We start from the raw sequence: 72089 nt of genomic DNA, 5'->3' as shown, positions 1-72089 counted from the left end.
AGCCTGGAGTCGTGCTTGATATTGAGGCGGTGGAACTAGATCCGGCCACCCCAAGGGAGGCGCGCGGCTTCTTGCCCCTTCGCCACATTGAATAGGTGCTTGATCTTATCGCTGTAGACATCCACTGCCAGCACCGTGTGCAACCTAACATAATGGATAGTATTAATTTGAGATTTTGAGAGAAAGTACACATTTAGTATAAATCACAAAGGTATTTATACGGATCAATTTGAATGCTCGATGGTTTATAGAATGCAGGCAGTTTCTCCACCTCATAACCAAATCAAGTATAAACCTCTGCAGCCAAAAGAAAGTATAACATAAGGATTGAAGGTAAACAAGTGAAGAAGAAGAATGAGAAGGGAACAAAGGGATGAGAAGTTTTTTCTTCCCACTTTTTGTTTGTCTCCGAAAGGAGTTATTACTTTTGAACTAATAATGTCGATCCACATGTTAAAACTTCTGCTACAATGGCTCTGAAAAGAGCAATCAAAAAAATATAATGTTTTTTAATAATGAAGTAGTTTCATAGATAATTAAGAAGAAAGCATAAATGAACTGTTTGCAAATTGTGACTAACTAGACATTTCTTCAAAAGACTCCAGCTTTTACTTCTATATCATATTCAAAACTATCTTCCAGCAAAACTCCACAACAAAAAGAAACACTTTTATCCTTCGACTAACCAATCCTAAAAAAAACATAACCAATTAAAGATCATAAAACAACTCTAAAAGAATAGAATTCATAACCATCAGCAAGCAGTATCATATAATTAACCAAACGTTCGAGAAATAAATTTAAAGAGTAAGACCAGATCTAGAAAAACCTAATAAGCAATATTTGGATCACATTTGGCATCAACTAAAAGCAAAATGGAAACTGATTAATGATTCAAACACAAACATGCATATACTCTAATAAATTATTAGATTCTTACATAGCATCTAACCGGACTGAGGGCCTAGGTGCAACCTATAGCTATTTTTCACAGAATTATATTATGCCTTTTCGAGAACATGTTGATATCAGAATGGACATTTATAAAACAAAATTCTTAATGAGACGTGGTTACATTCTGAATTTTTTATATTCATCAATTCAATCAAACCACTCCTCTGTCTCCTGGACATTTATAAAATAAATTGATTGTCTAATTACTTATCAAAAAATTCAGTTGTTAGGAAAGAGATCAATTATATATATATATATATATATATATATATATATATATATATATATATATATATATAAAGCGATTCCACTTGTCCATGCTTGAACTAGAGAGAGCCTTGATCACACAGCAATGTTAAGCAAGGGTCTAAAATAGTAAGGTTTATGATCTAAGATATTATTTTTTTAGACACAAAAATTGGATGTTTCTTTATTCGAGACAATGCTTCACACAGTAATGAGCTCAAGAATTTACCACTAGAGAGAGCCTAAGTAGTACTAATAAACACATGTAAATCATTCTATCCAAAGCGAGTGATAACCATGCTCTTATTAGTGTGGGGCTGGTCTTAGAGCAAATAAATGCTTACAAGGTTGTAGGTTCCACAAATGTATGGAATAGACTAATAAAAGTTACAAGTATTATTCTATTTCCCTATGAAAGGTAGTGAAATTCATTATACTCCACCAATTGTCGATGTTTCTATGTTAGTTGAACCTTTAGTGAAGAGTGACAAAGAACAATGCAATGAGACAAGTCATAAAAGTAAAATCGATCCCATTATATCACATTTTAAGTAGATGAGGAAATAATCTCGAAGGTGCATTCTACCAAGTTGGTAAAGACTAATGACTTTGAAAGTTATTGCCATGGTCCTAAGTTCAAAAACAACCTTCACCAAATGGAAACCTTTCTCTCAAAACTTCATCTGGATGTAGATGAGGATTCAAAAGGATTTCAACACTATGTGTGAGATCGAAGTGCAAAAGGAATGCAGTTATGTAAGTATGTTGCATCTATGGGCATTGCAAATCACCAGATTCAAAATCTTTTCTTTAGCCAATGAAGCAATTAGACAACCAAAAATAATCATGAAGGAGATGATTAGCACTGTGAGGGAGATCTCACCTCGGCCACACGGCTCCGTAGTTGCTGCACATACTCCTTAGCCCTCAAGGCCTCCATTTCCTAGCGCTCGATATCAGCAAGCGCCTCACTCACCTGGTCCACTTTGGCGGAGGCCTTCTCCAGCCCGTCCACAAGCGCTTTGTTCTCCTCCCTCTGCAGCAATTTCTCCACCATGCCGGATACTATCTCGTTCGGCCTCGATCCAGTTCCCTTTGGGTCAGCGCTGCATAGACACCGCAAAGAGCGAGAGCAAGAGATGAAGCAAGAACGGAAGATTACAGGATCCGAGCTAGTCATTGACCTGCGGAGCCGGAAATGAAGAGGGTCACCATAAATCAGTAGGCTCTAACCGAGAAGCCAGAAGGGCACGGAGTGGAGAGGTGGAGCGTGGGTGGCGGAAGCGACGACATTATAATCCGTAGCGGAGCTGCTCCGGGAGAAATAGGGTTATTTTATCAATTTAATGAAGAAGAAAGAGATGCAGGAGAAGGCTGGAGTACCATGTGAGGGTATTTGTCTTCGTCTACGACTTTGATGTTCTCAAGCTTGATGTTGAGGTATTGGTCGACGGAGTGGAGGGCTCCTTTGATGGAGAGATCATTCTTCAGCTCCACCGTCACTTCTTTACCTACCAACTCCTTGAAGTACGAGAAGAAGAGCTGCAACAAAACGAAAACCAAATCGGGATAAGGAGAGAAAAAAACTTCAACCGCAAGGAGTCGAGGATGACAGAGAACGTTGTAGTCGAAAGCAAAGGTACCATCTTTGTGGCAAAGATCGAGAGGGAGAGAGGAAAGAGGGCAGCGGTGAGGTTCTTACAAACTTAGAATTTAGAAATAAAGGGCACGATTTGATCGTCTTCATCGGATCAGTGGAACTTAGTATCACCTTTCCCCCTAGTCGTCTTCATCTTGCCTCCCTCCGCCGCTACTACTCTGAAACCCTAGAAAACAAGACCAACTTGTCACCTCTCCTTTCTCAAAATGCGAAGAAGGGTTCCTCTTCTTACCCAAAGGGAGGAGGTGGAGGAGATGCGTCGTGAGTCAATCCTGATCGGGAGTGGAAGAGGCGTCGATCTAAGAAAGGGAAGAGGGAGATGAAGTCGAGAGAGATGGTTGGACGGCCTGCGGCGAGGAGGAAAGTGGTGGTGGCGTCGCGACGGTATACGGTGCACGGCGCGATATAGGTTTCGGTTTGGAGGGAAGAGTGAAGTGTTGGAAATTTCGGCTAAGTATTGGTGGGAAAATTAAATTATTTTATTTTATCATAGACACCAGATTTTAAAAACCGCTGTTAAAATCGGTGTCTATTAACGAAAAAAGGTGCTCATAGACATCGGCTTAAAAACCAATGTCTATGAGCGAAAATCTGTGCTTATAGACATCGATTTTTGAAAAAATCGGTGTAAAATATTCAAAGACATCGGTTTTTGCTTAAAACCGCTGTTGTTCCACCGATGTCTATGAGGGCTTTTCTTGTAGTGTGAAAATTATCCTTGTGCCTACATTCGGCCTGGTTACTGTTGGTTGCTACTCGGAATACCATTCTAGTTCCCCTGTTCAAAAATTTATACAAGCATAGAACTATCCAAGCTACCCATGTGCTCTACTGAAGTTAAATTTGGATTGCAAACGATGCTTAACATTATTAATCCAAATTATCCTACAGAAGTTAAACTTGGATTGCAAACGATACTTAACATTTTTACTCCAAGTTTACCGATGTGTTCTTCATAAGTTAAACCATATTACAGAAGTTAATTAAATATCTATTTCAAAGATCGGCTTCCAGGTTAAACATGGCGAGGCACTAGACCTTCTTGGGTATGGGATCATCCACCAGTTCCTAGACAAAGTCTTTCAAAGAATGGATATTTAACTTCTTACAGTAAACTAGGTTTAACTACAGAGACCTCAATAAAAGCATAATATCGAAACATGAAATCGAAAAATAAAATCGATAACAAAATGATAACCTAAAATCGATAGCCTCTTGTGTTTGGTTTTCAAGATCTATACAAAAGGATGAACTAGTTATGATGCGGAAATAAATAACTAGTTATACTTTTTTGTAGCTTATAGACCTCTTGATCTTCTATTGTATTCCTCTCCTTCTCTTGGATGTCATGTGGGCGACGATCTACCAAGATGAAATCCACCCAAGCCTTCCTTTGCTTCCTTAACTTTAGGCCACCAACAACCTCCAAGGGATGCTTCCTTTCTCTTCTTCTTCTTCTTCTCCAAGCAACTGGCCACCAAAATGAAAACCTTTCTTCAAGTGTCGCCGGCCTCAAGGTAAGAAAACAAGAGGAGAAGAGAAAAGGATGAGGGTTGGCCACCAATGGATTGGAAGAGAGGAATAGAAGATGTTATCTCATGAGGCACACCCTCCCTCTCTTTTATAATCCTTGGTCTTGGCAAAAAAGGAAAGTTTTAAACATAATTAAAACTTCCTTATTTTCCTTACCAATGAAAAAAAAGGAAAGTTTTAAAACAAAAAAATTAAAACTTCCTTTTAATGGTTGTCATGGCCGACCCTACCCAAGTGCTCCAAACAATGAAAGTTTTAAACATAAAATTAAAACTTCCTTATTTATCTCTGGTAAAAAATTTTAATAAAAAATTTCTCTTTTAAATCCCTTGTTGGTTATAAAAGAAAAATTTTATAAATTAAAATCCTTCTTTTAAAAAAATATGTGGATGATTACAAAAAAAGGAAAGTTTTATCAAAAATTAAAATATTTCTTTTAAACATTATAGATAACTACAAATAAGGAAAGATTTCAAACCTCTCTCTTAATCCTTTGTAGAAAGCTATAAAAGGAAAGATTTTAAAATTTAAAAACTCTCTTTTAAAACCATGGCTTCCATAAAAGGAAAGATTTTAAAATTTAAAATACCCTTTTAATTTTATGTGGCCAGCCACCTAGCTTGGGCTCTAAGCTTGGTCGGCCACAACTTAGCTCCATTCTTTAGCTTGGCCAGCCCTAGCTTGGGCTCCAAGCTTGGCTTGGTCGGCCACATCAAGATGGATAAGAAGCTGAGCTTTAGGTGAATATAAGGCTTTATAAATAAGAGGCTACAACAAGGATCGAGAGGAGGAATTGGTTTTGGTCTCCCAATGAGCTTGAGCTTCCTGTGTTCGTCCTAAATACCCAACTCAAGTTCATCAATAATAACTCATACCACTAAAGAGTTATTATTGCACTACCGTACCAATCCCATATTACAATATGGACTCCTTCTTATCATGAGTGTGTTAGTCTCCCTGTGTCTAAGATATCGAATGTCCACAAATTATATGAGTTACTGACAACTCACTTAATTAATATTTAGCTCTAAGAGTAGTACCACTCAACCTTATTGTCATATCGGACTAAGTCCACCTGTAGGATTTACATGACAATCCTTATGAGCTCCTCAAGGGGACATCACCAACCTAGATCACTAGGACACAATTTCATTCTATAATCAACAATAAACCATATAAATAATATCATTTCTCAACTTATCGGGCCTATTGATTTAACGAACTAAATCTCACCCTTTGATAAATTAAAGAAATAAATATTAAGTATACGTGCTTGTTATTATATCATGATTAAGAGTACGTACTTCCATAATAACAGAGGTCCTGTTCTTTTTTACAGTTAGTATAAAAAGAACAACCTCAAATGGTCCTGCTCAATACACTCAAAGTGTACTAGTGTAATTTTATAGTCAAGATAAACTAATACCAAATTACACTACAACCATTCCAATGGTTTGTCCCATTCCATCTTGGTTGTGAGCAACTATTTATAATTTATAAGGAACTGATAACATAATCTTCTGTGTGACAACACACACCATATTATCTTCAATATAAATTAAATGAACAACTACATTTAGCATATAAATATAGACATTTGACCAATGTGATTCTTATTTCAAAATAAATGTTTATACAAAAGCTTGACTTTTAGTATACATTCTAACAATCTCTCACTTATACTAAAAGACTATGCTACCATAAATGATGTCATACATCTGATTCCCATCCCCTCAACATGCCGATCAGAAGCTTTCACCGGAAGGGCCTTAGTGAAAGGATCTGCCAGGTTATCTGCTGATGCAATCTTTGCGACAATAACTTTTCCTTGCTTTACGATGTCTCGTATCAGGTGGTACTTGCGCTCAATATGTTTACTCGCTTTATAGGCTCGTGGTTCCTTCGAGTTTGCTACTGCACCACTATTATCACAATAAATTGTGATGATTTTGGGCAAACCAGGAATCACATCTAAATCCATCAAGAAGTTCTTGAGTCATACAGCTTCTTTGGCTGCCACATACTCAGCTTCTATGGTGGAGTCTGAAACGTATTTCTGCTTAACACTCCTCCATGCTATGGCTCCACCTCTTAAAGTAAACACATAACCTGATATAGACTTACTATTGTCCCTATCTGATTGAAAGTCAGAATCCGTGTAACCCACAGGGAGCAAATCATCTGCTTGGTAAACCAGCATATAATCTCTAGTCCTTTTCAGGTACTTTAATATATGTTTTACGGCAGTTCAATGTCCCTATCCTGGATTACTTTGATATTTGTTAACCATGCCCACGATAAAACAGATATCCGGTCTCGCCCATAACATTGCATATATTAGGCTTCCTACAACTGAAGCATAAGGAACTGCCTTCATTTCCTCTATCTCTTTTGATGTCTTAGGAGACATCTTTTTAGATAAAACGAGCTAGGATAGTATCGATATATGAAGCTTGGGATAAGTACAATATTCTTTTCTTGCGATCCCTTATTACTTTGATCCCAAGAATATGTCTGCATTCTCCCAAGTCCTTCATATCGAATTGCTTGGACAACCATACCCTTACTTCTGACAACACTTTGACATTATTGTCAATTAACAAAATGTCATCTACGTATAGTACAAGAAATACCACCACATTTCCATCACACTTCTTGTATACACAAGACTCATCCAAACACTGAATAAATCCATAAGACTGGATTACTTCATTAAACTAGATGTTCCAAGATCTTGAAGCTTACTTCAGTCCATAAATAGACCGATTGAGCTTACATACAAGATGCTCTTTGCCCTTTACAATAAACCCCTCTGGTTGCTTCATATGGATGTTTTCTTCAAGACTTCCATTAAGAAAAGTTGTCTTAATATCCATTTGCCAAACCTCATAATCCATATGAGCAGCAATAGATAAAAGTATCCGGATAGACTTAAGCATAGCTACCGGAGAAAAGGTTTCCTCATAATCGACTCCCTCTTTCTGAGTATGCCCTTTCGCAACAAGCCTTGCTTTGAAGGTTTCCACCTTCCCGTCTGTCCCTCTTTTTCTTTTGTAGACCCATTTACATCCAATAGCTTTTACACCATTTGGTGGTTCTACTAACTCCCAGACTTTGTTAGAATACATAGATTCTATTTCTAAATTCATTACTCTTTGCTAAGATGCTGCATCTTTATCTTGGGGTGCTTCGTCATATGTTCAGGGATCAGGTTCATGTTTACCTGGGATCAAGTCCGAAGACTCTCCCAAAAACATGAATCTTTCAGGTTGCCTAACAATCCTCCCACTACGACGAGGTACTGCATGTAGTTGTGCATCATTTGTGATACGTATTGCAGTTTCTTGTGATATTTCATCTTGCACTGTTAGTACTAAAGTAGACGTGTCCTCTTTCATTTCTTCTATAACAATTTCACTCATGAGCTTGTGGTTCATTACATAGTTCTCTTTTAAAAATTTAGCATTAGTGCTAACAATGACCTTCTGATCTTTAGGACTATAAAATAAACCACCTTTCGTTCCTTTAGGATAACCTATAAACAAGCGAACTTCTGTACGAGATTTCAACTTATCAACATCTCCCTTCAGCACATGTGCTGGACTACCCCAAATCCGAACATGTCTCAACCTAGGCTTATGCTCATTCCATAATTCTGTGGGAGTAGAGGGTGTTGGGACCGATGTGCCGCTAGAGGGGGGGTGAATAGCGTCTCACCCAAATCGATGGCTTCCTACGTATTCGTTAGTGCGCAAGCGGAATAATACAATATAAATTATGAATACAAAAGCTAAAGATAAAGAAAAGAACAAGCAAACCAATGCACGTCGATGTAACGTGGTTCGGAGATGATGCTCCTACTCTACGGCTGTCCGTAAGGTGGACGATCCCTCAATCCGTCGGTGGATTAGTCCCCGGAAACTCCGGCTAGCTCAAACCGCTCCTTGTGGGTGGAGAAACCTCACCACAACTTCAACCAAGAACACATGGACACAAGAGATCCTTGAGCACTTTGGTGACTACTAATTAGGCTTTAACCAAGTCTAATTTCGTCACCTTGGCCGGCCATCCCAAGCTCCTTCTTATAGAGCTTGGAACAAATCAGTAAGCTGATTTGCCCGTTACCAGTCGACTGGTCCTTGCACTAGTCGACTGGTGTCAGCCCAACGGTTCTCTCAATGGCTCTCTACAGTGCACCAGTCGACTGCTATAGTCACCAGTCGACTGCTACAGTACTGCTACAGTAACGCTGCAGTACGCTACAGTATTGCTACAGTAACACTACAGTGTTGCTACAGTAAACCCTAATTCTAAGATTTTACCTCGAGTACATTCACTCAGCACTCGTTCTCGCCCGACCAACCTAGACCTAGCCTTCTAACCTCCTCCATCAGCCTTGCGTCCCTCGGATGTCTGCCCATCCTTCACGTCTTGCCTTCTGGAGCTTCCATCGGCCTTGTCATTGTTGTCGGGTCTTCCTTTGCCAAGAGGTGGTGCCTCCGGGACTTCATCCATTGCCAAGTCACACTTGGACTTACGTTGCCAAGACTGCATGCTTGGACTTACACCGCCAAGACTCATCCTTGGACTTTCCTCCTTTGCCAAGATCACACTTGGACTTACGTTGCCAAGACTACATGCTTGGACTTACACCGCCAAGACTCACCCTTGGACTTTCCTTGTTGTACCTGTATCCTGCACACTCACAATGCATATCAAATACAACAATAAACCTAACTTAAACCTTTGCCCAAACATCAAAACTTAGGGCACCTAGATTGCTCTAACAGAGGGTACTGATTTAGAAGGTACCAGGTTCAGAATGTACACTGCCATTTCTAGAGTATATCCCCAGAAAAAATTTGGTAATTCTGAATAACTCATCATCGATCAAACCATTTCCATAAGAGTCATATTCCTTCGTTTTGCCACACCATTCGTTGCGGTGTATCAGGTGCAGACAATTGGGATTGAATCCCAACCTCTGATAAGTAATTCCTAAACTCTCCTGAGAGGTACTCGCCACCACGATCAGACCGTAGTGCCTTGATACTTTTACCATGATGTTTCTCTACATCAACCTTATACTCTTTGAACTTATTAAAGCACTCAAACTTGCGACGCATCAAGTAAATATACCCATATTTCGAATAGTCGTCTATAAAAGAGACAAAATATTCCAAACCACCTCTCGCCTGGATAGTCATAGGTCCACACAAATCAGAATGAATCAATTCCAACATATCTTTTGCTCTATACCCCTTGGCTTTAAAAGGTCTCTTGTCATTTTTCCTTCCAAGCAAGATTTGCAGGTTGGAAAGTTTTCCACCACCAATGAACCCAAAAGTCCATCGGCTATTAGCCTTTGAATCCTACTTAAGTTAATATAACCAAGCCTTAGATGTCAAAGATATGTTTGGTTCCTTTCTCTTATTAGAATTAGAGGATGTGTTATTAATTTCCATTTGTTGCATTGTGGGAGTTATTGGATTTAGAGTATACAAATTGTCAAGTAATGTACCAGAACAGATAACTACCCTATTTTTCTTGATAACCACTTTATCATCAAAAGAAACAGAATATCCATCCAAAAATAGTTTAGAAACTGAAATTAAATTCTTTCTAAAACTTGGTACATGAAGATAATTTCTCAAAATCAAAGTTCTATTCTTATCAAATGATAAGTAAACATCTTCCACTGCAACAGCCGTCACTTTCGTAGCATTGCCCATGTAGACGGTTATCTCTCCTTCATATAGTCGTTGGGTTTCCTGGAACCCCTGCAATGAATTACAGACATGATCAATGGTTCCTGTATCTACACACCAGGTACTGGTAGATAACATCACTAAACATGTTTCAACTACTAGAGAATAAGATATACCTTTATTGTTCTCCTTCCTATGAGGACAGTCCGCCTTCCAATGTCCAGACTGTTTACAAATGAAGCACTTTCCCTTCAACTTCTTCACTCCTGCATTTAGTCCAGTACCTAAAGATCGATTCACTTTCTTTGCCGAGCCAGCTTGTTTCTTCTTCTTCTTCTTACCTTTTGACTTAGAAGTAGAAATATTTTCAGCAAAGTGGATTTGAGAACTATGACGAAATAGCCCTTCTGCTGCTTGAAGTTTTGTCAATAGTTCTGCTAATGAATAAATCCTTTTATTCATGTATTATAGTTCAGGCGGAACTGCTCAAAACTTTTGGGTAGCATTTTGAAAATAATATCGACCTGGGTTTCCCCATCGATTTCAGCTCCAAGGATTTGTATCTCGTTCAAGTAAGCCATCATTTTGAGGATATGATCCCTTACGGGTGCCCCCTCTGACATGGTGGCTGTCATTAAGTTTCTCATAGCCTCTTGCCTAGCAGCCTGATTCTGGTGTCTGAAGAGTTCCTTTAGATTGTGAATCATGTCATAGGCAATGGGTATGGCCTGATGCTGATGTTACAGCACATTTGACATTGAAGCCAAAATGTAACACTGCGTCATCTCATCTGCCTTAACCCATTTCCTATGATACTCAATCTCCTCTTCACTAGAGTCCCTATTAGGCACATTAGGGCAGACCTCTAATAGTACAAACTTATAGCCTTCAGCAGTTAGGATAATGTTCAGGTTTCTTTTCCAATCTATGTAATTGGGACCAGTAAGTTTGTTCTCTTTCAGAATAACAGCAAGTGGGTTGAAGGCCATTTGAAATCCTAAGAATCACAAAATAAGTTTTGGTCAAAACTTAAGAATTTAGAATAATATTGATTCCTTAAACAATATCATTTAAATTCACCAACACCTCAAAACACCGTGAATTTTGTATGCCACGATAGTGTGGACGTATACAAATTTAAACATTTGTAAGAAGAGGTTTTACCCATTAATTTTATTCTTGTCAACCTAACTTTATGACAAATAAAATTAATAGTTGGTATTCCTTCGGTCACACAAATAATAGCAGTTACTCTGATGGGGAGGATACTAATAAATGTGCCTAAGTGTATACCATTACTTAATACTTAGTCCATTAAATAGGATTGTGCCCCTTCAAATGGAGAAGATCACACGCTCCTAAATAATTTCCTATAATCATCCATAAAGGAAATTTGATCTAGTGATCCGCAAACAAACTCATCCGATGTGGAGGAAGGCACTTAAAGTCAACGCGCAAGTTTGTTTGCATCACTTACAAACCAGTAATGGAGACCGAGAAATTTATTTAAAAATCCCTCTCCCACTTAGTTATTTAAGATGAGGATTTTGACATGTACACACACACATCACAGCAAATAAAAGCAATAAATATGGAAAAATAACTTTCCAACTATTATGGCCTCTTCCATCACTATCCACCGTGTGTCGCCAGCCCTAGCAGTCATCAAACCCAGCCGCCGGCCCTAGGGCTCATATCGTCACGTCCATCGAGCTTCCTTTTCCACTATGCCTCTGGTCCTCAAATAGCACCACGCCTCGCAAGGATACGTTCCGCGACAAAAATAAAATTTTACATATATCGATTCTATATTCCATAAAGGAATGTACATAGAGTCTAGATCGAACAAAATGTAAAATCCTAAAATTAATACAGCTCCTGTTGTATTTAATAAATATAATCACGCACACACATAAAATGCCCTCGACATGTACGAGGGTCCAATCATATATAATCACAATAGGCCATAATAGTTAGAGCCTGCAACCACAGAGTTAATCTATTTGCACATCCTACTATTTTCATGAATAAAATATGTATGACATGTGCATAATTAAACTAAAAACCAAACACACAAGGGTAAAACCTAGCTCTGATACCAGTTGTTGGTTGCTACTCAGAATACCGTTCTAGTTCCCCTGTACAAAAATTTGTACAAGTATAGAACTATCCTAGCTACTCATGTGCTCTACTGAAGTTAAATTTGGATTGCAAACGATGCTTAACCTTATTAATCCAAATTATCCTTCATAAGTTAAACTTGGATTAGAAACGATACTTAACATTTTTACTCTAAGTTTAACCGATGTGTTCTTCATAAGTTAAACCATATTACAGAAGTTAATTAAATATCTATTTCAAAGATTGGCTTCTAGGTTAAACATGGCGAGGCACTAGACCTTCTTGGGTATGGGATCATCCACCACTTCCTAGACAAAGTCTTTCAAAGAAATTGGATATTTAACTTCTTACAATAAACTAGGTTTAACTACAGAGACCTCAATAGAAGCATAATATTGAAACATGAAATCGAAAAATAAAATCGATAACAAAACAATAACCTAAAACCGATAGCATCTTGTGTTTAGTCTTTCAAGATCTATATAAAAGGATGAACTAGTTATGATGCGGAAACAAAAAACTAGTTATACCTTTTTGTAGCTTATAGAACTCTTGATCTTCTGTTGTATTCCTCTCCTTCTCTTGGACTTCGTGTGGGCAACGATCTACCAAGATGAAATCCACCCAAGCCTTCCTTTGCTTCCTTAACTTTCGACCACCAACAACCTCTAAGGGATGCTTCCTTTCTCTTTTCTTCTTCTTCTCCAAGCAATCGACCACCAAGATGAAAACCCTTCTTCAAGTGTTGTCGGCCTTAAGGTAAGAAAACAAGAGGAGAAGAGAAAAGGATGAGGGTTGGCCACCAATGGATTGGAAGAGAGGAATAGAAGATGTTATCTCATGAGACACCCCCTCCCTCTCTTTTATAATCCTTGGTCTTGGCAAAAAAGGAAAGTTTTAAACATAATTAAAACTTCCTTATTTTCCTTGCCAATGACTAAAAAGGAAAGTTTTAAAATAAAAAATTAAAACTTCCTTTTAATGGTTATCATGGTCGGCCCTACCCAAGTGCTCCAAATAAGGAAAGTTTTAAACATAAAATTAAAACTTCCTTATTTGTCTCCGGTAAGAAATTTTAATAAAAAATTTCTTTTTTAAATCTCTTGTTGGTTATAAAAGGAAAATTTTATAAATTAAAATCCTTTTTAAAAAATATGTGGATGGTTACAAAAAAAGAAAAGTTTTATCAAAAATTAAAATCTTTCTTTTAAACATTATAGATAACTACAAATAAGGAAAGATTTCAAACCTCTCTCTTAATCCTTTGTAGAAAGCTATAAAAGGAAAGATTTTAAAATTTAAAAACTCTCTTTTAAAATCATGGCTTCCACAAAAGGAAAATTTTTAAAATTTAAAATACCCTTTTAATTTTATGTGGCCAGCCACCTAGCTTGGGCTCCAAGCTTGGCCGGCCACAACTTAGCTCCATTCTTTGGCTTAGTCGGCCCTAGCTTGGGCTCCAAGCTTGACTTGGTCGGCCACATCAAGATGGGTAAGAAGTTGGGCTTTAGGTGGATATAAGGCTTTATAAATAAGAGGCTACAGCAGGGACCGAGAGGAGGAATTGGTTTTGGTCTCCCGATGAGCTTGAGCTTCCCGTGTTCACCTTGAACACCCAACTCAAGTTCATCAATAATAACTCCTACCACTAAAGAGTTATTATTGCACTACTGCATCAATCCCATATTATAATATGGACTCCTTCTTATCTTGAGTGTGTTAGTCTCCCTGTGTTTAAGATATCAAATGTCCACTAATTAAATGAGTTACTGATTACTCACTTAATTAATATTTAGCTCCAAGAGTAGTACCACTCAACCTTATTATCATGTCGGGCTAAGTCCACCTACAGGGTTTACATGATAATCCTTATGAGCTCCTCAAGGGGACATCACCAACCTAGATCACTAGGACATAATTTCATTCTATAATCAACAACACACCATATAAATGATATCATTTTCTAACTTATCTAGCCTATTGATTTAACGAACTAAATCTCACCCTTTGATAAATTAAAGAAATAAATATTAAGTATACGTACTTGTTATTATATCATGATTAAGAGTACGCACTTCCATAATAATAGAGGTACTATTCTTTTTTACAGACAGTATAAAAAGAACAACCTCAAATGGTCCTGCTCAATACACTCAGAGTGTACTAGTGTAATTTTATAATCAAGATAAACTAATACCAAATTACACTACAACCATTCCAATGGTTTGTCCCATTCCATCTTGGTTGTGAGCAACTATTTATAATTTATAAGGAACTGATAACATGATCTTCTGTGTGACACCACACACCATGTTATCTTCAATATAAATTAAATGAACAACTACATTTTACATATAAATGATCACATTTGATCAATGTGATTCTTATTACAAAATAAATGTTTATACAAAAAGCTAGACTTTTAGTATACATTCAAACAGTTACTCCACTCAAGGGTTTATACCTTGCGTGTCTTATTATATTGACTAATATATATTACATGAGGAACACACACATGAGTTTACTATGTGAGAAGTACTAGTGGTTCTGAAGATATGCGAGAAAAATAGGTGCTATCTAACCTTATTTAATGCATATCTTAACACATCTTAAATTTGTGTTTTGGTACATCCTATTGGGAAATTTTAGTTATTTACAATAGTTGCGTACAATTACATAAGAAGCATAATATAAATAAGGTCATTCAAATTTTCTCAAAAGATCTACTAGGAGCTTGTTAAGAAGTCAATGATAGTCTATAGTTTGTCTAGGAGGGTCCGTCAATAGATAGTCGTCCTCTCGTAATTGTTGGACAACTCCTTCGGTTGCATGGTTGAGTGTTCCTACAAGTTGGATGTCTAACTTTCTTTTAAACTAGATAGAATCAAGATATGTTCTCTTGCCAATCTCAAGGAGTTCATTTTCTCCTACCTTGTAGTTAGTCAGCTTGGTCTGGGCAGAGTTTAGTTCAACTCATAGGGACCCTATTGGGGCTTCTAGGCACTTAGCTCCCCTTGTTGCTCTAGTATCAATAAGTTCTTGAAGGATAACTCCTAGGGTAGTTCCTCTGCTTTGTAGTTGGCCAACTCGGTTTGGGCAGAGTTCAGCTCAACTTGTAGTGATCCTATTTGGGTGTCTCGCACGCCTAATTCCCTTTGTTGATCTAGCATTAATAAATTTATTGAGGCTACTTTTGGGATCAGTTCAGGGCATCAGGACACGTGGGAGAGTGTTAGTTCTTCTAACAGAGTAATTTTGTGAGCCAGGTCAAAAAGAGCCTTGTCTCTCAGTGTAGTACTCTACGCGAAGTTTGGATTTGTTGGATTATAATTGGAGTTCCAATTTTCTCTTATCCATTTGTTGAGAATCCACTAATTGTTGAGACTCCTTCAAGGTTTGTCCTAATTCTGAGAAGAGCCTAGCTTGAACTTCAGCTTCTTTTTGCAAGTGGATCAATTCAGTGTTAGGAATGAAGGCAGCTACTTCTAGTTCTTTTACCCGTTCTATTAAAACCCTATTAGCACACTCTAGGTCCATGACCAGCTAGCCTAAGTGTAATCCCAAAGCATAGAACTGAACAAAATAATAATAGGGTCATAACTCAAGAAGATAATTTATAAGGCAAACTCAATTATAGTCTTACCGTAGTGGTATTATGGGTGTGTTCATCGGCACACTTTGATACTGTGGCCCCTTTTGATCATCTGTGTGATTGCTCCCAAGATTCCGCTAGTGAGTCCTTTAACTTCAATATCCTGTATGAGGAGGGAGCAATAAGCTCTTGCCCTTGTTGAAATGGTAGTGCATAGGACTGCTTGAAACAGCAGGAGGAATCAGTTGGAGAAGGTGGCCTCAAAGGAAGAGCGAGAGGGATCCCAGGGGACCGTGAACGAATGAAAGTCGGTTGGACAGATGAAGGTTCTGATATTTGCCCGACCGACCCAGGACCTTGCTCAGATACTGACCATCCGGGTGCATGACCGATCGATCTTGTATTAGGAGTTTGTTTGGAACGGGGGTAATTGAAGAGCTCAAGGCTGGTGGTGTCGTTAGCTGAGTAGATGGGAGGTTTGGCATTGTCTTGATTGGCCTAATAGCTAGGGTGGTCACACGAGACATGGATATAGGAATGCCTGGCCTCATCATAGCAATTCTAAAATGAGAGTAACTATATTTTTGTGATCCAAGCTCTTTACCTCTAGCGAAAGAAACTTCGGTCATTTCAAAGGGAGTCCCCTTGGTGGTTGGTTGTTCCAATATATCCAAACCTGAAACCTCTGATCAGGGCCTTTTGTGCTTAATTATAAGAGGATCATCTGAATCTGAAGAGCTAGAGGAGAAATTATGAGAAAGTTCTGCCGGAGGGAGTGGGTCGGTAGAGGTAGAGGCTTGCTCGAGTTGACTCTCCTTTAGTAGATCCTTACCTATCCTATTTAAAGCTTCTTTGCTTAACCGAATGTTTCTGAAGAGGAAGTCTGAGGTAATGTCTTTCGTTGCAAAAATAAGTGAGTGAACATAACAATTGACTAAGAGATAGTGAATAACTAAGGAAAGGTAAGGATTTCTTCTTACCAAAGGTGGCACTTAGCCCCGAGGTTAACCGAATTAAGCTCAAAATTATACAATAAGCCCTCTATGATCAACTCGGGCAAGTTAAACTTCAAACCTCTTAGTTGATCCAGAGATTGGCGAATGATCGAGTCTGCATGAATATTACCTAAATTAGGAATAGAGGGAAGATGTCGTTGTCAGGTGGTGGGATAGGGAAGAGAGGTAGGAAGGTGAAGGAAAAAGTATTTGTCTCTCCACTCATCCTAGGCCAAAATCCTATTAAACAAAATTACCTTAGGGCGAGCTTGAAAACGAAATAGATTATCCTCTACTTGTCGAGGAAAGAAGTAATAGTGGAATAGACGAGGGGAAAGAGAAACATTGAACAAACGAAAAATAATAACAGCATCGCTTAAGATGCGAAGGGATTGGGGAATAAGCTAATAGAGTAGAATGCCAAAATATTGGCTAACGGTAACGAAGAAAGGATGAAGGGGGAAACGAAATTTTGCAATGACCTATTCTCATAGCAATACTCTCTATCAGGGGAAGATGAGGATGGTCTTGGCCGATGGGAATAACTATGTAAGAGGGAAGTCCATAGTTGAGGGTGAAGTCGTAGGCATCAGTAAGGGTGAAATCGGAGGAGCATTGTGTGCACCATGAATTATCTTCAGCCATCACGAGGAAGAAGATGAGAAAAATGATAAAGGGGAGAACAGTGGAAAAGGAGTAAAACCCTTAGGGTTTTTTGAAAAAATTTTATAGGGGGTTGTTAAAATGACCTATTCAGTAGAGCCGTCGAATTATAATAGTAAAAAGGCGGGTTGCATTTTCAACCGTTAGATAAAGAAGACAAAACGATGGGTATAGGAAAGGACATATACTCATAATGACAAATACATACGTGACACCAATCAGAAACTTGCAGTGGTAACTGATTTTTAAAATAGTCCTCTCAAAGCGTCGATGCTTTTATTGAGGTAAACTTAGTTTTTTGTGCAACTGTTTTTAAAGTATGGCTAGCTCTAAGCTCGCGCGAGTTTTTACGACTCACTCAAGAGGACAATAAGTAAAACAACCTAGCTAGAATTGCATGGGATAATTCAAGAAACGGGTTTTATTCTGACCAAGCCTAAATGTCTCCACCTAAAGAGGTAATATTTACTATGGTCTGTCTTGTCTTAAAATCTAAACCTGGGTGGAAGTGTGTGGCAGCAAACTTAAGCTAACTTAAGCCTGATCGACTACAAGGGTGGTTGTACTTAGCTAGAGACACTTTGTACCTTATAATCCATTCAGCCTTCAGGGATGAACAAATTCTACTCTTGTCCGAGTATTTGTTTTGTCCCCTCCGGGTTTTTGCCGATTAAGTAAAAGCATAAATTATTAGACTACTAGTTTTATAGTAAAGACAGCTAAAATGAAAGTCAAGTTATATTCATGATAGATATTTACATTTGTTTCATTAATTAAAATAGCAAAAGAAAAACAAGACAAATTACAATAGGTTTGGAAATAAGACGAGCGGATCATTCTGAGTTATCTTTTATGATCCAGGAAAGTAGCAAGGGGATCAGAAGTTAGATAGCCATCTTCATTTAATTGCTCCATGGCACCATCCGCTCCATATAGTAATGCTTTGGCCAAAGAGAGGACGACGGGTGCGTTAAACTCACGGGCTATAAAAAGGCTTTCTTCTTGTCTCAAACCTTTCTTTCTCTCCTCTCCTGATAGGTCGCCAGCTCTGCTTGGGCAGTTGTCACTTCAAGTTGAGCACTCACCAAATCTAAACGTAGAGAATCTCCTTTTGCCCGTTGAGCTGTCATCTCAGACTCTTTAGCGGCTAGCATAGCACTGTGCGTTACTCGTAACTCCTATAGTTGAGCGGAGAATTGTGACATCTTTTTAGTTTGCTCATCCAGCTCTATCTTCATTTTCACTCGGAGAGTTGTTTCTAATTGGAGTTTGTTTTAGAGTTGTCCAGGGTAGTTTTCAACTTGGCTGCTTTCTTAAGTTCAATTTTGGCTAGCTTTTGAGCCTCTTGAAGCTAAACATCCAACTCGTTTATCCGTTCAGAAGCACGAGTGTCGGCAGCCTCAGAAGCTTGCTACTTAAGTACGTCATTTTCTCTGATTAAGGTATACAATTGTTGGGCCACACTCATACTCATCGTCCAACTCTAAAAAACAAGCATTAGTGTGAGCATTCAATCTGCATGAAAAACATTAAAGTAAATCACATTACCTTGGTTTGTTCGTAAGAATACTCGTTTGCCAAATCCATAGGGGCGAGCTCGCTTAGTTGATTTCTAGCATCTGCCCAGGCATCTGTCAGACGACCCTCTAGCAGTATATGGATGGAAGATGAAGAGGTGGCTAGTGAAACAATCGCATCTTGGGCAAGTACTAGTGGTTTTTGCATGAGGAGATACAAAAAATAGGGGTGGTGAGAAACCACCTGGTTGAGAGAGGGCCTCTTGTGTTGGGCTGGCTCCTTGGAGGGAACTGTTAGAAGGACCAGTAGATAAAGTTCGTTTAGAGGATCGTGCTTCCTCCTGGATGAACTCTTCTGGAGTAGAAGGTACAAGTATGGAGGATGAGTCCATGGAAGGCGCTCATATTTTAGGAGCAAGGGCAATGATAACCTTGCCCCCTTTGCGTTTCCGCTTCGGAGAAGTTTCCTTCTCTACAGGAGAACCCTCAAGTATCAGTAGAGAGGTTTCCTTCTTTGTAGCAGAGCCCTCAGGTATCGATAGTGGATCGAAAGGCACTTCTTCAGAGGTAACAACCGTGTTAGACTCAGTTGCATGACTGTCCGAGGTCCCACTGGAGGGAGCAACTAGAGGCAAACCTCATTTAGCTAACAATTCATGCTCCTTGAGGCGGAGCTTTTCGATGGATATGTCAATCGCTTCATCGACCATGGATTTCAAAATAGCATCCACTGCATAGAATCAAAAATATCTCAATTAGCAATAATGAAAGGATTAAATTACTAAAACTTACTAACAGATAGGAGAACTTCTTTTGGATGGAACTAAAACCAAGCATATATAGAAAACTTTCATGCAGCCACTTACGGATTTTAAAACGTTGGTTACTCAACTTGGGGAGATAGGAAGTATAGATTGGATCTTGCTTAAATTTTACAGGATCGACTAGAGGAGGAAAGGAAGATTGCCACTCGGTGAACCAGGTAGCAGGATCGGGCATTTCCATGAAGAAGAAATAAGATTTCCAACCTTTGTTTGAAAATGGCATGTCCTCAAAGAAGATCGCCTTTGGTTGAGACTGAAAAAGAAAAGCTTCGGGTTCTAATTTCTTGGGATAGGAAAAGAGATAAAGATTGCGGGGAGTAGGAGGTATGCCAAATAGATAAAACAACATGAACATCTCACACATATATCGAAAGGTGTTTGGGATGAACTATTGTAGCGGGATATGAAAGTATTGCCTTACTGCTGATAAAAAGGGATGGACAGAAAAGTGGAGACTGGCTGCTAGCTGGTCAGAAAAGAAAGTGATGTGGTTAGGAGGAGGGTGATGAGGATGATATTCTGGAGAAAGAAGGGTGATATGATAATTATTGGGAATGACATAACTAGAGTATAGGAAATCTCTATCAGAGTCGTCCAAACTAGAACTGACGAAGATATGCCAGGGGCAAAAGATTCTTGAGCTATAAGAAAGTAGAAAGTGTAAGAGAAGTAGAGAATGAATGACTTACTGGATTGTGTAAGGCGTGAGAGAAGAAAAGATTGAGGGAGAAGGTTCGCCAGAAAAGAAATCGGAGAAGATGAAGTGTGAAGTACTGAGGATGTCGACTGCTTAGGGTTTTTATAAAGAACAGTTTAATTGTAGCCATTTGATCAAAATGACATGCACTTGAAGAACCGTTGATTTGCAGGGAAAGGCGTGCCATTGGGTCGTATGAAGTAGTGTGTGTCAGCGGCCACTTCGAGAGACAAGGAGTGATGCTACGTGGTGTCCACCCATAAATAGGCATTTATGATGGACATAACAATCAAATCATTTTGCTGCCCGAGTGTCTTTCAGTGCGCCCTTGGTACTTTTTCCCTTCTGAAGGGTTAGTCACCAACACGCAGTTTTTGAAAAAAAATCTAAGTGTTGGGAGGCACGAAGAAGAGCATAAATAGTTGGATAACCCTAATAAAAAGGGGTGAGCAGGTGAAAACATGACTTAGGTGCAGTCAATCGGCTACACCTCCTTTGACTAAACTTGAAAGGGAGGCTAGTGATATGGGTTACAATAAGCAGATCTAGGAAATGATTTGGCAGTCAAGGTCAAGGTGACGTGGAAGTCACAGTTGGGACAGGAGTGTACCCCCCCCCCCCCCCAATCTAACCTGATTATTTCACCCAGTATCAAGGTTCTTGGATTTAGCTTTACAAATCTCTATGTGCGCCCGACCAGATAAAAGACTGGCTAGGCCTAAAGCACTTAACTTTACAAATCTCTATGTGTGCCTGACCGGATGGAAGACCGATCGGGCCTAAAGCACTCAGCATCATAAATCTCTATGTGTGCCCGAGTGGAGTAAAAATCAACCGAGCCTAAAGCACTTAGCATTATAATGCTCTATGTGCGCCCGATCGGATGAAAGACTAGCTGATCCTAAGACACTCAGCATTATAAAGCTCTATGTGGGCCCAACCGGATGAAAAAAATGGTTGGGCCTAAAGCACTCAGCATCATAAAGCTCTATGTGCACCCGGTCAGATGAAAGACTGGCAGGGCCTAAAGCACTCAACATTATAAAGCTCTATGTGCACTTGAATGGAAGAAAAAATCGGTCGGGCCTAAAGCAGTCAACATCATAAATCTCTCCGTGTATGTCCGGCCCAAATCTTTCTGTATATGTCCAAATGGATAAAAGGTTGGTCAAATTCGAGGTGGTTAACTTCATAAAACTCTTCATGTACAGCCGATCATAAGGCTGACAAGAATTGAGAAACTTAGTTGCATACTTATTGTTGAATGGATCTTCAGTACACACAGTTTACTAGAGGGTTACCTAAGAAAATTTCTAGCATGTTTAATGTATCATATGAATCTCTGACCGGATTTATGATATCATTCAATACATAATAGAGCAGCTCAATGCAAGGATAAGTATAAGGATGGTCAGCCTTGTTAGCCGATCGAGATATATCCAGCAGGCAAGTAGTAGATAACATTTTAACAACCTATTAGGGTCGTCGAGGAATATTCCTTTGGGACCTCCTTCAGAAGCTATCTTGTTTCCTATTGGGCAACCATTTATTACAACAGATTCTTGTAACGACTTCATAAAGGCCTAAGCCAAAATGACAAAAGAGGTGTATCTGTGGATAAATAAACGATTAATTCCTCGAATACTCATTACACTACAAACTAACAAACTCCTACACACATTGTCACCTCATGATCACGGAAGTTATGAGAGATGGTATAAAAAGGGAGGGTCTTTTTCGTTGCAAGATACGCAATCTACATCATATGAACTTTATTCTCGCGCAAGCACTTCTCTGTTCTTGATTCCTACATCCAAGGTCTTACTAACTTGAGCATCGGAGGGCCTTGCCAGGGATCCCCTTCCCTGATTTTTAGTCACTAACTCTCTGTTGGATCATCGGTGTGTGCACAGGATAGCAAGGAAGCTTCACCGAGAAGGAAAAAGTCTTGTTATAGTCAACCATTCGGCCATCTTCACTAGCGCACTATCTCTTCAGTTTTAAGACAGGATCATCACATAATGCCAATTCAGACTATGACATCCACAAGGTGTATATAATGCTTTATGATTTATTTCAAGTAATCTTTTTTCACCCCATTATATTTTCCTTTCATATTGGTTCCATTGTCATACTTCTGTCCTCTATATCATCAATATAAATTTAATTTAATAAAAAATCTAAATCCAGAAGTGTCATCTACTTTTAAAAAAGCTAACCATTATTCTTTAACTATAACAAAGTTTGTTAAATTATCCACACAACGTATTACAAGAGACATTTATTCCTCGTGACTTATGTCTGGAGTGCAATCTAGTATAACTAAATAATATTTTGATTCTTTGATTTTTCTAAGAATTACATTTTTAATTCATTTGCCAATATCTGAATCAATTCATTTTAAATTTTTGAACCAAGATATATGCAATGTGTCTCATGTGCTTGAATACGTCGTATGTGTTCTTGCATTATTAGATCAAACTCATCAATCATTTCAATCATTTGTAAAAAATTACCATTATTCATAACATCAAACTTTTTACAATTTCCTCGATATGCTAAATTACTTTTTGCAAGTCTATATACAACAATTAACCTCTTTAACACTAATCTCCAATACTCTTTCTTTATTAATTTTTATCTAAATACTTTCATCAATTGTCTTATTTTTTTCAGTATTTTTTTCAATTCATTCAATGTTGTCATACAACCAATATGTCCTTTACTTCCTTCATGCTTTGTAAGACATCGAGTTAAATTATGCTAATTCTTGTAGCCTTCAGTAGCTAATTGACTAATTGTATTCATATTGTTATGATTTATGAACAACTTACAACAAAAACAAAATATTCTATCCAAGGAAGATGAATAAACTAGTCATTTTCTATCCTTTTTTTCTCCATTTTGCAGTATATGTTCATAAAGCAATGCATCAAAATGTCTACCAGCTTTATCTTTAGGAAACAAGATGACATCGATTCTAGTTGGACCTTTTCCACTAAAAATTCTCTTAAATTTTGATCAATTTTTTTTTATTTTCTAGGATCATCAATATTCAATTGTGATGGAATCTCTTGGCCTATAGTTTCATGCTTAACATAAAAAAATATTATCATTATCTTCTTAATCCAAATTATGTTGGGATCTAGCGCGCCAAAGACGCGGAAACGCAGCGAAAAAATTACTAGATCCTCTTATCCAGCGGATTCATGCGAAGGGAAGAAACAGTTTCTATTCATAATCTATACTAAGCTACATGATAGGAGTATACCTTTGTTGCGTACCCTTCGCAATCCCGACAGCAACCTTTCTGATGTGCGTAGGTTATATACACTTTTATGCATGTCTTGACGCACATCTACTTGTATTTCATTAGCATAATCTATGTTTATTGCACCCTATTTCATTGTAATGTCATACTTCCATTATATTTTGTTCGTAGATCTGCTCTTTACTTGTTTTTATTGACAAGACACTATTTGGAGCGGAAATGGAGCAAAAATGCACACGGGAGCAACTCCGGAAGAAATCCAGCATGGGTCGTGTATGCCACACGGTCGTGTGGCCATTGGTATGTTTTGGCCGTGCCAAATGGCATGTGTTAGTTAGAGCCCTAGAGCCAATCATTTGATGATTATTGTATGGACTCGTTGTATCATATTCTTGTATATAAATAAAGGTATTTGTTTTGGTTATTATACTTACTTATATTGGTGCCAAACAACTAAGTATAATAGCGTCCTTGAGTAGAAGGTTCTTACCTATATGAAACGATTGGTTGAATCGATAGTGAGATGATATAGGGAACACTACTCTTAATCATTCCTAGTCGAGTATTAACATTCAGGGACAATGTTAATGCGACGAGACTAGTATATAGGTCAACTCGATGACTTGATCTCACAAGTCATGGATATGGAGATATCAAGTTGCCACATGGGTATGCATTAGATAATGCATACTGAATGACCCACCATGAGAAAGTATCATGGATCGTTATATGAGTGGCATATACTTTCTCATGTGGCTATTAGTATGACTACTAGTCCTTGGACCTGAGGTCACCATGGTTCCCTACATAAGGAGTTACGTACTTTAGCTTCGTCAAACGTCACCCGTAACTGGGTGGACTATAAAGGTGATTACTGGATATGTAACAAATTATGCGGAGGGATGTGAGTGATATAGATGGGATCTATCCCTCCTATATGATGGGAGTGACATCGATATTCTTGATAGAGTGAGACCACTAAGTGCATGGTCATGCCCAAATGAGTCAATATGAGATATTGAGCTCATTTGATTGAGTGAGTCTACTTGGAGTTCAAGATTTAGATTGATTAGAGGATGACACGGTCTATGTCTCACATTGATCAATCTAGATGTCAAGGATAGAATGACACTTGTCATATATTGTGAAGAGTCACAATTAGTAGTCACAAGGTGATGTTGGATCTCAATATTCTTATAACTTGGGTAGTAATGATGTGTTGCTAGATACCGCTCATTACTTATGCTTCTAAATGGGTTTAGGAGCATTGCCAACGTTATAAGAACCTATAGGGTCACACACAAAGGGCAATTAGATGGAGATTAGGTTCATTTGATGAACCTAAAGGATTAGGTTCATGTGATGAACCAAATTGGATTAAGAGTAATCCAAATTAGGCTAATTGAGTTGGACTCAATTTGGTTCATGTATTAAATGAGTCTAATTTGGACTTAGACTCATTGAATCAATTTAATTCAATGAATAGGGATTCATTAAATTAAAATTGACTTGAACCAATGGTTACATTTGATCAACCATGGGAGAGAAGTGGTCAAGTTTGACTTGACTTGAGAGAAGATGAAGAGTCAAGTTTGACTTGACCATTTGCCACCTCATTGGTGAGTTGGCAAGAAGTGGACCAATGATGATGCTCCACATCATCATGGTTGCTTAAGTGAGATGCCACCTCATGGGAGTTACCAAGAGTTGTGACTCTTGGCATCCCATGGAGGTTACATTCTCTCATAAAGTGGTCGGCCACTTTAGATGAGGGAGTTAGTGCATTTTGTGTGCTTGGTGAGTAACTCCTTCTTCTTCCTCAAGCTCTTCTCTTCTCTCCCTCTCCTCCACCATTACTGATCTTCTAAGGTTTCTAGCACATCCTTATAGGTTCTCTCCATCAATTTGTTCGTGTGGATACACATAGAGGAGTATCTACTTTGATACTCTCGAGATCCGGTGACGAACCTTGGACGAGCGGGATTGCGAAGGGCTTCGCATCAAGGGTAACCTTTTTCTTTTGTAGATCTAATGTAGATCTAGGAGTAGAAAACATGTATATGAAAGTTTTACATAATTTTATTTCTTCGCACGGATCCGTGGCATGGGGGTTTCAGGGTTTCCGCAACGCAAAAAGCGGTTTTTGCGGTCCGAAAAATCCAACAATGGTATCAGAGCCATGTGCGAAGTGAGTATGAGTTTTAATTTGTATTTTTATGAAAATTACAAATCTGTAACTTTCTATGAATTTATGATTTTTATAGTTTTTATGAGTATTTTTCTCGTAGAAGCGAAGCACAAGTGTTTAGACACTTGTAGGCTTCGACTACCGAGAAGATTTTTCCAAAACGGCAAGGTTTCGCCCTAAATCATTTTGGGACAGCGGACTAAGGCGCTGTAGGATCGCTTAGGAACACTCGTGATGGTTATATCGCAAGTAGGGGTGCTGCCCCTAACCCCGCAAGGGGCTTCGTTCCGCGATTGCGCCCGAAAATCGCTAAACGGGACCGTCGGGAATTTTTACTCATAAAATTGTAAGAAAAATTAAAGAAATTTATAGAAATTATATAATTTAGAATTATGTATTATTTTGTGATAGTCATGGCTCAAAAGACCCAATTAGATTGGAAATTGTGTTGTAATTCATAATACGGCCTGCGTGCCGTCGTGTGATTGTGCGTGTTGTATATTTGATACGCGACCTGCGCATTGTGCCTTTCTATTTATTTATTCCTGTTGTAAATTAGTTTAGACTCGAATGTAACTCGAGTTTCACTTTTGTAATGTACAAAATGGAGCGGTGGAAGGTCCACTCGAGACGGAGTTACGAGGAGGGCGCGACCAACACAAGGTGGTCAAAGGAAGGAGCACGAGAAGCTGTTGACCTTAGGTTGACCATCCGATCTTCTCATTGGCTTGAGAAGATCGTAGTAGTGTCATGACTAATCACAAAAATATTTAATTAATTGATTGTGTGTGTATATGTGATGCATGCTAGAATAGTAATTAATTAGCGCCTTAACGATTCGATTCGATCAATCGCGTATATGATACACCTCGACAATTAGATTAGATCTAAATCGAGTACATGATGTGCCTTAATGATTAGATTAGATCTAAATCGCACACATGATGCACCCTAACGATTAGATTAGATCTAAATCGCGTATATGATACACCTCGTCGATTAGATTATATCTCAATCGCGTCAACTCGTAATGCCTACCATGCCGTGATACCTATCACTACCTCGATCACATGTTGTTGTTGAATCTGCCAAAGCAGAGCAACACATATTATCTTGGTAGGGTACGGAGGGACAATTTTTGTCCCACCTATCAACGCATGGGTGAGTACAACTCAATTAGATTGAGTGGATCCAGTTTAACTATATGCATTTTCCAATGGTTGGTAGATAGGTCAAAATCACGTTTATATTAACTCTTGGGCGTATTAGCCAAAGCTAACTCGAGTTTTAATATAAATGCGGATCTTGATCCTATAAACAAGAGTTGCATAGAGATGTAATTGGTAATTAGTTACCTACCGATCATACTAAGTCTTGGGTGATTTAGCCAAAGCTAACTCAAGGCGTAGTATGATGTGGATCTTGTCCCACACGAATTATAGATAGTTGGTTAGAATCTAGTTAGTGTGGTTTGACCACATCACTCACTTGATTCTACAAAAATTTTATAATTCAGTGGGAGCATCATTTAATTAAAGACCTAATTAGATTATTAATAGAATATGATATTTATTTTTCTGCATTTTTTGTTGTAGATAACCATGATGTCAAATACGAACTCTTTCTCCCTGCGTTCCGTCCTTAAGAAGGACAAGCTCAACGGAGCTAATTTCCTGGACTGGTACAGAAATCTGAGAATAATTCTCACTCAGGAAAGAAAATTGTACGTCCTGGAGCAGCCCATTCCCGAGGCACCTCCTACCACTACCATGCGAGCTGATCGTGATGCTTACAAGAAGCATCAAGATGACGCATTAGATGTGTCATGTCTTATGCTCACAACCATGAACTCTGAGCTTCAGAAGCAACATGAGTTAATGACTGCTTATGATATGGTTGAACATCTTCGTCGACTATATCAAGGACAAGCAGGGCACTGGAAGAGGAACTGCACAGGATACCTGGAAGATCTTAAGAAGAAGAGAAATAAGATTTCTACTTCAGGTATATATGTTATAGAAGTCAACCTCTCTATTTCTTCATCGTGGGTATTAGATACCGGATGTGCTTCTCACATTTGTACTAATGTACAAGCGCTGAGAAATAGCAGAGCATTGACGAAGGGCGAGATAGACCTACGAGTAGGCAATGGAGCACGGGTTGCTACTGTTGCTGTAGGAACTTATTCTCTATCTCTGCCCTCTGGGCTTGTACTAGAATTGGATGATTGTTGTTATGTGCCTGCTTTAACTAAGAACATTATATCAGTTTCTTGTTTAGACAAGAAAGGTTTTTCATTTATAATAAAGAACAAATGTTGTTCAGTTTATTTAAATGATATGTTCTATTGTAGTGCACCTCTAATAAACGGACTCTATATTCTAGACCTTGAAAACCCTATCTATAACAAAAGTACCAAGAGGTTCAAGTCAAATGACATGAACCAAACCTATCACTGGCACTGTCGCTTAGGTCATATAAATGACAAACGCTTATCCCAGCTCCATAAAGATGGTTTGCTGGACTCATTTGATTTTGAATCATATGAGACATGCGAGTCATGCCTTCTTGGCAAGATGACCAAGACTCCCTTTAGTGGACACAGTGAGAGAGCGACTGACTTGTTAGGTCTTATACATAGTGATGTATGTGGCCCTTTCAATGTCACTTCTAGGGTGGTTATAGGTACTTTATTACATTTACTGATGACTTCAGTAGATATGGTTATGTGTACCTGATGACACATAAGTCAGAATCCTTTGAAAATTTCAAAGAATTCAAGAATGAAGTACAAAACCAACTTGGCAAAAGTATTAAAATACTTCGATCAGATCGAGGTGGTGAATACCTTAGTCATGAGTTTCGTGACTATCTAGCTGAGTGTGAGATTCTATCTCAACTCACTCCTCCTGGAACACCACAGTGGAATGGTGTATCCGAAAGGAGGAATCGTACCTTATTAGATATGGTACGATCTATGATGAGTCACACAGATCTTCCTATGTATCATTGGAGCTATGCTCTAGACACAGCAGCCTTCATTTTCAACCGAGTTCCATCCAAGGCTGTAATAAATACACCATATAGGATATGGACTGGGAGAGATGCCCAGGTGTCTTTTATGAGGATTTGGGGTTGTGAGGCTTACGTTAGACGTCAAGTCTCAGACAAATTAGGACACAAATCCAACAAGTGCTATTTCATTGGATATCCCAAGGAAACGAAGGGATATTACTTCTACATTCTCGGTCAACACAAGATAGTTGTAGCTAAGACTGAGGTATTTCTAGAAAGGGATTTTGTTTCTAGAAAGACTAGTGGGAGTATGTTTGATCTTGAAGAAGTTCAAGATATGGACCATAGCACTGAAGCCTCGATGGAAGTTGAAATGGAACCACAAAGTGTTGTGGATGATGTTGTTCCATAAGGAGTTGAGGAACAACAACCAGTTCAAGTAGACCTACCTCTTCGCAGGTCTGATAGGATACGTCGTCAGCCAGAGAGATACTCATTTCTCTTATCTGACCATGATGACGTTGTGCTCATAGAGGATGAGCCCACCTCCTATCAGGAAGCTGTGATGAGACCAGATTCTGAGAAATGGCTAGAGGCCATGAGATCCAAGATGGAATCCATGTACACTAACCAAGTTTGGACTTTGGTTGATCCACCTGAAGGGATCAAACCCATTGGGTGTAAGTGGGTCTTTAAGAGAAAGACTGACATGGATGGACTTATCTATAAGGGTCGCTTGATAGCTAAAGGTTTCAAGCAAATTCATGGTATTGACTATGATGAAACCTTTTCTCCAGTAGCGATGTTTAAGTCCATTCGGATCATGCTTGCTATTGCAGCATACCATGACTATGAGATATGGCAGATGGATGTCAAAACTGCGTTTCTGAATGGAAACCTGCTCGAGGATGTGTACATGACACAACCTGAGTGTTTTGTAGATCCACAGCATACTGGCAGAGTATGCAAGCTGCATAGGTCCATTTATGGACTAAAGCAAGCTTCTCGGAGCTGGAATCTTCGATTCGATGATGTAATCAAATAGTTTAGTTTCATCAAGAACAAAGATGAGTCTTGTGTCTACAAGAAGGTTGTAGGGAATACAGTTGTCTTCCTTATATTGTATGTGGATGACATACTACTCATTGAGAATGACATCCCTTTGCTACAGTCTGTAAAGACTTGGCAAGGGACTTGTTTCTCAATGAAGGCCTTAGGTGAAGCATCCCACATTCTAGGCATACAGATCTATAGAGATAGATCTAAGAGGTTGCTTGGCCTAAGTTAGAGTACATATATTGACAAGGTACTCCTACGGTTTGCCATGCAGAACTCCAAGAAGGGATTTCTGCCGATGTCACATGGCGTGAGTCTTTCGAAGACTCAAGGTCCCTCTTCTAGAGAGGAGAGAGACCGCATGGATCAGATACCTTATGCCTCAGTCATAGGATCTATCATGTACGCCATGCTATATACTCGTCCTGATGTCTCGTATGCTTTGAGCATGATGAGCAGATACCAGTCAGATCCAGGTGAAAGTCACTGGATAGCAGTCAAAAATATTCTTAAGTACTTAAGAAGGACTAAAGAATATTTCTTGATATATGGAGATGATGATGAGCTAGTTGTAAAGGGTTACAGTGATGCCAGCTTCCAAACCGACCAGGATGATTATCGATCGCAGTCAGGGTTCGTGTTTTGCATAAATGGTGGTGCTGTGAGCTGGAAGAGTTCGAAGTAGGACACAGTCACTGATTCTACAATAGAGGCCTAGTATATTGTTGTATCAGAAGCAGCAAAGGAGGCAGTTTGGATCTGCAAGTTTATCACTAAACTTGGGGTGGTTCCTAGCATCGCTGACCCCATTGAGCTCTATTGTGACAACAATGAAGCAATAGCACAGGCTAAGGAATCTCGCTCACACCAGCGGACCAAACACATACTACGACGCTTCCATCTCATTCAAGAGATTATCGATAGAGGAGATGTGAAGATTTGCAGAGTACCCACAGAGGCTAACATCGCAGATCCCTTGACCAAAGCTTTGGCACAGAGAAAGCATGATGGTCACACTAGGTCATTAGGCCTTAGAGCCTACACTGATTGGCACTAGTGCTAGTGGGAGATTGTTAGTTAGAGCCCTAGAGTCAATCATTTGATGATTGTTGTATGGACTCGTTGTATCATATTCTTATATATAAATAAAGGTATTTGTTTTGGTTATTATACTTACTTGTATTGGTGCCAAATAACTAAGTATAATAGCGTCCTTGAGTAGAAGGTTCTTACCTATATGAATCGATTGGTTGAATCGATAGTGAGATGATATAGGGAACACTACTCTTAATCATTCCTAGTCGAGTATTAACATTCAGGGGCAATGTTAATGCGATGAGACTAGTATGTAGGTCAACTCGATGACTTGATCTCACAAGTCATGGATATGGAGATATCAAGTTGACACATGGGTATGCATTAGAGAATGCATATTGAATGATCCGTCATGAGAAAGTATCATGGATCGTTATATGAGTGTCATATACTTTCTCATGTGGCTATTAGTATGACTACTAGTCCTTGGACCTGAAGTCACCATGGTTCCTTACATAAGGAGTTACGTACTCAAACGTCACCCGTAACTGGGTGGACTATAAAGGTGATTACTGGGTATGTAACAAATTATGCGGAGGGATGTGAGTGATGTAGATGGGATCTATCCCTCCTATATGATGGGAGTGACATCAATATTCTTGATAGAGTGAGACCACTAAGTGCATGGTCATGCCCAAATGAGTCAATATGAGATATTGAGCTCATTTGATTGAGTGAGTCTACTTGGAGTTCAAGATTTAGATTGATTAGAGGATGACACGGTCTATGCCTCACATTGATCAATCTAGATGTCAAGGATAGAATGACACTTGTCATATATTGTGAAGAGTCACAATTAGTAGTCACAAGGTGATGTTGGATCTCAACATTCTTATAACTTGGGTAGTAATGATGTGTTGCTAGATCCGCTCATTACTTATGCTTCTAAATGGGTTTAGGAGCATTGCCAACGTTATAAGAACCTATAGGGTCACACACAAAGGGCAATTAGATGGAGATTAGGTTCATTTGATGAACCTAAAGGATTAGGTTCATGTGATGAACCAAATTGGATTAAGAGTAATCCAAATTAGGCTAATTGAGTTGGACTCAATTTGGTTCATGTATTAAATGAGTCTAATTTGGACTTAGACTCATTGAATCAATTTAATTCAATGAATAGGGATTCATTAAATTAAAATTGACTTGAACCAATGGTTAGATTTGATCAACCATGGGAGAGAAGTGGTGAAGTTTGACTTGACTTGAGAGAAGATGAAGAGTCAAGTTTGACTTGACCCTTTGCCACCTTATTGGTGAGTTGGCAAGAAGTAGACCAATGATGATGCTCCATATCATCATGGTTGCTTAAGTGAGATGCCACCTCATGGGAGTTACCAAGAGTTGTGACTCTTGGCATCCCATGGAGGTTACATTCTCTCTTAAAGTGGTCGGCCACTTTAGATGAGGGAGTTAGTGCATTTTGTGTGCTTGGTGAGTAACTCCTTCTTCTTCCTCAAGCTCTTCTCTTCTCTTCCTCTCCTCCACCATTACTGATCTTCTAAGGTTGCTAGCACATCCTTAGAGGTTCTCTCCATCGAGTTGTTCGTGTGGATACACATAGAGGAGTATCTACTTTGATACTCTCGAGATACGGCGGCAAACCTTGGACGAGCGGGATTGCGAAGGGCTTCGCATCAAGGGTAACCTTTTTCTTTTGTAGATCTAATGTAGATCTAGGAGTAGAAAACATGTATATAAAAGTTTTACATAATTTTATTTCTTCACACGGATCTGTAGCATGAGGGTTTCAGGGTTTCCGCAACGTAAAAAGTGGTTTTTGCGGCCCGAAAAATCCAACAGCATGGTCGTGCTAGCATTAGATGTGAAGAAAGTCACGGCCGTGTGATCACGCAGTCGTGCCAAGCTCCCCGTGGCCAGGTAGCACACGGTCGTGCCAAATGGCATGATCGTGCCAAGTTTCCATAGCAGAGGAAGGCCACGATCGTGTGAAATCACACGGCCGTGTGATATTGGCAGAGACGAAGAAGGTCATGGCCGTGTGACTCAACCCAAGAGGGAGCCGTGTGAGGCCGTGTGGATTCCACACGGCCGTGTGACAAAGAACATCGGTCGTGTCACGCCAAAAATAAAGTTGTGCTGAATTCTGGCAGATTGCAGACCGTTCGTAGAACGGCCATAACTTTCTGCTCCGTTGGGGTTTCAGACTGTTCTTTATATCAAAATGTAGGTTACTTCAAGATCTACAACTTTTCTTCAGGTCCAACAGAGAGAGAGACTTATCTTCCCATGCTAAATGGCACGGCCGTGCCTCCCAACCGCGGGTCAACTGGACCTCCGCCCAGATTGCAGATTAAACTTTGAACCGCTATAACTTTCGGATCGGTTGGATCCAGGGCTCGATCAAAGTATCAGATTGAAGATAATTTCAAGAGCTACAACTTTGATTCAGGGTGAATTACGAGAAAACCTGGTTTAGTGGGTGAAAAATCCGATTAACCGGACCCCTATTTTCCTGATTTTCCTGGGTAGTTTGGAGGAGATATAAAAGGGTCAAGATCCTCATTCTTTGATTCATCTTGGATTTGGGACTTCGTACCTATCCTTGGGGAAGGGTTCTCCCCTTAGGGGGAAACCGTATAGCTTCATTCTCTTCCATCCCTTGGTGATCCATCCATCTCCGGAGCAAGGAGGCATTCCCAAGACATTGGAATCATCAGCAAGCATCTCTTCTTCCCCTTCTTCTCAAATCTAGGGTTGTAAGTATGCTTTTATTTATGTTTTGGGGATGTTCTTCCTTAGCAATGGGGTAGATCTCTAGATCTAGGATATAGGAAGTATTTGTGATGTGATGGTGATGTAAAACTATGTAGATTTGTCATGTTTTCTATTCAATGACTTGTTGATGCCATGTTCATGTTTGATGTAATGTGTGTGTGAATCTTGTTTATATATTTTGCATGTTTTATCAAATGGTTGTGTAGAATTATTAATCCCGTAGGGGGATACCCTAGATCGATTATCCGAGGGGCGTACGTGACAGACATGCCCATGTAAGTGTTGGTGCAATATCCCTCAGGTCAAGGTTGACCTGGGTAACCAAGCTGAGTCTTGGTTTGGGTTTAGATGTTTGACAATAAGATATTGATTGAAGAAGAGTCAAGTAGGTCAAGGTTGACTGGATACTTGACTGGGAAGTCCTAACTGGGATGTTAGGCAAAATGAAAGTCCTGGTGAGTGAAGCCAGGCAGAAGAAAGTCCTAGTGAGTGAAGCTAGGCAGATGGAAAACCCTAGTGAGTGAAGCTAGGCAGATGGAAAACCCTAGTGAGTGAAGCTAGGTGAAAGCCCTGGTGAGTGAAGCCAGGCAAGGGAAAATCCAGATGGATCAAGGATGATCGGACATCTGGTGCTGGGAAGTCCAAGTAGGTCAAAGGATTGACTGGATACTTGGCAAGGAAGGAAGTCCAGATGGGTCAAGATTGACCAGACATCTGGTGGAAGTCCAAGTAGGTCAATGGAGTGACCGGATACTTGGCACGACGAGTAAAAGTCCAAGTGGGTCAAAGGGATTGACCGGACACTTGGTGGGGAGTCCTGGCAGGTCAAGGGAGTGACCAGATGCGAGGCATGATGTACCAACAGGTCAAGGTTGACCGGATGTTGGTTAGGGAGGTTTGGGACTTGGTTTTGGGCAAAAACCAAGTGCTGGATCGATCCGTGGATCGATCCAGGCTGTGGATCGATCAGTGGATCGATCTAGATTCTTCCCAGCGAACAGAAAGCTTCTGGATCGATCCGTGGATCGATCCAGAGGTCCCGATCGATCGGGACGATGCTGCTTCGCGCGATAAGCGCTGGATCGATCCGTGGATCGATCCAGGCGCGTTTCCTGAGCACAGAGGCGCTCTGGATCGATCCAAAGCCTCCCCGATCGATTCGGAACATTCGAATCGATCGGGATCCGACCGTTGCGTCGGGTTTAAAGCCGCAGGCGAGCGTGGTCTTCGGCATCTCTTTACGAGCTCTTCTCAGATTCATTCCAGCTCTCTACAAGCACGTGATCGCCAGTTCTTGAAGGTTCTTGGAGGCTTTCCAAGTCAAGAGGCGGATCTATTGCAAGAGGAAGAAGTTAGGGTTAGGGTTTTTACGGCACATCTTGTAAGCTTTTGCTTAACTTGTATTTCCCTTTCTTCTTCTTGTATTGAGAGTGTTGTAGGGCTTCTCCGCCTTTGGTAGTTACCATAAAGGAGTGTTATTCATAGTGGAGGGTGTGTGCGTTGGTGTGGATCCTTGGATTAGTCACCTCTTGTGAGGTGGATACCAAGTAAAATCCTAGTGTTAGCGTTGTTGCATTTGTTTCTGTATTTTCCGCTGCACATCCAAGAAGAAACAAGCAACGCTAAGCAACGCCGAGCACCGAGCGAATGCGACGAGCTATTCACCCCCCCCCCCCCCTCTAGCTACTTTTGGTCCTAACAAGTGGTATCAGAGCGAGGCCGCTCTTCACCGGAATCATCGCCGGAAGGGTCAAGCATAACAAGAAAAGCTAGAGGGTGAAGAAGTTGGAGCAAATTCTTCAAGTTCAAGATTTTATCAAGCTCAACTTCAAGATGCAATTCCAAGATGGACTTGGATTTGACACAAGGGTGGCTCCACCATACACTTCTACGAGTTTCGATTCTTGGAAATCAAGAATCGAAAATTTTCTTATAATGGAGATAGAGCAATGGTTTGCTCTAATGGAAGGCTTCAAGGCTCCAAGAAATTCAAAGGACAAAGTTCTAAAGAAAAGCAAATGGAGCCCGGAGCAAGTCCAAAGGTGCGAGGCAAATGACAAAGTGACCAAGCTTTTGGTCAATTTATTGCCAAGCATCATCCTTTGCAAAATTGGAGAGTTTGAAGATGCAAAGGAGCTATGGAGCAAATTGGCCAAGCTTCATGAAGAGATCCCCTCCACTGTACAAGATCATGAAGAATCCAGAGAGGGTGACTCTTTGGAGCAAGACCAAGAGGAGGACTCCGAGGTTGAGAGATGCTCAACCTCCGAAGAAGAGGAAATCCAAGAAGCTTCATCCTCAAGGGAATGCAACGAAGGGAACAAGGAGGGAGCATACTCTTTGTTTCATGTTCAAGATGATGAAGCCTCCACCTCTAGAATTGAGGGGGAGCAATCCTTGGTGACACCGGAGCAAGAAGAAGAAGAAGCTTCTACATCCGGGTCAAGAGAAGAAGAGGAGGAAGAAGCTTCTACCTCCAAAAGTCAAGAAAAATCAAATGGAGGAGAATCAAGGTCCGATCAAGAGGAAGCTTCTACCTACGGATCCAAAGAAAAAGATGCCACCCCTGCAAGCAGAGGTATAAACATTTCAATTAATAATAAAAATCATATAATATGTTTTGAGTGTAGGGAACATGGGCACTATAAGAGCAAGTGTCCTAAATTGGCCAAGAAGAAGGGCCAAGTGGCACAAAAGGGCAAGGCGAAGCCCAAGGAGATCATTCCCAACACAAAGAAGAGCAAGGAGCATATTATATGCTTCTCTTGCAATCAAAAGGGGCATTACCGAAGTCAATGCCCCAAGGGGAAGAAGGTGGTCAAGGCTCAAGGAGGCACTAGGCAAGGGGGAGCCTCCAAGGTAAAGAAGAAGGTAACATTTATTGAGCCTACTCCTTTACATTATGGTAAAAAGCATGATGGTTCTAACTTTTATCATTTTAATGCGATTTACCATAAGAATAGGAAGCATGAGGGCTTTAAGGAAAAGCATGTGGCCCTACATGCCAAAACTACTATCCCTAAGGCTAGGAATGTAGGTAAAAACCTAGGCGATAACTCTAAGGATGTAAGATACAAGCCTAGAAACAAAAATGCTCATGAACTTAATGGAAAACCAAAAACTAAGGACTTAGTGATGGAAAATCAAGTCTTGAGGTCAAGACTTGATAAAATGGAAAAGACCCTAAAAAGGATGGAAAATATCCTATTAGGGCAAAATGAGCATAACCTAGGTTTAGGAGTACAAAAGTCATCCAATGGCCATAGAGGTTTGGGATACAAACCAAAGGCTAAGAAGGATGTGCCCTCTTACCATAGAGTTCCATATAGTTATGGAACAAACCCTAGGTCTAGTGGTCAAGCCAAGAATACTAGGGAAGTCATCCCTAAGAGTATTTTTGCAATAAATGTGACTAAGACTTCTAAGAAGTCTAAGAAAGTCACAAACAAGGTCACAAGGGAGGTTATCCCTAGAGTTGACCTAGAAAATGTGACCAAGGCTTCTAAGAAGCCCAACAAGGTCACTAGGAAGGTATCTAGGAAGTTATCTCTAGTGAGTACCTAGAGCATCCAAGGAGCACCAATAGGTGTTGGGTTCCTAGGAGCATCTTCTCTACCCCATAGATGGGTTAGAGAGTGTCAACTCCGATTAGAAGGGTAGTTAACCCAACTTTGAGGAAATTGACACTCAAGGAGCATTTTCAAGGTTTAGTTAACCTTTGAAAATGAAATGGACCTATTATTTACTCCTTGAAAGAGTAAAATGTGCCTAATGGTGGAAGATTTGATTTTAATCTTAAATGGCACATATTGGAAAATTAATAAGAACTATCAAGTTGGGTTTTTGGTATGTTCTTAGGCAATTTAAGGCAATCCGGGCCTTAAATTTAAAAGTGCTGCTCTTGAGGAAAAATGGAATATGCCAACATTTGAGGACATGTTCATTTTAATTGGCATAAATTAATCAAGGGAATAAGAAATGCAAACTTAGGCTTTGGCATTTTCTTGAAGCACTTTGGGCAAGCTAGGGTTTAAGTCTTAGGATTAGCTAAGATTAACGATACTTAGATAGGTAATCTAGGTATATTTTATTTATGCTAAACCTTGCCATGATTGTTTGCTCATAATATGCCATGACATCATATTTTATCTTATTTGTATTTTGCATTCATGACTTATCATGAAAATACAAAAATACCATGTCATGCCATACATACATCATGTAGTTATAGGAATCTTTCTTTTGAAAGCTATTTTATTTTGATGTATGTCATAACATTATCATGCATTATGTTTATTTCCTTAAAAAATTAAGGACATATGGCATTAGTTAAACAAGTGGCATTTGTTTACAACAAGTGGAATAAACAAGTGACATTTGTTTAACAAGTAAATCAACAAGTAACATCCTTTGTGGATGTCTACCTCTCAAAATGCCTAGATAGATATGCATGATCCCTAGAATAGGGCAAAACCAAAATCTTACATCTCACAAAGACCTATAAGGTGACTTGTATGTGTTTTAGTGCATATTATATACAAGTGAGATGTTAGGATGATGAACAAAACTCAAGATGTTGATTTAGTGCATTCTTTTGAGTTTTAAGTTCATCAAAACACATAGTTATGTGTTGTCCCATCATTGGGAAAGCTAATGTACAAGTCATGTGCATTATGCCCAAGGAACATGATGGGATATTGGTTTTGAAAATGTTTTTAAAATGTTTTTGGAAAACCTTGGTGAAGGCTATCTTTTGATAGTAATCACCATTGAATAGTTAGACACAAACTTGAAGAAAAACACTAAAGTTTTTGCAAGCTTTCAAGTTTGTGTCAATCTTTGAAAATATGATGTTTTTTCATAGAAAGCTATTTTTCCATGATTAAGTATGCCCTAAATAATGTCTACACGAAATTTCATAATTTTTGGATTTTTGTAGAATTTTCTAGGGGTTTCTGAAGTTGACTGAAATGGAATTTCAGCAACTATCAGAGCTCCGATCGATCCATGGATCGATTGGAGTTCCATGAATCGATCCATGGATCGATTCAAACGGCAATTCCCGCGAGCAGAAGCTCGCTGGATCGATCAGCCGATCGATCCAGGGAGTCTGAATCGATCCGTGGATCGATTCAGAAAGGTTCAATCGATTGGAACCCAACTCCAATCGATCCAAGTTGCTGATTTTGGCTGGGAAGGCCTGATTTCAGCATCTTTGAACCTCCTTGAGTCTAGGTAACCATTCCAAACCCCTTAAATACATTTGTATACATACAAAGGGTGTTTTCATGTTGAAAGCAAGGATGGATTGGTTAACGAAGACTAAGTAGAAGTTTAGGTTGAGGTTGTTTCAAATTTTGAATATTTGAACCTCAAAACTTCTAAATTTGGGTTTCCTAATGTTTTAGGGATTCCAAGTCATTGTTGGTGCAATGACAAAAGTTACCACCATGTCTTTAGGGGGAGGGACTCTTTAAAGACATGAAAATTATTTTTCATGAACCTTGGAAGGTGGTTAACCTTCTGTTGTGAACTTGCTCAAGGTTGAGCATTTAAATTTGAAATGGGGAGAAATGGGGAGTGGATATCCTCATTATTTCAAGTGGACACTCATGTAGTAGATAATGCTCAAGGTTGGGTAATTGTCTACATTGAGGGAGAAGTTAAGGATAAATGAAGGGTATGGGACCTTCATTATCGTGTTGATCACAACGAGTGATGTTGTGAACAACGATGAGCAACTCTTCAGGGGGAGAGTCTTCAACAAATGGATTTGTTGAAGTGTGCCCAGAATTGGAGCATAGGTTGATGTGTGTCCAACGATGGGTTGATGTGTGCCAATAGGGGGAGAATGTATGGTTAAGCTTAGTCCTTCATTACCTATGGGAAGGTCATAGGGGGAGAATGAAAGGACTCATGAAAGGGAGTAAGTTAGGCTTTCATTACCTAGAGGGAGTTTGCCCTCTTAGGGGGAGAATGAAGAGCTTAATTTATGCTTTCATTACCTAGTGGCATGAAGAAGGAGGCTATGGGATTAGCCTAACTTAAATATGGGATTGTAAGTGTTATTGTGGTATTGTCAAACATCAAAAAGAGGGAGATTGTTGGTGCAATATCCCTCAGGTCAAGGTTGACCTGGGTAACCAAGCTGAGTCTTGGTTTGGGTTTAGATGTTTGACAATAAGATATTGATTGAAGAAGAGTCAAGTAGGTCAAGGTTGACTGGATACTTGACTGGGAAGTCCTAACTGGGATGTTAGGCAAAATGAAAGTCCTGGTGAGTGAAGCCAGGCAGAAGAAAGTCCTAGTGAGTGAAGCTAGGCAGATGGAAAACCCTAGTGAGTGAAGCTAGGCAGATGGAAAACCCTAGTGAGTGAAGCTAGGTGAAAGCCCTGGTGAGTGAAGCCAGGCAAGGGAAAATCCAGATGGATCAAGGATGATCGGACATCTGGTGCTGGGAAGTCCAAGTAGGTCAAAGGATTGACTGGATACTTGGCAAGGAAGGAAGTCCAGATGGGTCAAGATTGACCAGACATCTGGTGGAAGTCCAAGTAGGTCAATGGAGTGACCGGATACTTGGCACGAAGAGTAAAAGTCCAAGTGGGTCAAAGGGATTGACCGGACACTTGGTGGGGAGTCCTGGCAGGTCAAGGGAGTGACTAGATGCGAGGCATGATGTACCAACAGGTCAAGGTTGACCGGATGTTGGTTAGGGAGGTTTGGGACTTGGTTTTGGGCAAAAACCAAGTGCTGGATCGATCCGTGGATCGATCCAGGCTGTGGATCGATCAGTGGATCGATCTAGATTCTTCCCAGCGAACAAAAAGCTTCTGGATCGATCCGTGGATCGATCCAGAGGTCCCGATCGATCAGCCGATCGATCGGGACGATGCTGCTTCGCGCGATAAGCGCTGGATCGATCCGTGGATCGATCCGCCGATCGAGCTGGATCGATCCAAAGCCTCCCCGATCGATTCGGAACATTCGAATCGATCGGGATCCGACCGTTGCGTCGGGTTTAAAGCCGCAGGCGAGCGTGGTCTTCGGCATCTCTTTACGAGCTCTTCTCAGATTCATTCCAGCTCCTCCACAGCTCTCTACAAGCACGTGATCGCCAGTTCTTGAAGGTTCTTGGAGGCTTTCCAAGTCAAGAGGCGGATCTATTGCAAGAGGAAGAAGTTAGGGTTAGGGTTTTTACGGCACATCTTGTAAGCTTTTGCTTAACTTGTATTTCCCTTTCTTCTTCTTGTATTGAGAGTGTTGTAGGGCTTCTCCGCCTTTGGTAGTTACCATAAAGGAGTGTTATTCATAGTGGAGGGTGTGTGCGTTGGTGTGGATCCTTGGATTAGTCACCTCTTGTGAGGTGGATACCAAGTAAAATCCTAGTGTTAGCGTTGTTGCATTTGTTTCTGTATTTTCCGCTGCACATCCAAGAAGAAACAAGCAACGCTAAGCAACGCCGAGCACCGAGCGAACGCGACGAGCTATTCCCCCCCCCCCCCCCCCCTCTAGCTACTTTTGGTCCTAACAGTAAGGACGATTTAGGGTATCACCTTGAAAGGAGAAGCAAATCTCCACAAGGAAGTAGGGGATCGGGCATAATCACTATTTATAATTTTATATTATTGTGTGTTAGTGTGTTTCTATGTTGATTATCCGAGGAACGCACGTGACAGGCAAGCCCGTGTAAGGATAACATAGGAATCATTCCCATTTAGTAGCATAGGACATGAAGTAGGAGATCATGCCGGCTTATCCACTGCAGGGGAGAATCGGTAATGAATCTAACTTCCTACAAGAGTATGAACATAGAGGATAGGAACTAAGCAATCTATGTAACATCACCTAGCATTACAAGGAAACCGAAATCCTAGAATCCATCATCCACCATCCTCTAAGCTAAATCCCTCTTAAGATCCATTCTCTCTCTTTTCTCTTCTCTTTCTCTTACTCTCTTTTCTCACCAATCTTAGGTTTGTCTAGATAATTTGTTGTGCGAAGTTGACTAGTGTTTAATCAACAGCCCCTATGGATATGATATCTTTTATTATTACTGACGACGTAACCGTACACTTGCGGTTCGTAACAAGTTTTTGGCGCCGTTGTCGGGGACTGTTTTCGATTAACATTAGTTGATTAGCATATGAGTTTCTCTAGATATTTTTCTTTTTCTTTTTGCATTTTCTTTCTTATTTTCATTATGCATTTTTCTTTAGTTTGTTTTTAATTCTGCATTTTTTCCTTACATGTATATCCTATTTTGGCTATAATCATTTAGATGGGCATGTTTAAACTGATTACTAGATTGAAAGCTCTATTTCAGAAGTGACTAAATGTTTGTTGTGAACTCTAATACTCTTTTCTGTGAATTATGTTGTGCAACTGGTCATATATTTGATAATTGTCCAATATTTCTTGACCGTCCATATAGAATGCATGTAGAAAGATGGGGTGTTTTCTCTAACTTTAATCATAGGTCAGAACAAAATTTTTGTAAAGCTTGCAATGAAATAGGCCATTCAATTGAGAATTGTTACAAGTTATTCAATTTGGGAACATCAATTGATGAACTTGATAGAAAAATAGATGAAATGGCTTCATCAAATTCACACACATATGGCTCTGACTCGAATGACCCCCAATTTTCATCATTTATGGATAGAATGTTAAAAGGTTTAGAGGAGGTTCTAGCTATTCAAGCTGAATCACGCAAGGACATCAAGAAAATACATGCTACACTTGATAGTATAGACTCAATAAATAATAGAAAATCAGCTAATCTTTTAGTTTTGTAAGAGTCTATAATGAGAAAATACTGTGATGAGCTTGAGGATCATGAATCTGAGACTTTGATAAAGGAGTGCACTACTTTAATTCCATTACCTCCTAATGTCAAAGATTTAGAAGAGCCTTCCCTTCCTACATCTGAACCAATTTATAGTCATGTTGTGGAGGGATGTGTAGGGATGACCCAAGAATCACTCCCCTTAGTCACACAACCATTAGTCACTTTGGATGATGTAAGACATGAACTAGTTGATGTTGAGAGTGTAGGGACATGTGCAATTGAAGTTAAGTCTTAAGAATCACCTCTTTTAGAAAGACCATCACTTGAGCCACAACCTTCCTTATCTAAATGTAAAACCATGCTCAATGATTTTCTTACATTAATGATTGGTAAAAGTCAAATTTCAATTCATTTTTCTATTGTTACTAATCAATTCTTTTTTGAGCATGATGGTGGCAGGACATACGTTGCACAGGAGTCACAAGGTAAAGATAGTGTTGAACCTTTGAAGAAGAGCTTATTTGTTGAAAAACTGAGAACCCTTGGTAAGAAGGTTCTAAAATATCTTACCCCTCCAAGAGCGAGATTTAGATGAATCTAATGAGGTGGTCGAGCTAATGACCTTAAACAAGCGCTTCTTAGGAGGCAACCCAAGTTCATTTTCTTTATTTTCATTCATGTCTTTAATTATTTCTAGTTTCATTTCTTTATAATAAAAATGTACCCTCTACTTAATTTTTCTTGTCTATTTTATTTTTGTAGATTTCAAAGTTCTAGAGGAATGTGAGCATTAGATAGAGGAGTATCTTTAAAAACATGAATGTCAATCATTTGGATCTCATCACTTGGTAACTTCTCTAAACTTCATAAATTTTCTTCACACTACATTTCTAGTTTTCATTGGGACAATGAAAAGTTTAAGTCTGGGGAGATGCATTAGATGCACCTGATTTAGTTTTCTCATTTCTTTTTACCTAATAAAATGTGCTAGTTGCATCATTCATCACATCATGATTGTTTGTCCTTATTGCAAAATACTAGCACGTCTATTCTAGATTTTATGTGATTTATGGGTTACTTATGGTGCTAGTATATTTAGTGATCTATCTTTTTCTATCTTTGATAGCATGAAGTGAGCAATGTTTTTACTATAAGAGTTTAAGTATTGGCCTCATTTTAGGATCTCTATACACTATGCCTATTTTTTATGGTTGATAACTCTAAAATAGTCATGATTCATAAAATTGGACTAGTACTTGTGCTTCTATGGTGACCTCTCAACTACATTTTGATTACTGGATAAACTCAGATCATGTAAGCTCATTTGGAAAAATCAATCCTAAGAAAAAAATGATGAAAGTTTGTTTAAGTTTGATACTTTAAAAACATTCAAAGGAAAAAAAAATAAAGGATAAAAAATAGTTATCGTGAGTGGAAACTAGTAATTCACCCTTTTGAGACCGAGTTAGGTTACTAGAGAAATGAATGCTATGTTTCTCTTGATACTGAGTATTCCTTTGAGACCTTTTGTAGACGATGCATAGCATTTTTGTGAGGAACGAACCTTGCGTGTGGCAGGTAAGTGTCTATCACCGAAAGCATAAGGAACACAATTTTATGACGACTTGACTAGACTTAGGATTGAACTTGATAAACATAGACCACTTTCACACTGAGCACGGAGGACTACTATTTAGGTCATACTCAAACTACTTTTGTATCTTGCTCACCACTGAAATCATTTGATAGGATTAGATTAACTTGATAGAGATTATGATGCACTATTTAACCACATGAATCTAGATTGCGGGTTTTGCTTGAGAACAAGCAAAGGTTTGAGTCTGGGGGTGTGATGTGCATAGGTTATATATACTTTTATGCATGTCTTGACGCACATCTACTTATATTTCATTAGCATAATCTATGTTTATTGCACCCTATTTCATTGTAATGTCATACTTCCATTATATTTTGTTTGGAGATCTGCTCTTTACTTATTTTGATTGACAAGACACTATTTGGAGCGAAAATGGAGCAAAAATGCACACGGGAGCAACTCCGGATGAAATCCAGCCTGGGCCGTGTGGCCATTGATATGTTTTGGCCGTACCAAATGGCACGGTCATGCTAGAATCAGATGTGAAGAAGGCCACAGCCGTGTGACTCACACAGTCGTGCCAAGCTCCCCGTGGCCAGGCAGCACACGGTCGTGCCAAGTTTCCAGAGCAGAGGAAGGCCACGGCCGTGTGATCTTGCCAGAGATGAAGAAGGTCATGACCGTGTGATCCACATGGCCGTGTGACTCAACCCAAGAGGGAGCCGTGTGAGGCTGTGTGGATTCCACACGGCCGTGTGACGAAGAACACGGGTCGTGCCACGCCAAAAACATAGTTGTGCTGAATTCTAGCAGATTGCAGACCGTTCGTAAAACGGCCATAACTTTGTGCTCCGTTGGAGTTTTGGGCTGTTCTTTATACCAAACTATATCTGACTTCAAGATCTACAACTTTTCTTCAGGTCCAACAGAGAGAGAGACTTATCTGCCCATGCTAAATGGCACGGCTGTGTCTCCCAACCGTGGGTTCAACTGGACCTCCGCCTAGACTGCAGACCAAATTTTGAACTACCATAACTTTCGGATCGGTTGGAGCCAGGGCTCGATCTAAGTATCATATTGAAGATAATTTCAAGAGATACAACTTTGGTTCAGGGTGAATCATGATAAAACCTGGTTTAGTAGGTGAAAAATCCGGTTTACCGGACCCCTATTTTCCTAGTTTTCCTCGGCAGTTTGGAGGAGGTATAAAAGGGTCAAGATCCTCATTCTTTGACTCATCTAGGGTTTGGGACTTCATCCATCTCCTTGGGGAAGGGTTCTCCCCTTAGGGGGAAACCCTATAGCTTCATTCTCCTCCATCCCTTGGTGATCCATCCATCTCCGGAGCAAGGAGGCATCCCCAAGACATCGGAATCATCGGTAAGCATCTCTTCTTCCCCTTCTTCTCAAATCTAGGGTTGTAAGTACACTTTTCTTTATGTTTTGGGGATGTTTTTCCTTAGTAATGGAGTAGATCTCTAGATCTAGGATATAGGAAGTATTTGTGATGTGATGGTGATGTAAAACTATATAGATTTGTCATGTTTTCTATTCAATGACTTGTTGATGCCTTGTTCATGTTTAATGTAATGTGTGTGTGAATCTTGTTTATTTCTTTTGCATGTTTTATCAAATAGTTGTGTAGAATTGTTAATCCTGTAGGGGGGATACCCTAGATCGATTATCCGAGGGATGTACGTGGCAGACATGCCCGTGTAAGGATGATTTAGGGTATCATCTTGAAAGGAGAAGCAAATCTCCACAAGGAAGTAGGGGATCGGGCATAATTACTATTTCTATTTTTATGTTATTGTGTATTAGTGTGTTTCTATGTTGATTATCCGAGGGACGCACGTGACAAGCAAGCCCGTGTAAGGACAACATAGGAATCATTCCCATTTAGTAGCATAGGACATAGAGTAGGAGATCATGTCGGCTTATCCATTGCAGGGGAAAGTCGGTAATGAATCTAACTTCCTACAAGAGCATAAACATAGATGATAAGAACTAAGCAATCTATGTAACATCACCTAGCATTACAAGGAAACCGAAATCCTAGAATCCATCATCCACCATCCTCTAAGCTCAATCCCTCTTAAGATCCATTCTCTCTCTTTTCTCTTCTCTTTCTCTTATGCTCTTTTCTCACCAATCTTAGGTTTGTCTAGATAATTCGTTGTGCGAAATTGACTAGTGCTTAATCAACACTTTCTTTAGATGTAGATCTCATCGCGTTCAAGCATCCGCGCCTCTATGGTATCCACATGAACATATCCTTCGTTCGTCGCACGAACGAAGCCTTCGGAGAAGAACCATCTTCTTGTGCTAGCAAGAAGTATGATTCGGCCAAACATCAAGAATCGGCCATGGAAGGAGGAGGAAGAAGATGGAATCTCAAGAGACACTTTTTTCTCATCTAATTCATCTAATGAAAAATAAATGACAAAAACCTATTTATATTCATCCCATGAATACCAAGGGTCTTTTGTCTCTTTGTATTCCTCTTAATGGGTTGGATTTATTATATTGGATTAACCATTAATCCAATAACCCAATAAGTCTAACCCATTGAGTCTAACCCATTAATTCAATGTGTCTAATTCGGATTGGACTCAATCCAATGAGTGGGTTCATTTGAGTCTAACTCAATTAGTAACTAAAAGGCCTAATCATCTCATGATTGGCTCTTAGGGCTAATTACTAACAATCTCCCACTAGCACTAGTGCCAATCACCACTAAGATGACACCAACACATTGGATTTACCCATTATTCTTAATATCCTTAGGATTTTAGTCAAACTAAAATACTCATCTCCAAACCAATATATTCTTTGTGTGTGACCCTATAGGCTCTCATAACGTTGGCAATGTATCCAAATCAACATTTGTGATATATAAACAATGAGTGGCATCTAGAAATGCATCATTGCTGCCCAAGTGATAAGAAAGTCGAGATCCGACCTAACCTACCCGTGGCTATTATCTTGTATGACTCAATCCCTCTATCCTTGATATCTAGATTGATCAATGAGGCATGGACCGTGTCATCCTCTTATCAATCTTTGTGTTTCTTGATCTCCAAGTAGACACACTTATCAAATAAGCTCAATATCTCATATTGACTCATTTACGCATGGTCATACTTTCTTGTGCCCTACTAATCAAGGGGCCCACAGATATCTCTTCTGCCATATGGAAGGGATAGATCTCATCTACATCACTCACATCCCTCCGCATAATTCATTGCATACCCAATCATCAACTTTATAGTCCACCCTGTTACAGGTGGCGTTTGACGATACCAAAGTATACAACTTCTTATGTAGGGAACCGTAGTGACTTTAGGTTTAAGGACTATTCATACCAATAGTCACATGAGAATGTTTATGACGCTCATACGATGATCCATGAAACATTCTCATGGTGGGTCATTCAGTATATATTCTCTAATATATACCCATGTGTCAACCTGATATCTCATATCCATGACTTGTGAGATCAAGTCATCCATTGACCTACATGCTAGTCTCAATGCATTAATATTGTCCTTGTATATTAATGCTCGACTAGGAATAGTTAAGAGTAGTGTTCTCTACAATATCTCACTATCAATTCAACCAATTGATATACTGTAGATAAGAACTTACTACCAAGGACATTATTATATTTATTCATTTGGCTCTGAACTGAAGTAAATATAAGAACCATAACCTTTGCCTTCTAATGAAATAATGAAATATGATACAAAACATCCTAAGTCAATCAACTCTTGATTGCCTCTTAGGGCTTACACTAACAATCTCCTTATGTCACTAGTGTCAATCACTAAGATATCTAATATCCATTGACCTAGTGTGACCATCATGCTTTCTTCGTGCCAAATCCTTGGTCAAAGAATCCGTAATGTTAGTATTGTTTGGTTCTCTGCATATTCTCATATCTCATATATCGATGATCCCTCGAATGGGATGGAATCGTTGTAGTATCCAATACCTAAGACCACCATTTATGTCAAATACATGCCCTAACTGCAATCTAGAATCGTCCTTGTCAATTTGGAAGCTTACACCATTGTAACCCTTTATAGTAACAACTGTAACCCTTTACAGCAATAGTTGTAACCCTTTACAGCAAGCTCTTCGTCGCCTCCATAGATCAAGAAATAATCTTGAGTTCTTTTCAAGTACTTAAGAATATTCTTGACTATTGTCCAGTGACCTTCACCTAGATCTGACTGGTATCTACTTGTCATGCTTAAAGCATATGAGACATCTGGGCGAGTACAAAGCATGGCGTACATGATCGACCCTATAGCATATGCATAAGGAATCTGATCCATGCAGTCCCTTTCTACCTTAGAAGAGGGGCATTGAGTCTTCAAAAGACTCACACCATGTGACATAGGCAGGAATCCCTTCTTGGAATTCTCCATGGCAAAATGTTTAAGCACCTTGTCAATGTATGTACTCAAGCTTAGCCAAGCAATTTCTTAGATCTATCTCTATAAATCTTAAGACCTAAAATATAGGCTGCTTCACCTAAGTCTTTCATTGAAAAATAATTCCCAAACCAAATCTTCACTGATTGAAGAGTAGGGATATCATTTCCCATGAGTAGTATGTCATCTACATACAATATGAGAAAGATAACTGTGCTCCCACTAACTTTCTTGTAGACACAAGGTTCATCTTCATTCTTAATGAAACCAAACGTTTTGATTGCATCATCGAATCAAAGATTCCAGCTTCTAGAAGCTTGCTTCAATCCATAAATGGATCTTTGCAACTTACAAACCTTTCCAGCATGCTCTGGATCTACAAAACCCTCAGGTTGTGTCATGTACACATCCTCAAGTAGATTTCCGTTAAGAAATATGATTTTGACATTCATCTACCAGATCTCATAATCATAGTAAGCAGTAATAGCAAGCATGATCTGAATGGACTTGAGCATCGCAACTGGTGAAAAGGTTTCATCATAGTCTATACCATGAATCTGCTTGAATCCTTTAGCCACCAATCTACCTTTATAGGTATGCATATTTCCATCCATGTCAGTCTTCACCTTGAAGACTCATTTATACCCAATGGGTTTGATCCCTTCAGGTGGATCAACCAAAGTCCATACTTGGTTAGTGTACACGGATTCCATCTCGGATCTCATGGCCTCTAACCATTTCTTAGAATCTGGGCCCTGTACAACTTCTTGATAAGATGTAGGCTCATTGAGACCAATAATCTCTACATCACCTTGGTCAGACAAGAGAAATGAATATCTCTCAGGTTGACGACGAATCCTATCAGATCTGCGTAGAGCATGTGCTACTTGAACAGTTGTTGTTCCACAACTTCTTGTGGTGTAACAAGATCCCAATCCACAACATCTTATGGTACCTGTTTAATTTTCATCAAGGTGTCAATGCTAGTATCTTGAACTTCTTCAAGATCGACTTCACTCCCACTAGTTTTTCTAGAAATAAATTCTCTTTCTAGAAATACACCAGTCCTGGCAACAAACACTTTGCCATATGTGGGATTATAGAAGTAATATCCCTTTGTTTCCTTGGGATATCCAACAAAGTGGCACTTATCTGATTTGGGTCCTAGTTTATTTGAGATTTATCGTCGAACGTAAGCCTCACAACCCCAAATCTTCATAAAAGACATATTTGGACTCTTCCCTGTCCATATCGTATATGGTGTCTTTATGACGGCCTTGGATGGAACTCGGTTAAGTGTGAAAGCGGCTATCTCTAGAGCATGTCCCCAGAAGGAAGTAGGAAGATCTGCATGACTCATCATCGATCGTACCATATCTAATAAAGTACGGTTCCTCCTTTATGATACATCATTCCATTGTGGTGTTCCAGGTGGAATGAGTTGAGATATTATCCCACACTCAACGAGATGGTCATGAAACTCTTGGTTAAGGTATTCCCCACCTCGATCTGATCGAAGCATCTTAATACTCTTACCAAGTTGGTTTTGTACTTCATTCTTGAATTCTTTGAACTTTTCAAAAGATTCTGACTTGTGTCTCATCAGATACACATAGTTGTATCTACTGAAATCATCAGTGAAGGTAATGAAGTAATAATAGCCTCCTCTAGTTGCTATTCTGAAAGGGCCACATACATCAATATGTATGAGTTCTAACAGATCATTAGCCCTTTCGCCATGTCCACTAAATGGAGTCTTTGTCATCTTGCCTCGAAGACAAGATTCACATATCTCATATGATTCAAAATCAAAGAAGTCCAAAAGTCCATCCTTATGGAGTTGGGATATGCGACTCTCATTTATGTAACCTAAGCGACAATGCCAGAGATATGTTTGGTTCAGATCATTAGATTTAAACTGCTTGGTATTTATGTTATAGATCGGATTTTCAAAATCTAGAACATAGAATCCATTTATCAGAGGTGCACTACAATAAAACATGTCATTTAAATAAATTGAATAATATTTGTCCTTTAAATGAGAACCCCTTCTTGTCTAAACAAGAAACAGAGATTATGTTTTTGGTTAAAGCAGGCACATAACAACATTCTTCTAGTTCTAAAACAAGCCCAGTGGGCAAAGATAAGGAATAGGTCCCTACAGCGATGACAGTAACTCTTGCACCATTGCTTACTCGTAGGTCCACTTCGCCCTTTGTCAATAATCTACTATTTCTCAGCACCTGCACATTAGTACAAATGTGAGATGCACATCCGGTATCTAGTACCCATGAATAAGAAATAAACAGATTGATTTCTATAACATATATACCTGAGGCAGAAGTCTCACTTCTCTTGCTTTCCAGTTCCTCTAGGTACACCTTGCAGTTCCTCTTCCAATGTCCGATCTCACCGCATTGGAAGCAGGTTCCTTGCTTAGCTACCCCACCTTTGAGTTTCAGTGCATGAGCCTTGCCCTTGTCTTTGGCTTGGGTCTTACCCTTACCTTTAGGCTTCCACTTGCCTTTGCCTTTAGACACCATCAAAATGGAACTAGGCTTTGCCTTCTTAAGGTTGAGTTCAACAGTTCTCAACATGCTTAACATCTCAGGCAGTGGTTTGTCAATTTCATTCATGTTGTAGTTCATGACAAATTGACTATAACTATCAGGCAACGACTGCAAGATAAGATCAGTGGCCAATTCTTGACCTAATGGGAATCCCAACCTTTGTAGATTCTCCACATACCCGATCATTTTGAGCACATATGGCCCAACATGACTTCCTTCTTTCATTCTGCTTTGAAACAGTGCTTTAGATATCTCAAATCTCTCATGTCTTGCTTGTCCTTGATACAGTTGTCTAAGATATTCAACCATATCATAAGTATCCATGTTCTCATGTTGCTTCTGAAACTCAGGCTTTATCGTGGCGAGCATAAGGCATAACACATCTAATGCATCATCTTGATGCTTCTTGTAAGCATCTCTTTCAGCTCTAGTGGCAGTAGCAAGGGGTGCTTTAGGAATAGGTTGCTCTAGGACATACAGTTTTCGTTCTTGTTTGAGGACTATCCTCAAGTTTCTATACCAGTCCAGGAAATTAGCTCCATTGAGCTTGTCCTTCTCAAGGACAGATCGCAAAGAGAGGGTATTTGTTGTACTTGACGAGATGGTAATCTACAATAGAATAATGCAAAACTTAGTATCATATATCGATCATTTAATTAGGCATTTAATTAAATGATTCTCCCACTGAATTCTAAAGATTGATAGGAGCAAGTCTCTACTAGCTCTAAACCCAAAAGCAAAGACATTCTAGTGAAACAAGATCCATATTATACCTCATCTTGAGTTAGCTTTGGCTAATCGCCCAAGACTTGCATAAATTAGGTAGGCAACGTGCACCAATTGAAAAAGATCCACATTATACCTTATCTTGAGTTAGTTTTGGCTAATCGCCCAAGACTTAGTATAACTTAGGTAGACAACGTTTATCAATTACATCCTATGTAACTCTTGTATCCTTAGGTGAACAACATTGTTTATTCATCTTCCCATCTTATGAAATTCATATAATAATTTATCTTGAGTTAGCTTTGGCTAATCACCCAAGACTAGTATAATATGATTTACATCTTATGCGATATGTGTTTAAGTTCTCAATCCAATTGAGGTAACTTAATTAAGTCATATCCAAAGTTCAATAGTCGAACATTACAATTGTCTAGTCGCACTCTACTAAGATAAAACGAGCCACTTTACTTTGGCAAACCTGATTACAGATGATCGAGGTAGTAGTGAGTACCAAACTTTGGTAGGCATATGTAAATGACCTAATTATGATAGTTACACATGCATCACATACATTCATGGCATATCATGGCATATATCAACATATACACAATTTTAAACGTGGCATGGTTATAGCCCCCATAAACTACGATCTTCTCAAGCCAATGAGAAGAGCGATATGTCAACCTAGGTCTAAGCCACTTCTCCAAGCGCTTCCTTGATTATCGTGTGTTGTTGTCCTTCCTTCCTTTTCACCCGTCTTCCAAAAGATTAACTCTTTCTAATTTTTTACATTACAAAACCTAAAGAAACTCGAGTTACATTCGAGTGTAATCTAATTACAACAAGAATAAAAGGGATGAAGGCACGACACGCAGGCCGTATTATGAATTACAACATTACACACATCCAATCACATTGGGGTCAAAGGACCATAACCATGCATCATGTCATATCTATTCATAATATTTTATAACATAAAATTTACTATGATTACAGCAAATAAATTATGAGTCGCAACGCCACGGCGGTCCCGCTAGCCGGTTAGCGAGCGGGGTCAAGGGGCAGCGCCCCTTGCATGGCTTTCAGGGGCAGCGCCCTTTGCGAGGGTTTCAGGGGGCAGCGCCCCCGAAGCAAAATTAATTTTACATACTCGTTTAGGAGTTGCTGTCATGCCCGAGACCCTACTACCCACAATACCAACTATGTTTCGTTTTAAACAAAACACCTCTAGCCGAGACCTTATTGGTCACACACCAACTTCGTTTTATTCCCAACAAAACACCCCTGGTCGAGACCTTGCTAGTCACACACCAACTATGCTTTGTTCCCAACAAAACACCCATTTTGGTCAAGGCTTAAGATTTGGCCGAGACACTAAATCTAGCCAAGACTCATAGTCTGGCTGAGATTCACTCTCATCAACTTGAGTCTCTTCACCTTGTGTATTCCAATTCTAGCTCAAATCTTCATCAAAATCTACATCTTTCCTTATAATCAATTTGCCAGTCAGAGGATTATACAACCAATATGCTTTTGATTGATTGTAATATCCATCAAAAATTCATTTTTCATATTTCTTCTCAAGTTTGGATTAACTTGAGAATTAATCAAAGCATATACAACACAACCAAAAATTCTCAAGTGGTTTACCTATGGCTTTCTACCTTGCCATGCTCCATATGATTTTCAATTCAAGATTGTCCATGCTAGAGAAATATTTAGCAAGTAAATTGATGTGGTCACTACTTCATCCAAGAAAGATTTGGAAGTCCTTTGATATTTAGCAAACTTCTAGTTATTTCTACAACTATTTGATTCTTCCATTTGACTACACCATTTTACTCCGATGTATTTGGTGTTGTTAACTCCCTATAGATACCATGTTCTTCACAAAAATTATTAAATTCTTTAGATAAGAACTCACATTCTTGATATGTACGAAGATTCTTTAGTAAAGTACCCTTCCAATTTTCCACAATTGCCTTGAATTTTTTTAAAATTTCAAAAATCTTTGACTTGTCTGTTAAAAATTAAATCCAACTCATTCGACTAAAATCACCAGTAAATATCAAAAAATATTTACTTCCTCCAAGTGATGTAGTTCTCATAGTCCCACATAAATTAACATGAATTAATTCAAGGCATTATGAAGCTCTCCATGATTGTCCACTTGGAAAGGTTTCCTTGTTTATTTTTCATAATACATCCTTCACATAAACCAACAGAACTAATTTGAGGTAATCCAAAGATCATACCTTTCTAACTTCAAAGTTGCATGCCTTTAATGTTGAGATGTATATATCTCAAGTGCCACATTTGGATTCATTATCTTCGCTAGTAATAAGAGTTTGGTAATTCCCACATTAGAGATCTTAAGTGAAAATATATTTTTTTTCTATCATTTGTACACTAACAATAAATTGTCCAAAATCTTTGTCAATAATAACACAAGCTCCATTGTCAAATAAAATTGTATAGTCACCCATCATCAATTACCAATTACTCAACACTTAACAAACTATGTGTCAAACTAGAAACAAAATAAACATTGTAAAGTAATTTCACTTTATCATCGCTAGTCTCCATGGCAATAGTATCTTTGCCTTCAACTTTGTATCTGCTTATTATATATCTTCAAACCTTACTCACATTTTTTGTGATTCATTAAATTTTTTAAATAATGATTTATTCTCAATCATGTTGTTTGAACATCTTGCTATCCAAAAACCAAATATTGTTTTGGACTTTGTTAGAATGAGAATGAATCATAAATTGTTGGTGTGGCGGAAATGATTCGGATTGCTACAAGGAGGGATAAATACCAATCTATAGATAAAATAAAATGATATTTCTATTGCTAACTGTAGGGGATCTTGTGGCCGGCTAGAAGGAGGGTTGAATGGGCAACACCCTCAAATCGATAGCTTCCTATACTAGTTAGTTTGCGTAGCGGAAATACAAACTAATATGAATATATAAAAAGCTAAAGACAAGAAAGAATAAGCAAACCGCTAACACGTCGATGTAACGTGGTTCGGAGATAGCTTGCTCCCACTCCACGACTGTCCGTAAGATGGACGATCCTTCAATCCGTCGGTGGATTAGTCCCCGGAAACTCTGGCTAGCTCAAACCTCGTTGTTGGTGGAGAAACCTCGCCATAAACTCACCAAGACCTTTTGGACATAAGGGAAACCTTGAGCACTGGTAGACTACTAATTAGACTTTAATCAAGTCTAATTTTGTCAATCCTAACCAAGCTTCTAAGCCTTGGTTATATAGGTTACGGTTGGAAAATCCCGCCTACTAGTCGACTGTCAAAATCATCAGTCGATTGCCCTCTGTGGAGATTCGACCATTACATCCTAACGGCTCGATACCAGCCGACTGGTAAAAATACCAGTTAACTACTCCACACTGGTCGAGTGAACAGAAGTATTATGTTCACTCTTAGTCAACTGCCCAGTCAACTACACCAGTCAACTGCCCAATCGACTACACTAGTCGATTGATGAAACCACTAATCAACTGGTACCCAAGTACAATCTCTCAGTACTCGGACCCTCACCCTTACAACTCACTTGACACTTCGTTACAGCTTTGACCTCTTGCCTTCAAGCCTACTTCCTTTGACTCTCATCCCTCATATGCATCCAAACCTGCGGCTCGTCCCAATGTCATCCTTCGCATATGCCTCGAAGTCGCTTCCCTCGGCCTTTGTCCTTGCTACCTTATCCACAGTCCCTCGAATGCTCCATCCTTCACCGAACCCGAAACCATCCACCTAAGTCATATGTGTATCCTACAAGTTTGCACAGTCACGTACACATATCAAATACAAGGGTAAACCTAACTTAAATCCTTTGCCCAAATATCAAAACACATGGTCACACGGACCATCGAGATTGCTCCAACACTAACAACTTAGCAAGGACACATGCTTTAATAAAACAAAATCAAATACATAAAAGAAAGAGACTTGTTACTTTACTTGGTTTATGACCCACGAGTTGTTAGTCCAAGAACTATAAAAGTTCACTATGTTCTCCTCTTCGGAAACAAGACAGAGACGAAGAAGCCTCTTACACCAATTGAGTATGAGAATACAGTAAAAAAATAGAAAATAAAATGTATCGAGTGTATGTTTTCTAACTGAACTCCTCGTCTCCTTTTATAGCCACTTTTCAAAGTGTCGACAGGGCACGTTCAATCGATGGATTGAGCTATTCAGTCGATCGATCGAATTGTTCGATCAACCGATTGAGTTGTTCGATCAACGAGATCTAGTGATGTGGTAGATCAGCTTTATCCACTCAATGGTCCTTACTTGATCGTTTGATGGCATGGCAAGCTGATGTGTCAGATACAGTTTATCTGATGCAATGGTTATTTGGTTGACTGTTTACTAATGTGGTTGATAAACTTTATCTGATGCAATGGTTGTTTGCTAGTGTGGCAAGCTGACGTATCTGACGAACTCATCCACTCAATGGTCATTTTCCTTTGCTGATGTGGCACCCGGTCAACCAATATGCTAGTTCGGTAGATCGGAAAGACTTTTTTGATATATTGAAACTCTCGATTTAGTCAACTCCGCCTTGCGCTTGTTTCTTCCGAACTTCTTGTCTCTTGGATGCCAGACTATTCTTCCATAGTTCCTTGTCCCTTTGATGTACTGAGTCCATCGGTTCCCTTCCTGTATCATCCTTCTCGCTCGTTGTATCTTTTGTCAAGGTTCATCATGTCCGATGCTCCTTAGAGCATCGAGTACCTGTGTGTTCTCCTAAGTTCCTACATACATAGACACACAAGTTAGTAACACAAGCAAGACCTAACTTAGACTAATTTGACAACATATTTAAACAGTTATGGTTCAAACTACTTGGGATTCTAATATAGATAACTTACTTTTCTCATTTTTCTTCTTTCGCATAATTTGTTTGTGAGTCATTTTTGCAAATGACCTTTAGATGCCCAAATCTTTTGCAACCATAACACTGAACAGAATTTTTGTTCCATTTTTTATCCTAAATGAATTGCCTCTCTTGTCCATCAAAGTGACCTTTTCCTCTACCTCAACCATGTGCTCTACCATAAAAACCTCCTCTTCCACAACCTCTACTAATAAAGTCTTCCTTTTTTTTCTCTCTATTTCCTCCTTCACTTGAGAAGCTCAAAATATCTTTTCTTCATTCTTCTCAATGGTTTTATTTCTCCTTACCTCATGAGCTTGCAAAGAACTCAGTAGTTCATCAACGGAGAAAATCGAGAGATCTTTAGATTCCTCAATCGTAGTTACTATGTAATCATATTTAGGAGTCAAATTTCATAAAACTTTAGAAATAATAATTGCATTGGTGATGTTTTCTCTATATATAAGATCTCATTTGCCTAAGAGTCAAAATTACTCTAAATAAAAAATCTTGCAAATCTTCATTTTCCTTTATGAGTAAAACCTCACACTCACTTTTGTGAGTCTAAAATTTCACTGTACAGTATTTTCCAAGCCTCTTTTAAAGTTGAGGAAGTTGCGATTATTGAGAAATCATCTCCTACTTTTTATTTAAGGATGAACAGTACTATTACATCTTTCTTCCTATTCTTTGTTAATCGACTTTTATCAATATCCTCATCATCAAAGTCTCTCTACTAGATCCCAAAGATCTTAAGATCTAAACCGAGTCTCAATTTTGATATTTCAAAATTTATAGTACTTTTCTTTAAAATGGAGATAAACGGTTGAGAAATTTCGTTCATTGTGATTGTAAACAAACTAAAATACATTAAACCCGACGGTCTGATAATATTCTTCAATAAAATAATAAAAAAAATTAAAATGTCAAGAAAAGTCATATGAATCACAATAATTTTTAATATTTCATTCATCAATTACATAACCCAACCCAATCATGGCACTTGGACTCCACAGACTCTACTACTATCAAATACATGAACAAGGACTATTTTTTTTTTTACCACTAACCACCCCTATTAATTACTTACCACCTCGCTCTCCGCCGTCCCATCGGTGCTATTTCCCTCCTCCACCTTCACTGTCGCTTTTTCCCGGGCCTCCTCCAGCTCTTGGATCAGCCTCCGGAGGCACGATTCCGCCTCGTCCCCCGACTTGGGCATCAGATTCTCCGCCACGTCGGCCGGCGTCATCTTCACCTCATCTAGCAGCACCCTCACGTCCTCCAACAACCGGTGGTCGCCATCGACAATCCCGAGGTAGTTGGCCGCCAACACCTTGAATGCCTCGAAGCAGCAATACGACATCTCGATGTGCTTGTCCATCCTCCCGCGCCGTATCAGCGCCGGATCTAGCTTCTCCACGTGGTTGGTCGTGAATATGATCAGCCGCTCGCCGCCGCACGCCGACCATAATCCGTCGATGAAGTTAAGAAGCCCCGAGAGGGTCACCTTGCTCTGTTTCTCATCATCCCCATGCGGCGTCACCGGAGGCTTTCTGCCACCTTCCTTGTCGTCCTCCTCCTTGTCGTCCTTCTTCTTCTTCTTTTTCCGCTCGCCGGTGAGGTCGAGCGAGCAGTCGATGTCTTCGATCACGATGATGGACTTGCCGGTTGTCTCGATAAACAGCTTCCGGAGCTCGGTGTTGTCCTTGACGGAGGTGAGCTCGAGATCGTAGACGTCGTAGTCGAGGTAGTTGGCGACGGCGGCGATCATGGTGGACTTGCCGGTTCCCGGCGGGCCGTGGAGGAGGTAGCCGCGTTTCCATGGCTTGCCGATCTTGGCGTAGAAGTCCTTCCCGCTTCGGAACGCCTCCAGGTCTGCCACGATCTCCCTCTTCTTGTCGGGGTCCATCGCCAGGGTCGCGAACGTCGAGGGATGGGTGAGCGTGACGTGGCTCCAGACAGACTTCCTGTAGCCAAACGAATTGTCGTTGGGGTTGTTGGTGTAGAGCTTGCGGCGGCGGTTGCGGAAGGCGGCCTCGCGCCCGGCGGCGAGGACGTGGTCGAGATACGATCCCACTACGAGGTCGCGGTGGCGGCGGTGGAAGACGAGGCGGAAGTAGCGGCGGGAGTCCGGCTGCGGGTAGAAGGAAAAGGAGTTCTGAGGAGGCGAGCGGGAGACAGAGGTCCACCAGATCCGAACGCCGCGGAAGTCGTCGGTGACCTCCTCGTACTCGTCCATGCTGAGGGTGAGGGAGGAGGAGTCCTTCCCAAGCTCGGCCTTGAGCTTGGTGGCGGACTGAGTGCAGGATGCGGCGAGGTAAGACTCTATGGCGGCGTAGGCGTCGCTTCGCTTCATGCGCTCGCCGGAGAACTCGGGGAAGGTGATGTGGATGTAGGGGAAGACGAGGAAGACGAGGCGGCGGGAGTATTTAGAGAGGGAGTACTCGAAGAGCTGGATGCCGGGGAAGTAACGGTAAACGACGGGCCAAAGGAACATAGCGCTGGCCGCGAGCGACCACAACGCCGCCGCCCACTTCTCGTCGATACCGCCCGGAGCCATCCTTCACTCCTTGGATCGATACTATTGAACTCTCTTCACCATTATATATATGTATTTTATAGCGAGATCTAGAGAAAGAAGATCGCAATAAAAATTAACTCCTTTAATTTCATTACTCGAGTTTCAAAAGGGTTCCGTCTCTCTCATTTTTAATTTTACTAAACAACGTAAGCAAGTTAATTTCAATATTACTCGAATTACCTATACAATTTTCATAATATACAAATCACTTATTACATTTCCAAAATACCCTGTTTTTATCATGCCCTCGATCAATTTTATCTAAAACTGACTTATTGATTTAGAACTCTTAATCACTTCATATCAAAATTAATATACTTTTAAAAATCTTTTTAATGTAGTCATGCATATCCCTCTTTCTCTTTAGGTGCATAAAATAAGTTTTGTCTAAAAATGACTTATGAATTTAGAAAACTAAATCACTTCATATCAAAACTACTAATATATTATTAAAAACCTCCTTAATATATTTATTTTTTTAGGTTCATTGACTAATTTTGTATGAAATTGATTTATAGATTTAGAGAACTCTGAATCAATTTATATCAAAAATAATATATTCTTGAAAACCATTGAAATGTAGTTGATACGGTATATGAATATAGGGTCTGTGAGATGATCTGGCAAGAAGTCAAAGCTACAGAAGAGTCAAAAGTCATGTCAGCCTGGAGGTCAAAAGTCCAGCCCTCGTGGCTAGTCAAAAGTCACGCCAGCCTGGAGGTTAAAAATCTAGCCCTCGTGGCTAATCAAAAGTCACGCCAGCCTAAAGGTCGGAAGTTTAGCCCCTGGGACAACGCCATCGTGAAGGTCAGGGATCAGAAGTATCAGGGGGGGCGGATTTGACCCCAAAAGGAGTCGGAAATGGACCCGACCTATAGGACCAAGGTCAATCGAAGATCAGACCCATGGGTCATATATAATCAGGGATTGTGCGCGACCAAGGAGTCAACTTATGGATCGGATGAGTATATCGAATAAAGCTTCTGAGGAAGCTATGCAGGTCATTGATCTGACCCAGCATGCAGGTCGGGACGATCATACCATCGATAATAACAAACAGATATGGGTTGGCGGATAGACCCAGCGTTCAGGTCGGGACGTTCATGCTAGGGATAACAGCAGACACATAGGGGTCGGCGGACAGACTCAGCGTGCAGGTCGGGGCGTTCATGCCCACACATAGGGGTCGGCGGACAGACCCAGCATGCAGGTCAAGACGATCATACCATGGATAATAACAAACAGATATGGGTCGGCGGACAAACCCAACGTGCAGGTCGGGACGTTCATACCATGGATAACAGCAAACACATGTGGGTCGGCGGACAGACCCAGCGTGCAGGTCGGGACATTCATGCCATGTATAACAGCAAGCACATGTGGGTCGTCGGACGAACCCAGCGTGCAAGTCGGGACGATCATACCATGGATAATAACAAACAGATATAGGTCGGCGGACAGACCCAGCGTGTAGGTCGGGACATTCATGTCATGGATAACAGCAGACACATAGGGGTCGGCGGACAGACTCAGCGTGCAGGTCGGGGCGTTCATGCCCACACATATGGGTTGGTGGGCAGACCCAGCATGCAGATCGGAACATACATGCCTAGGATAGCAATAAACAAATGCAGGTCGGGTATTAGACCCAGAGTGCAGGTCAGGATATATAGGCTTCGAACGACGCAGATGAAGGTGGGTCAGGAGACTAGACACTACTGGACAAATAAGTCTGCAAGGAATCGTAACCACTAGTCAGAGAACAATCATCACATATCAGGGAATATTCTAACGATGGGAGGCTCATACTCCTCTTGATTCCTCCGCCAGCCTATAAGAAAAAGCCACGTGTCGATCACTGCCAGACAAAGCCTGACACCCGACATTCCCTGACATTCGCTAGGTTCCAGAAGCCCCAGTTGCAGTATAAAAAGGGAGGCTTTGTCCCTTACGCAAGTACGCTCACTCGTCATTTTCTTACCAGTCTTTTACTTTTCATGTTTTTCTCTGTGATTTCTGGGGAAAAAGTACCTGACTTGAGCGTCGAAGGGCCTGACCCGAGGACTTTTTCCCTGGTTTCTGGTCTCTAACGACCGGGTGACTCGTCTGAGTGTGTGCAGAGAAATAGTGTCATCATACTGGTCCTTTCTTTCTGCACGATTGCCTGTGTGCACCTGTCCATGGGGTACCCGCTGATTCAGCATCGCGACGACTCCTCGTCAACTTTGAGTACAACAAGGCCCGCCTCCATCTGACTCAGATTCCGGACGGGATCAGTAGTTATTCCCTTGGATCGAATTAGATAGTTTAAATTGAGAATAGTAAATTTTTAAACTTGTAAAGACTTGATAAAATTTATCACAAACTCATTATAAGCTGTAGGACAATGATATTCATTAACGAACACTGCCAATAGGTTTCTAAAACTCGCCTAATTAAGAAAAAATATTAAATTTTTAAATGATGTAAGTCACTTCAAATCAAAATCAATGTACTCGTAAAAATCTCATTAATACATCTATGCACTCGGATTTGAATATGATAGCGTAAATTAAGAACAATGAATTAGTAGAGTCAAAATTTAAAGATGTGCTCTCAATTTATATTATTAAATTTAGATCCGAAGCATAAATATATTAAAGAAATTTTTTAAAATATATTAATTTTTTAAAAAGTAATTTAAAGTTTTTTTATCTCCATCAGTCAATTTATTTGAATAATACAAAAACTATATGTTTCAGGAAAATGCCATTTTTTAAAACTGGTTTGATTAGTCTAGGTTCCCGAAGAAAAAGAAATTATAAGATCATTGACTATTGACTTCTGGGGTGCGTAAGGAAGAAGAAACGACCACATCGCTAGCCTCAGCAGGGTTAGCTGGATCCCACGGTGACATACGAATTCAGTATCGGGCTGGATTCGTATGATTGTTAAATGCTGCGCGGGACCCGACGCCGGGGAAAGATGACGTCAATGCAATGACGTTGGTATCATTGGTCAACATATTTGCATCCTTGGAGTTCAAGTAATTCGGGCGTGACGAGATATAAATTGTATATTAATGGAGAAGTAAAGTCCATTTTAGCATCTCCTCCCAAAACGAATCCATACTGGATAAATCATAAAAATATTTACCCTGATGCAACAGTCCTGCATGAAGGACGTCGATGAAATGACGTTCGTATCCTTAGTCAACATATTTGCATCCTTGGAGTTCAAGTAATTACCAATTATAAGTACTTTTAAAATAGCTATACTCGATAGCAGGTGAAATTTTAGATTATAAAATAACCGACCAAAATTTTAAAATTATTTATTTTTTAAAAAATATTAATTATTTTGATTAATTTGATGAATTAGGAGAAGCATAAATGATATAGATAAAACTCCCTGCTAATCCCAAAGGTGCCGTGTGCATTTTGGAAAGACCCGCGTGATCTAGTTTAGCCAATGAGAAATCGACACGTGTCCAGACGGTTAATCAACAGTTACATAAGTTGGATCCACCTGGACATACAAACATATGACACATTAAACTCTGGGATTTAGAGTTCGTTTTCTAAAGGAATCTCCACCGGTGGGAAAACAAGGCAATAGCATATATCAATTTAGAGTCGATTTCTATGAACAAGCAGACCATCCGTGGCTAATGTCATGGCTGGCCCTTCTCTATTTGATCTTTTCAAAGATCTTGACGGCACTCGTACAGCAAGAAAATTCTTGTAGTAAAAAGCACAACAAGAGATTCACACAGTTACTCTACTGTTATTTGCAATATTGTGGTGAGCCTAGGTTTACTATACCTTCTCAGAAGCAAAGACGAGCAGACGACACTTACAGACGAGAAAGCCATGCAAGCGCCTGCCAACCATGGCGGCATTCGAAGTCCCATGAGGGGGAAAAGGAGGCCAGCTGCAATAGGAATCGCAATGACATTGTATGCCATTGCGAAGAAGTAGTTCCACCGGATCCGAGCAAAGGTCTTCCTTGAGAGGTCGATGGCAGTGATCACATCCTCGAGGTTATTTCTCACTAAGACGTAGTCTGCAGCTTCGATAGCAATGTCTGTTCCAGCACCTATGGCCATTCCGACATCGGCAGCAGCAAGAGCAGGGGAGTCGTTTATGCCATCACCAACCATTGCGACCATGCTTCCATCTTTCTGAAGCGAGCGTATCACATCTGCCTTTCCCGCTGGCATTACTTCAGCTCTGACATCTTCAATTCCAACCTGAGAGAAGAAATATTTTCGGTGTGGTTAGCACGCATCTTTGGAAAGAAGTTGGCAAATTTTTGAAATTTTGAACCTCATTAAGAAAAGTTTAGTATGAAAAACAAAGAACATAGAAAAGCACCAGATCTCAAGTTCCAAAAAAATCATATAGTAAATGTAATGCTGATGATATAAACACTTATCTATCAAGGCATGGATTTTCAAAAATAAGTCAAAATGCTCAATCAGTTCATTTCTTGCTAAAATCGAAGGGGGAAAGGAAATTATGTTAAAGTGCTCTAATTTACAAATGTAAGTATGAAACTGGTTCTAGAAGTAAAAAATGCAGCATGTTTAGAGAGTAAAACCTCCTATTAATCCAGTGAATCAACAAAGCCAAGAAGCAAACCTCCTTTGCAACTGCATGTGCAGTCCTTGAATTATCGCCAGTCACCATGACTGGACAGATACCCATCTTCTGTAAGCCTCGTATAACAACCATTGCTTCTCGTTTTAGGGGATCTGCAATCCCAAGGACTCCAATGAAACTATCATCATATGCCACAAGAACACCTGTTTTAGCATTCAATTCCAAGTCAACCAAGAAATTTTCAGCTTCTGTAGGAACAGTGACCCCATTTTCAGCTAACAAAGCTCGATTGCCAACCTATCCATGATATCGAAGCAACCAAAAATTCAAACAAGGAATACACACTCACATAGAGTGGGAGGGATAAAAACTGACTGATAAACTCACCAGGACTCTTTTTCCATTGATCAAGCACTGCACACCTCTCCCAGGAAGAGCAGAGAAGTCGATGGCTTCCAGAAGCCATTCTGACAAGATTTGATCTCTACTCTGCTTTGTGGCATCGCTTGTAGGAAGCTTTTCGAAGAAGTGATAATGATAGGCATAATCTAGGATTGCCTTAGAAAGAGGGTGTTCACTGCTAGCCTGAACTACAACAATAGAGCAAAAATGGTGGTTTGTGTTAATATTGGAGCTGCTGATGGAATAAATTTTGTCATGAAGACACTAATTCCTTGACTCACCTCTGCAGATGCAACTAAAGTGAGAAAGTCTCCAAGTTCCATTTCTGCAAAAACTTTTACAGTGGTAACAGCGGCTTTTCCTTGGGTGAGAGTTCCTGTTTTATCGAAGATAACATAGCTGATGTTCTGAGCTCTCTCCAAAGCATCACCTCCTTTGATTAGGATTCCATGAGAAGCACCAACACCAGTAGCTACCATGACTGCTGTTGGAGTTGCTAGACCAAGGGCACAAGGGCAAGCAATAACCACCACAGATATTGAGAACATCAGTGAGAAAACAAAGCAATTGCTACTTTCCTTGATCCAAGAATCAGGATAAGCTCCCAATAATCCACAGAAAAACCTAAAGAGGATAAACAGAATAATAAGCACCCAATTCAGGTTTCAAAAAGTATATCTAAAATCTGATGGATGAGTGTGAACTTTTACCATCCCAAAAATGTCAACAAGGAGATGGAGATAACAATGGGAACAAAGATGCTGGCAACCTGCAACATGTACAAATAGCTTGTAAGAAAAACAGAAACTGGGTGTGTTTTTTTATATATCACCAGTCAAGAAAATATCAGTTAGAAGAAGTCATGTGGATACTGGAAAAGTTGGAGTGCTAATCCACAGTGAATAGATTGAACGAAGGCAAGGCAGACTGCAAGTTATTCATTTTTTTCACTCAAATACATGTATGATACTTGGAAATATAATGTATGAAACCCCATGCGTGTTCGCTAAATTCCTGATAGAAGAAACAATGGTAGCACAGGCAGACTCATCTGCAAAGTTCTTGCAAATTCTGTGTTTTGCAAGGAATTTTTATGAAAAATATACAGCAGAGAATGCTTGGTCATCTAATTCACTAATTCATTAAACATGACAGTAAAAATTCTGAAGAATCAGTGTTATTAATTTGTTATCTTTAGACTTTTAAAAAACGTTAGCACATCAATTCTAAAAGTAAGCAAGCTACCCTTGGTATAAATAAAGGTCAAACTGACTATTGGCCTGATAAATCTCTCATACTAGCACCCTTTAACATTTGTTAATTGAGGAAAATTTTGTTAACCATGATGGATGCTTCAAACAAATTATGCTTTTGAAATGCAGTCTCCATATCAACTCCTCAGGGAAGAAATTGTAATAAAGAGCTTCCGCTTGTGTATTGTTATGCTAATGCTTGCATGAATACAATCATAATATCAAGCCTATGACCATATATATGACTTGGTTCCTTCTTGTTATGAATAACCCTCTTTCCTGCTAGACATTTAGAGGGCATTTGGTTGCCTGCCTAATTAACTAATGCCGCAAACGACAATCTAGAGGAAATGTCACTTCCAACACTGCTATGAGTTTCCCGCTTTTAAGACTTACTAGAGATGGGTTTGCAATTTGCAGAAGGTTGGAATAACCAAATCCCCACAATTGATTATGGGTATTTATTGTAATTGATATTTGCAACTGCCAATTTGCTGTCAACCAAGGAGACCCTTATAATCTACAAAAAAAAACCTTGCTTTTCCTCTTGGATGACTAGTTGAACACGATAAAAAAATTACAGAAATGCAATGGAATTTATTATTCATTTCAGATTTTTTTCACACAACAGGAAGAGTGGATTGTGGTGTTCAGCTCTCTGCATCTGCAAGAAAAAAAACAGAAATATCATTGGGATACTAACAAATAATTTTAAAATTTGAAACCACAAAATGAAATTGTGTATTATGAAATAAAAACAAAAAAGGATATTGTGAAAGATATCCAGCGAAACCATCGATTAAAGAATATCAATGACATATTAGATAAAATTAAAATAAAGTAAAAGATGTCCAGCAAAGACAAAATCATCACTGCAGTATAATAATGATGTTCATGACAAAATGAAATAAAAATAGAATAAATAGTTGCTGAAAGGATAAATAATCAGGAAAAAGGATTGCTGCAGTTACTGACATAATCTGCAAATTTCTGGATTGGAGCCTTGGACATCTGGGCAGTCTCCACCAGAGAAATGATCTGACTCAAAACTGTGTTAGATCCTACTCTTGTGGCTTGAATATGAATGACACCGTGTAAGTTCATTGTACCTCCAACAACAGAAGAAGAAACTTCTTTGGGGATTGGTATGGATTCACCAGTGACCATACTTTCATCAGCATAGCTTGTACCCCAAACTACTATACCATCAGCAGGGATTTTTGAACCTGGAAGAACTTTTAAGATATCACCAGGTTGAATTAAGAGTGCATCTATCTCTTTTTCCGTTATATATCTCCCTTCTGCAATCCAAAATACTACGTAACTCAGTTATGTATTAACAGAATAATCATATTGGAGGATAAACATCAGCACCTTATTTATTTTTAATCAGGATGGCCAAGAAACATACAAATGGAAAGAAACAGACACACATAACTACAATTTTGAAAACTCTATCAGTTAATTCTTTCCCAGATATCAAATAACAGTTTTACCTTCATCTTTGATCAACAACATAGCTGTTGCAGGGGCAAGTTCAACCAGCTTCTTGATAGCATCTGATGTTTTACCCTTGGCAACAACTTCCAAATATTTCCCAAGCAAAACAAATGTAATAATCATAGCACTTGTCTCAAAATATATTGGAGGATGAAAGCCAGTAAATGTGCCATACAACAGTGCACCAACTGAATAAAAATAAGATGCAGAAGTCCCAAGTACAACCAGAACATCCATGTTCGTAGACCAATGTCTTAGTGCTTTATACGCTGCCACATAAAATCTTTTACCAATAACAAACTGAACAATACTCACTAGCGCCCATTTGATTAAATCTCGCAATAGAAAAGGTCCACAGTGCATGAGCAAGAAAGAACTGAATAAACCAATACGAGGACAAACAATCCGTATGAAGAAGACAGGAATCTATATTGTAAAATCACCAATAATTAGTGATCTAGAAGAATATCAATTTGGTTAAAAAATTAAGTAGAATGAAAAAGTTCCTAGATCTTCATGTTAGAGAAATATAGTGAACTCAGTTAACAACGCTAAAGATCAAACTCACACTGAGTAACAGACTGGAGAGAAAAAGCCGAAGCATTTTTGAGGATTCTTCTACATGATTTGAAGTAGCTAGTGTGTAAGGGCTTTGTGCATGTGCCTTTAACTTACCATTGCTTCCTTTCTCAATGGAATCAACAATCGACCGCAAACCAACAGCTTCTGGATCAAAGATGATTTCCACTTCTGAAAGGCTAAAATTCACCACAAACTGACACACACCTTTCAGATTCCTTAGTATTCCTTGTATATCCCGTACTTCTATTTCACTTGCGAGTCCATCAACACACAACAAAACTTTATTTTGCTCACTGCTTTGCAGAAAAGAAGCATCAAAGCCCGCATCCTCAATAGCAGAAACAATTTCATCCTTTTTAATGACTGAGGGATCATATTCGATTTCTCCTAACGAGGTTGCCAAAGCAACAACAGCTCTTCTCACCCCAGGAAGTTTGGTCAAGATACCTTCAATGGAATTTACACAGGCAGAACAAGTCATGCCTCCTATCCTGAACTGCCCAGTCAAGGTCTTTTGGGACCTTGTTTGGCTATTATTAAATTCTGGAAGAAGTTCGGCTTCAAATCCTACATCTTCAATCACATCTCTTATGTCTTCATCCTGCATAGGGACTAGTATCAAGTTAGCAGTTGTGAGACACAGAATGACTTGCATCACCTTATTGTACAAATGGTACATGCAACACACTTCCCTTGTTAATAACAATGTTAAGCAAGTTAGCAAGGGAATTATAATGTCGTCATTTTTATCTCATAAGTATTCCATTTAGGGTAAAGTAGTTATGGATGAACTCATTGAATACATCTAAGACTTGTTAGCATGGTGTATGTTGTTTGGAAATGATATTCTGCTAATAATGAATCTTGGCGAGAGACTTTGAAAGTCAAAGGTTTCAGGCTTAGTTAGTTAAAGATAAAATATATGAAATTCAAATTCCGTAATAGTAGATGTAGTAAGACAATTGTTAAGATAGAAAATGACGAATTACTCATAACTGAACACTTATTTAAGATCGTTTTTACAAAAGGATAGAGGGATTGATAGAATATTTTACATAGATACAAGCAAGATAGTTGAAAGTATTCTTTGTGATCATAAGGTACCTCTAAAACTTATACGGAAGTTTTACAAAACAACAGTTAGACTTACTATTTTATATGGAGTTGAATGTTGAGCTATAAAGTGAACACACGAGCAGAAGTTGCGTCGCAAAAATAAGGATGTTAAGGTGGATATATAAACATACAAGGATGGATCAGACAAGAAATGAAAATATTGGAAAGAAAGTTGGGTTGCAACTATTGAGGAAAAACTCCGAAAGATACATTTAAGATGGTATGGATATATACTTAGGTGACCAATAAATATCCCCTTTAGACAATAGGAGGTTATGACAAATAGACACATTAATTGAGGAAGACTGAGACTAAAGAACACTTAGTAAGCAACAATAATACTATCATTTAAATATAAATGAGGATATACGAGGAATTGAGCCCAATGACGTAGGAGGATCCATATAGCCGACCTCACTTAGTGTAAGATTTGGTTGTTGTTGTTATTGTTGTTAAAGTCTTCTGTTAGAAATAAAATATTAACTACAAGTAAAAATGCATTACAAAATTGTACTCTTGGGAGGAGCTTGAAAAAAAAAAGGATACTTGTTGAATCAAGGCATAGCCCAATCTATCCCAAAATGACTAGTCAGTAGGGTGGGAGGGTGACGCTCACTCAATATAGGCACATCATGGACCACAGTTCAAATAGCCCAAAATGTGATAACCTAACGAGGGAGGAGACATTGATATAGATTATCGAGGGATGCCTTCGCCTGATCTCAGCAGATTACCCTACTTCTCAATGGTTTTACTCCAGCTGGGATGAAACTATTGGCACGGAATCCAAATACGACAAGGCCAAAAAGGTTTTCCGTTTCAACCAGATTCTCCTCGACCCAAACCCCCCGACACAAATATGCATAGGTATGCTTAACTTCCTTTTCTCTCCCAAAAAAATAAAATGAGACCTCACAGGAAATACAACTTTCCAGCACAGCTCGCGATCCAGGCAGCATCAAAACTGAATGAGAAAAGAAGTCTACAGGAGAAACACCAAAATAATGCGCCACAATGAAACAAGCGCAAAAATCCCACCTTTACGCGAGCGGGATCAAACACGACATGGGCCTTGTTCTGGAGGAGGGAGACGGAGGCCCGGACGACGCCAGGGAGGGCGGAGATCGCGCCCTCAACCGCGCTGGTGCAGGCCGAGCACGTCATCCCGACGACCCTGACCTGAATCCGCCTCGCTTCCTTCTCCGAATCCCCCCTCCCGGTCCCCGCTGGCTCCGCCGCCGCCGCTTCCTCGTCGTAGGAATCGAGGAGGCGGACGCCCTCGAAGTCGCCGCCGTCCTCGTCCCTCAACGAGATGCCCAGGCGGCCGCCGCCCGCCGTCAATTGGATGTCGCGCGAGCTGGGAGCCATCGAAGAACTCCAGAGAGTGACGACTTGAGAGGAGGAGGAGGAGGGAGGATTAAAAAGAGGGGGAAAAAAAGGTGAAAAAATGGCAGAAAATCGAAGAAAGGCTGTAACCAGTAACAACCCAAAGCTTTTTGTCTACCAGACAAGGACCGAAATTACATATTTACCCCTGTTTCTTCCTTAAAATGATGAAAACGCTGGATTAGGTGAGAGTAGGTGATCTGACGGCCAAAAGAACGCCAAGGTAGTTTAAAACGATTATGATATTTTTAGCTGCGATAACAAAAACCGTTTTTAAAATAATTATTTATGATTTTTTTTCAAAATATTTCAGAAATCAAAAATCAATTTTCGATGGTTGAATTTAAAAGAATTTATAGAAAATAATAATAATAATAATAATATAATCTTTTACGTTCTCAATGCGGTTAGCCGTGTACGCGAAGGAACCGGAATAACCGACAGTTATGATTCCACGTTCGACCCCACACGGATACCGGGTCTCACGCCCGACCCGGTAAAGTTCATATCACAGGCTTTGACTCTGGAACTGGTTCTCAGACCCGACCCGATAAGAATGCCTCACTGGATTTGACTTCTTGGTTCCTTGGATGCCGTCAATTCGTCAAATTTGAATTTTGTGTTTTGGTCCTAATATAGTTTCATAATTTCAAACTTTAATTACATAAATATATAGCTGACGTGATTAGGTTAGCGATCGATCTGTTGACCCACTCACCAGCCTTGAAGCGAACAACTCGACCTACTTCACCATTTATATATTCTTCCTTTATCTTTACTTCCACTTCCACTCTTATGTGTTCGAGTTAATCATTTAATTATAATATTATTTAGTCAAATAAAAGTAGAGGTGTGGACTAGGGGCGAGCCAATCATGCCCCTCTAACATTGTTGGGATGGATTTGTGACCTAGCCTAATTGGGTCGGGTCACGTTACACGTAGTATGCCTCGATAATATTTAGGTCATGTTTTGTCAAGTTTAACTTGGTTGACTGATTGAATTAGATGAGGCGACAGTTCACCTCTCATATGTTAATCGAAGGTACAATATGTAGGCGTGCCAATTTAAATGGATCACGTGGATTCGGGTTAGGCCGAAATAAGAATATTATAAGAAAAAAATTAATCCAAATCTGATCTGAATTCAAACATGATTTAAAAATCCTAAAATTGAATTTGAATCCGGACAATTGGACTAATCCGATTAAAAAATAATAATATTTTTCTATAATTTTTTATTTTTATCTTAATATTTTATTACTATCATACTAACATTTTCTCATGTCTAAACATGATTATTTAAAAATAGATAATTCAGCCTAAGCACCATTTAGCTTTGACCTAAACATAAACCTAAAGTCACAAGTTGTGCCTAGTACATCCTATGACAACAACACACTCAACCAACGTACCATTTAGGCTTGATAGATGACTGACCCTTATGTGTTAGTCATTATTCCAAAGGTTAGTAGTCGTCCGTAATTTACCTCCTCTGTGTTGACCTTGGGACAGATTAGCGGGGGCGCTGGAGGCGAACGTATTCACCTTTTATCACAATTGATAGATGACCGACCCGATTGACCGTGACTAACATTTTTAATATTTTTAAATATATTATATTTATCAAACAAACAAAATAATATTTAATTGTTTATAAAATTTTGTATATCTTTACATTATTTATCCTACTTTTATCATTTGTTAAACTCAAAAATTATTGGGTACATATAAAAAGTATAAATCATTTACTTAATTAATGGTTCAATTAATCAAGCGT

The 72089-nt window shown here is 39.5% G+C and overlaps 2 protein-coding genes across 2 annotated transcripts; both read right to left on the bottom strand.

The window, feature by feature from the left end:
* Positions 1 to 57859: 57859 nt before the first annotated feature.
* LOC122040952 (AAA-ATPase At3g28580-like) lies at positions 57860 to 59512 on the bottom strand. Its single transcript, XM_042600442.1, has one exon. The coding sequence runs from the start codon at positions 59466 to 59468 to the stop codon at positions 57984 to 57986; it is 1485 nt and encodes a 494-aa protein (XP_042456376.1). The 5' UTR covers positions 59469 to 59512; the 3' UTR covers positions 57860 to 57983.
* Positions 59513 to 63067: 3555 nt separating this feature from the next.
* On the bottom strand, positions 63068 to 70399 carry LOC122040951 (cation-transporting ATPase HMA5-like). Its single transcript, XM_042600441.1, has 9 exons — positions 69964 to 70399; positions 67796 to 68410; positions 67224 to 67653; positions 66703 to 67028; positions 65185 to 65243; positions 64756 to 65098; positions 64460 to 64657; positions 64112 to 64369; positions 63068 to 63720 (listed from the first exon to the last, which is right to left on the bottom strand). The coding sequence occupies exons 1-9, from the start codon at positions 70291 to 70293 to the stop codon at positions 63244 to 63246; spliced, it is 3036 nt and encodes a 1011-aa protein (XP_042456375.1). The 5' UTR covers positions 70294 to 70399; the 3' UTR covers positions 63068 to 63243.
* Positions 70400 to 72089: the final 1690 nt, after the last annotated feature.

The sequence above is a fragment of the Zingiber officinale genome, chromosome 2A (genome assembly GCF_018446385.1).
Source record: "Zingiber officinale cultivar Zhangliang chromosome 2A, Zo_v1.1, whole genome shotgun sequence".
Classification (NCBI taxonomy): Eukaryota; Viridiplantae; Streptophyta; class Magnoliopsida; order Zingiberales; family Zingiberaceae; genus Zingiber; species Zingiber officinale.
This window is presented reverse-complemented; position numbering and strand designations above follow the sequence as displayed.

Bases quoted from the DNA above. Each gene is read 5' to 3' on its own strand.
- LOC122040951 (XM_042600441.1), bottom strand. From the start codon at position 70,293: ATGGCTCCCAGCTCGCGCGACATCCAATTGACGGCGGGCGGCGGCCGC. The intron at 68,411-69,963 runs GTGGGATTTTTG...GTCCCTATGCAG, and splicing joins TTGATCCCGCTCGCGTAAAG to GATGAAGACATAAGAGATGT. The intron at 64,658-64,755 runs GTGAGTCAAGGA...GTTGTAGTTCAG, and splicing joins CTTTAGTTGCATCTGCAGAG to GCTAGCAGTGAACACCCTCT.
- LOC122040952 (XM_042600442.1), bottom strand. From the start codon at position 59,468: ATGGCTCCGGGCGGTATCGACGAGAAGTGGGCGGCGGCGTTGTGGTCG.